We start from the raw sequence: 72,089 nt of genomic DNA on the forward strand, positions 1-72,089 counted from the left end.
CACCGGCATCCCCCCACTGCAGACACCGCCGGCACCTCCACTGCAGCATCCCCTGCTGCCAACACCACCGCTGCCGGTACCACCGCAATGCTGCTCCACATACTCAGGACACCCTTAGCGACCCCCACACTGCCGACACTGTCGGCACTCCCACACTGAGGACACCACCTGCGCCCCTGCACTGCCGATACTGTCAGCACACATGCACTGAGGACACCACTGGCACCCCCGCTCTGCCGACACCCTGCATTGAGAACACCCTTGCACTGCCGACACAGTCAACAAACCTGCACTGAGGAACCACTATTGATATTAAACCAGGCTTATTATGAGTCTGAATATGGTAAAAATTGATATCTGCATCCATGAGGAGAGATCCATCTGATTTACAGTCAGGCCCATAAAGATGGCAACTATACTGGGATGCAAAAACGCAGCTCTGCAGCACAAATTTTTATTTATACTTGCTCATGCATTAGCTTACACAACTAGATGGTGTCAACCAAACTTTTTTGTCTACCTCCGTGGTGCGCTGGACCGCTCTATGGAACGCACAGAGGCTACTTCTGGTTCTTTCCTTTGTCAGCCCCTGAAGGGTAAAACTGATTGGATGAATCTTATACACCGCGGAGACCCTGAATGCTGGAAACAGCTGCACAAGGAACTGGAAGTAGTTGCTGTGCATTTCATAGTGCGATCCAGCAACCAGGAAGTACACAGTCATCCTGGTATCAGAGCAACAGAAGCTCTTGGCCATGTTTACACTGTACATCCGACAAATTTTGAATGCTTCTATCCCCGAAGTTTGCTTTACACCGTTACAGGTCCTACTTCCTTCAAAGACCTTAGGACTGTGGATGGGGAAGTTTGTCACACTTTCGTGAGGCCTGCCTAAAGAGAGGTTTGTTGGAGGATGATGTTAAAACAAACATTCTTAAAATCCCGGGCAGTGGCGGGTACTCCAGCTAGTTTGTTTATAAAACTATTATTTGCATTTACTATATTTGTTTGGCTGCTACAGAGACATCCATACAATGTTCGCTGGGAAAGCATCCAAGCTGTAAATCCAATCTGACACCAGCACATTAGGATAAGAAAAGATTAGGCCAGGAGATTAGCAGATCTTCAGTTAATGCCTTGAAATCTCTATGAGCTGTTCACCCTCCCTCCCTGACATCATTAGCTTTTGCCCAGCACTGCCTCTCTCAGCAATATCAGGAATAATTACTATTCACAGGATTACTTCCATCACTATACCCAATAATGCGGACCTACAGCACTGAGTCCCATATACATCAAGACAATGAGGTAACTTGACCTTCCTCGCAGAGCAAGAGGATGTGTTTGCACCTAAGATAAGCAGTCATTGCAGTAAAATAATAATGGAGATTAGTTAACTAAACAAAAACAATGCTTAGGTAATGATTAACATGCATATTTGGTCACAGCAATACAGAAAACTCAAGTAACAAAATGGCTGTAAACGTGTAAAACAAAATAAAGAACATTGGTTGCATAGTACAAAATATGGTAAGGACACAATAAATAAGGATGGTGACAAGATATCATGAGCTGAATAATAATCATATAGCTACAGTAAAGCATCCTGAGACCATTCATGAGAGGGGCTTCTTCTCAGCCAAGGGAGTGGGCTCACTCACAATTTTGCCTAAGAACACAGCCATGAATAAAGAATGGTACCAAAACATCCTCCAAGAGCAACTTCTCCCAACCATCCAAGAACAGTTTGGTGACGAACAATGCCGTCTCCAGCATGATGGAGCACCTTACCCATAAGGCAAAAGTGATAACTAAGTGGCTCATGGAACAAAACATCGAAATTTTGAGCCATGGCAGGGAAACTCCCCAGACCTTAATCCCATTGAGAACTTGTGGTCAATCCGCAAGAGGCGGGTGGACAAACAAAAACCCATAAATTCTGACAAACTCCAAGCATTGATTAGGCAAGAATGGGTGGCCATCAGTAAGTATGTGGCCCAGAATTTGATTGACAGCATGCCAGGGCTAATTGCAGAGGTCTTGAAAAAGAAGGGTCAACACTTTGCATAAACTTAATGTAAAATTGTCAATAAAAGCCTTCGACACTTATGAAATGCTTGTAATGTTACTTCAGTATACCATAGTAACATCTGACAAAAAGGTCTAAAAACACTGAAGCATACTATTCGGGATTTTGTCACATGCCACTCGAAAAATCTTGTATATGTTCTCTAGTGTGCATGTGGCTTATGCTATGTAGGCAAGACCAGTAGGAATTTAAAAGTGAGACAGACTAGCTGAACATATTTACAATATACGCAAAGGCTTGGAGATGCACAGTCTCTGCCCATATTAAAAGGTACCACAATTCCAATGAAAGTTTTTTAAAAGAGTTTTTGGGGAATCCAATTAATCTTACCCAGATGGCGTACAAGGGATGTGGATAGGAGACTCGCTCAAACTGAGATGTGGTGGATTCACCAATTGGGAACCCTTGTTCACAAGGGGCTCAATGGTGAGTTCAAATTAAAATGTTTTTTAACCTGATGAAAATCTTTTAATTAATGAGGGACTCGCTTTTCTTTCCCTATTCGTCACTTTCTGCCTTTATTTGCACATTTTGCTGCTCCATTTTCGTTTTCAACTAGTTTTTATATTGCTGCTACATTTTTGTATGTTTTTTTCTCTCAACATATGTATGGATTATTTGAGGATTGCTTTTAAAAGGACATCGTTCATTTGGGATTTATTCTTAATAAAGTGTATTACTTTTGCATTGAAGAACCCTACACGGAGACCCACTTCCGGCTGTTGGAACACATTTGGAATGCAAGCTAGGATGTCTTAGAGCTTTGGGAGAAATCTCATACCTAATGAGCAGAGTTCTACTTCCGGTTGCTGGAATGCAACTGGAGCGCAAAGAGACTACATCACTTCCGGTTTCCCTGTCTTCAGTACATGTGCACTATGGGTGATGAGCCAGTCAGCGGCGATTAGAGTCACCTGAGTGTGTCTATATTGGGTTTAAATAGTGTTTGTACAGAGCCAATACCACGCTTCTGATGAAGGACAAGAACTGTCTGAAACGCGTTAAGCGTGGCTCCATATTTGTTGTAGGCTCATGAGCACCTTCAGCTACTTCTTGGATGAGATTACCTGTTTGGACTGTTTTGTGGCATCCAGAGACCACATTCAGTCTTTCCTTCGATTCATCAGGGACTACTGGAACTCCCACCTAGACTGCTGTTTGTGCCATTCAGGATTTCATGTTATACGCTGATTATCTGCTGTTTCTTGTAAGTGCATTTTGTATATTAAACCTGTGTCTCAAAAGGTTTTTGCACTATAATGTTTTTTCTATATGTCTTCCTGGACCTCTGTGTTTGGTTAAGCACACCGGAAAAGGCAGACTTTTTTACAGGTGTTGCAGACTGAGAAAGAAAATCATTCTGTTGTATGAAAAGTGACAAAGAATCTGCATAGAATTTACCTATCCAAGGATCATAGAGAATACAGTTTAATTTGACGGTGACTACTACTGATTTATTTATACACTGGTGTTACACACATTTTTGGTCACTGACTTTTATCTCTGGAAGATTGTTACCAGGAGAGCACCTTTAATTTTAGTGTGATCATTTTTAACAATTGCATGATATTATTTGAGTACATTGTGGATGTGTACTCTTATTGCACTAGCAGAGGCTGCAATTTTTGTTTTAATGCACAAGTCTATTCTTGTTTTTATATTATTTTATAGTAAAGCAGATAAGTTGTGTTGTTTACATCTTCAGGAACTTGACCTGCATCTTCCTGAAGGTATGCAACGAATGTGACATTTCTTTCACAGTTACGGTGTGTGTGTGTGTGTGTGTGTGTGTGTGTGTGTGTGTGTTGGGGCTGCTGTCATTCCTCTGTCTCCTCAATGGCTTCTGCTGTGTACTCTGCAGGCTCTGTCGGATCTACCACCGTGAGGATAATGTGCTCCTGACCACCTAAACCATCTATGACGATTGGTGATGGTGTTTCAGGATTTGCTTGAGAAGGCCACGATAAGAGGAAAGTAATGATACTTGTTAATACAAAACTACATTGTCCCTATTAATCTGTTTCCCCATACAATCCAGGTTTTCAGGCTATCCATGCTTGTGAACAGGTGCTTTCAGTAGTGACTAAGTTAAGTTCATGTCATCACCTGGTTTAACTAAATACAGGAGGGTAAGGTTGCCTTTAGGGCCAAGTTTACATACCAGTGTCTTACAAGCATAATTGCAAACGGAGAATGGTTTGCTAACTGTATTGGCTTTGACATGTTTACATTGCTGAATGGAAATAGGGCTAAATGTCACAATGTTATTGGTGAAAATGTTTTGTGACAATATTGATTTATTGTACAGGCCAGCCAAACCATGGTCTCATTGTACTTTTCTATCACCTCAATTTGTTTAGTACTCACCAGCAAGTTCATCATCATCATCATCATTTTGTGGACGTCACCTATTGGCAGGAGCCTTTTTCCTCTGCAGTGCACCGGAGGGTTGAAAAAGACAATGATATGTTACAATGCCCATTATTTACAAAAAGTACCGGCATCTGTACCAGAATACGCATATTTGTCATTATGTGTTGTGTTGAAATTGCCAATTGTTACAGTATAAGTTTATCAAATTGTAACAAAAGGTGTAACTATAGGTTCAGAATGAATTATGTTTCTACACTTAAAACATCAAAATATTGTTTGTGACTCACCAGCTGCTGCTTGAGTGGATGGATGGTCTGTGTCCTCAATATGGCTGCCTGGGAGGATTTCAAATTCAGTTCCTCTTCAAAAGGTGAAGTGGGTCTGCACGGCTGGGCCACCCAGTTTTCCGGCCTACATGTAGCTCTATTTTGGCTTTGGGAACCCTCTTGACATAGAGAAGCGATTTTTACAGTTCTCCACACAGTGCTTGCAGGAACTAACTGCATTCACTGCATCACATGCCCTCTGCCATAAAGCCTTTTTGTAGGACAGGGATGTGCGGTGTGTTGAGTGATATCACTGGTAGAGGTAAAACCCCGATAAAAAGTTTTCTACCTAGGAAGCTTGGTTGCTTCAGGTGTACGTGCGTAACCTGTAGCTTTTTGGTTACTGGTGACACTTTTTATCATCCCCATATGGGCAAAGAATTACGTATTAGATATCACCTTACCTGTGAATCTGTATATGTAGTGTATCAAATTCTATGCCCCTGTGGTCTTACCTATATTGGTAAGACCTCTCGCAAATTCAAAGAGAGGATGGGGGTACACAGATCCTCTATTAGAAAAGCATTGCTTAATGGCAACAGCGATCAACCGGTGGCCCGCCACTTTGTTGAGGCGGGACATAATTTTCGCTATAGAATGATTGACCACACTCCGCCACTTAAAAGAGGTGGTGATAGAAATAGGGCTCTTTTAAAACATGAAGCATTTTGGATCCATTTCTTGGATGTGATTACTCCGAAAGGTTTAAACGATGTTTTACCTTTATCTTGCTTTAATGATGAATAAGTCACTTTTGTCATTTTCTGTCAGTTTAAATATCAACATATTTATGGGTGTTAGGGACTGCAGGGTGTCCTGCTTTATTTTGACATGTGGTGTTGCCGATTTTATTAGTATATATTATTGCTGCTATTTATTATTAGCTGGTATCCGCATGGTTTCTTCAACTCAATAGTATTATGCTTTTTGTATTTTATATATTATGTCTGCTATATACTTGTCCGTGTTGTCCACAGTGTATTGCCTCTGTTACAAGTTTCCATGGTGATGGTTTCTGTCACTGACGTGCGCGGCATTGATGCGCCGACGACGTCATCATTCTGTGCCTCCTGCTCCCCGTGCACGGCTCGGGGCTCTGTTGGTGTCACGATTCACTTGTTGGGTGAGTGTTTAAAGGTAAGATGTTTCTTTCATTCTGTATCTCCTGATGACAATCTAACATGGATTGAAACATTGAAATTTATCACTTCGTGTCTGATTTATTTACGTGATCGAGTCCTGAGTGCCGCACCTTCTGCGTTTTTCTCTCTCATATATATATATATATATATATATATATATATACATATACACACACACACACACAGTCAGGTCCATAAATATTGGGACATTGACAGAATTTTCATATTTTGGCCTCTATTCACCACCACAATGGCTTTGAAATGAAACAAACAAGATGTGATTTAACTGCAGACTTTCAGATTTCATTTGAGGGTAATTACATCCAAATTAGGTGAACGGTGTAGGAATTACAACGGTTTCTATATGTGCCTCCCACTTTTTAACACACGCACACACACTGTATATATACACATACATCCCGTAAGTTTCAGATCAAACTCGCAACACACTTGCAGCGAGACTTGGGAACCGCAAACTCATACCCTATTACATTTACCCAATAATCTGTATATGGACCATCATCCAGTAGTATTGCTCACTCCTGATTGGCTCTCTAAATGTTGGCAGAATGAGGACCCACCACAAACTAACAGCCTGATTCAGGGATGTATGCTAATACCATCACAGCTGCGATCCCATATGCAGATGCTATGCAAAATATATGCAAATGTCGAGGGACGTATTGAGACGCTCACCTTTGAGAATCCAAGCATCTGCATACAAAGACACAGCATCGGTCACAGATCATTAGATTATCGGTCTTTTGATTAACCCTATGGTTGCGCAGAATGGCTGCAGGAACGGAAATGCCTGAGCCATCTGTATTGCATATGGGATCGTAGATGGAGGCTGTGACACACCCCGAAAATGGGGGCGACAAGTCTGCATTTTTTTGCCACCACTCCACTTTATCTCCCCCAAACGCTCCCTGCTCGTCAATCACACTGCAAGTGAAAAGTCAATGTACCTTGACACATGCCTAGTTCATGTTACCGTTAATCACTCAACTGCGCAAATATGGGTTTTGCGTATATCTCTGAATCAGGCCCTACGTTTCAATCAGCAATTTATTCTAGGTTCAATTTGTTGGCTGTGATATTGAACATGCACCAGCGTAGCAGACACAGATTACATCTGAATAGATTTCTCATTTAGAGTGCATTTGTACCAGACCTATCCCATTTTGGGGGCTATTAGGTCCTTAGCTCATGCAAGAGTCTAAATGCCCTTACACATAAACCAGTTTGCATAAATACTGATCATGATTTAGTGTCCTATTTACAAACAATAAAATAAAACTGAGATATAGCTGAAAATGAAAGCAAATTTATTGATTGAATATTCCATTTAGCATGATGCCTACTTTCGTGTCCTTGTAATAACCAGCATCCCAGGCAGTGATGTGCGGTCAGGGGAGGCAGGTTAGCAGAGCCTTTCCTGTCATACTTAGGTATACTCCACAGTTTTGACTATAAAATTAAGAAAAATGTAAAGAAAATATTATAATATCTTCTTTGTATTATTCTAATAATTTTTATACAATAATTGTTCTATAAGATTGTAAGCTCCTAGGAACAGGGTCCTCCTCCCCACTGTCTCACACAGCCTTCTTCTCTAGCAATTCTATGACAGCCTTCACCTTCCCAGCTGTACTGTGTATGGAGAATTGTGTTGCTAACTGTTACTTGTGTTCTGTTTATATTTTGGTTACGGTATTGTAATGTAATGTCTGTGTACCCTTTACTGCATGTACGGCGCTGCGGACCACTTGTGGCGCCCTATAAATATAATAATAATAATAGTCAAAACTTAAAGTGTATGGCAGGTGAGGCACTGCCTCCTTGTCTACCTTTTCCGCAAATCCCTGATCAAAACACACCAAATTTCCAGCACTACATACTGCTGCACCTTTATATAATGCCCACATGAACCCTCGGGTTCATATATGTATCTGTAAATCTGGCTCTGATACTAGCCAGTGCCTCCCCAGTCATTTACCTCACCACATGTCACTGATCCCAGGTACATATCCTCTGGAATGAAAGCCACTCTAATGTTACTTTCAGAATCTGAATGAGTGCAAGTGATCAAATGATTTGTGAATCAAACTTTACATATATCCACATAATGATACTATACAAACCGCAAATGGAAATGTATTAGTAATACTGTTTAGAGTGATTTCTTTATTATCAGAATTCTTTACGTCCATCCTTTTTAATTTTTTTTTAATTGGTATGGGGGCATAGAGAGCCCCACCACATTAGGCGAAAGGCTCTCAGTCTGCACATGGGTTACATTACACTGAAGTTGGCCAATAAAACATAACTAAAAGAAACAAAGATTATTTAGCAATTTTATTTTAAATACCGTGTTCTTAAACATAGCATTTGGCTCTATTGTAACCCTTAACAATACTAGGTTATGACCCGAGATTAGCAATTTTACATCCCTTGGAGATTATGATCACCATTAGACACCATAAAGTGTCCAACTTTTAAAACCTAGCCATGGGTTTTCCTCCTTCCAAATCTATAGCCAAATGGTGTTGTACAGTCCAGTGATCAGTCTCTAAACAACATGTTAATCCCTAAACAATCAGGGGGCACACACACCAGTGAGATGTATTCTGCTATGTAAAACAGCTCCAAGGACGCAAGCCTGAACTAGACAGGTCCTGCTCTCAATAAAGCTTTTGAGGTCTTAAGTCTTAGTATTTGTGTACGACTGCTAAGCTTGAGATATGCTTCAGTGCATTACTTTAGCACTAATGCTTTTACCATTATCATTGAGATCAGGAGGATAAACTGTAATGTTCATTTTTTTTTAAATCAGGCTGAGGACTGTCCAAGTGCTTACCCTCTCTCATTAGCATATGACATAGGAAAACACATTTGCATACCTCCCAAATGAACAAGACACAAAACATCACACACGCATTCACTAAGTAAACCTTGCAAATGTTCCTATCTTACTGCAGACAATTCACAGAGAGTTGAATTTAGAACCCAGACAAAAAGGTACAAACATGTTAAAAAATCTCTCATCAGAATATTTTTCCCATGTGGACTGCTCCTTGAGTCATTAAATAACTTAAAACGCCAACAGTATCTAGACTGGGCCATTTATCTTAGAGTGTATTTATCAAATTGGCTATATAGTGTATGGAGAAATAGAGTTTCCACTTCAAGTAAGTGGGATAATCCCTCTGTTCAATCGGGCGAGTCTGTTACTCTTCCACTGTGCAGAGTACATATTATGGTAATATTGCCCCACTAAATAAAAAAAACCCTGCCATTTGGTCAGGAACTCATGCAGAAGATTTCAGCAAATGATATGCAGAATCAGTATAAGATCACAAATAAAACTATATGGAATGGATAGGGAACAATGGGCTTTCATTTTTTCAATAATAAACAAAAAGCTAATCTTCCTTTGCCCCCCCATCTGCCATACTTGGGACAAATGGTCAGATTAAGGACATAATCAGATCTTACATTTAATATAAACAAGCCATCTTCATTATGAAATTACTTTTCACCTTCGTCTTCACAGAGCAGGTTTTGGTACATTCTTGTAAGATAATGGGGCAGATTTATTAAACTCTGGAAAGTGATATAGTGGAAAGTGATAAACGACCAGCCACCCAGCTCCTACCAGTCATGTTACAGGCTGTGTTTGAAAAATGACAGTTAGGAGCAGGTCATTTTACCTACGCCGGGAGCCCGACACCTGGCTTGCCAATTGAAGGTAAGCCAGGCGTGGACAGCCACGGGGAGGGAGGGTTAGGGTTCCCAGGGGGGACCGCCCGGGAGGTTAGGTTTAGGCTAGGAGAAGGGAGGGTTAGGTATAGGCACTTAGAGAGGGGGGATTAGGGTTAGGCACTTGGGGGGGGGGAGGTTAGGGTTAGGCACCCCTAACAGGGCCGGATCAACAATTGGGTGGGTGGAGCAGCAGCTCCAGGCCAGCTCATCAAAATAGGCCCACAGGCTGAGCTGCTGTAGTGTAGACACTGACAGGATTTGTTTTTTCTGTTACAGCGGCACAGCCAGTCTGCCAGCGCCACCTAAGCCCCGCCGGACCTCCACCTTTCTCTCTCCCTCTCCTACTCACAAGCAGGCGCGCTGAAAATAAATGCCGGGTTACCAGCCCTCCGTGCAGTACAGTGTCTGTAGCCTGGGCGCCTCCTCCGCGTCATGTGACATCACGTCCGAACCAGTGGCTGCTCCAATGGTGGGGCTGCAGCGCAGTCCAAAATCAAATAGGGGAGTTACACAAACGACCATTTGAAAAGCTGCCAAACATCTCTGGCTGGAACTAACTGCTGTTGGTGTGGTTCCCCTATTTGAATTTTGAACTGCACTGGAGCCACCACTTATATGCACCGCTTGGTTAGCTGGACCTTTTCAACTGCAAATAGTGTAACCAGCTCTCTGAGCCCCGTAGTCCTCGCCAGTGGCAAACACAGGATTTCTAGAGGGGGGTTTCCAAATGCTTGATTTTAGAGTGAGTGTGGCCAGTCCATGTAGAGGGCATAATTACCACTTATCCAGCTTTAATGTGTCATACAATGTGCATTGTGTGTCATAATCCCAGCATATACAGGGCCAGCGATCACAGTAAGCCATTAAATGCGGCAGTAGTGCCATCCTGCCTGAGCTGAATGTTTTTATTTTAGATGTGGGCACCAATCCAGGGCATGGGAGAAAGTCCGGGAGTCTGGGGGAGCAGCAGAAGAACCTAGCACTGCCCTGGACATACAGTCAGGTGCATAAATATTGGGACATTGACAGAATATTCATATTTTGGCCTCTATTGACCACCACAATGGCTTTGAAATGAAACAAACAAGATGTGCTTTAACTGCAGACTTTCAGATTTAATTTGAGGGTAATTACATCCAAATCAGGTGAACGGTGTAGGAATTACAACGGTTTCTATATGTGCCTCCCACTTTTTAAGGGGCCAAAAGTAATGGGACTATCAACTCAAAAGCTATTTCATGGACAGGTGTGGGCTATTCCCTTGTTATTGAATTATCAATTAAGCAGGTAAAAGATCTGGAGTTGATTCTAGGTGTGACATTTGCATTTGGAATCAGTTGCTGATGACTCTTAATATGAGATCCAAAGAGCTGTCACCACCAGTGAAGAAAGCCATCATTAGGCTGAAAAATCAAAACAAACCCATCAGAGAGATAGCAAAAACATTAGGTGTGGCCAAATCAACTGTTTGGAACATTGTTAAAAAGAAAGAATGCATCGGAGAGCTCAGCAACACCAAAAGACCCGGAAGATCACGGAAAACAACTGTGGTGGATGACAGGAGAATTCTTTCCCTGGTGAAGAAAAACCCCTTCACAACAGTTGGCCAAATCAAGAACACTCTCCAGGAGGTAGGTGTATATGTGTCAAAGTCAACAATCAAGAGAAGACTTCACAATATAGGAGGGTTCACCACAAGATGTAAACCATTGGTGAGCCACAAAAACAGGAAGATCAGATTAGAGTTTGCCAAACAACATCTAAAAAAAGCCATTACAGTTCTGGAACAACATCCTATGGACAGATGAGACAAAGATCAACTTGTACCAGAGTGATGGGAAGAGAAGAGTATGGAGAAGGAAAAGAACTGCTCATGATCCAAAACATACCACCTCATCAGTGAAGCATGGTGGTGGTAGTGTCATGGCGTGGGCATGTATGGCTGCCAATGGAACTGGTTCCCTTGTATTTATTGATGATGTGACTGCTGACAAAAGCAGCAGAATGAATTCTGAAGTGTTTCGGGCAATATTATATGCTCATATTCAGTCGAATGCTTCAGAACTCATTGGACGGCGCTTCACAGTGCAGATGAACAATAATCCGAAGCATACTGCAAAAGCAACCAAAGAGTTTTTTAAGGCTAAAAAGTGGAATGTTATGCAATGGCCAAGTCAATCCCTTGACCTGAATTTGATTGAGCATGCATTTCACTTGATGAAGACAAAACTGAAGGGAAAATGCCCCAAGAACCAGCAGGAACTGAAGACATTTGCAGTAGAGGCCTGGCAGAACATCACCAGGGATGAAACCCAGCATCTGGTGATGTCTATGCATTCCAGACTTCAGGCTGTAATTGCCTGCAAAGGATTTGCAACAAAGTATTAAATAGTGAAAGTTAGATTTAGGATTGTTTAGTTTGTCCCATTACTTTTGGCCCCTTAAAAAGTGGGAGACACATATAGAAACCGTTGTAATTCCTACACCGTTCACCTGATTTGGATGTAATTACCCTCAAATTAAATCTGAAAGTCTGCAGTTAAAGCACATCTTGTTTGTTTCATTTCAAAGCCATTGTGGTGGTGAATAGAGGCCAAAATATGAAAATTCTGTCAATGTCCCAATATTTATGCACCTGACTGTATATGTAAATATTGGACTCTATAGCAGTGCATCCCTAACAGTGCATGTTTTCCAAATCCTCTAATTGGTGCACATGTGTATTTTTTACTGGCTGATACATGTTAAAAGATCCATAGGTGGTGCTATTTATTTCATTTATGATACTGAGAAGAACATGCAGCGCTAGTAAAATTCCATTATATTACTATTCATGGTGTGGGCTGGGGAGGGGGGTTTCCAGGCAGACGGAAACCCCCCCTGTGTTTGCCTATGCTCGCAGTTATAACCTGCCATCAAGGCGATTGTCAAAGCGTCTCAGTTGGAGACCGCTTCCTCTGCTTTTGGTTCGCCGAGCAGGACCGTTTGTCGGGTATCTTATCCAGCTCTTTACGCTTGGGATTTCTCTCGCCGGGTTAGCGGAGGTAGCGCAGTAAATCTGCTGTGGGTGCTTCAGGTACTCTGCTTCCACTGCTAAAAGGGATATCGCTGTCTATGACGTCAACACGTTTCATCTCTGCTGCATGGAGAGTTTTTCAAGACTCATTTATTCCGATATCGATTCAGGCTACTACCTAGAGCAGTGTAATCTGTCCCTGTTTCTTTGATGTTGTATCTTTACTGAAGTTCGCACTAAACTTCGTACACTCGCTGCTGGCTTTGCATGCTGTTTGTATTTTAACTTGTATAAGCACCGGGAGCCAGGTAGAATTTTCTACCATTAGTTGTGCTAATGAGAATAAAAATGCTCACCGTATTTACAAACATGTAACAATTCGGTCTTAAACACTCCCTGCATGTCTTATACCTGGATGTATCTTTATTTGTGCATATTATATTGATACGTTAAAAAAATATTCCATCATAGGGCCGTATTCAATTAGTTTTGTATCAGTGAAAATGTTCTGCCTACCCGACTTTTCGCCTACATTGCTTGTTTTGGACGCAAAAACTTATCGTGCGCGTCCCTGCTTTTCTACGTATTCAATTACTAAACACCCGAAAATGGTAAGAGGCGATTGCAGAACAGGCGGAACGTACTGTTAGACTTGGGGAAATCAGTATGTACCCCAAAAAAAGATGCACTAACATTGGGGATCAATGTAGAAGTGTTCCAATAGCCCTAATAAAACTATTTGGGGTACTGAAGTTGTTTAATCCTTGTTCTTAGCGTCCTTGTAAAAGTGTGGAAGAATGGCACTAAGCAGTATTTTTTGGAGAAAATAAGTAGTCAGGTCAAATTTTGGGTGCATGAAATTGGGTACTAGCATATTTTAATGTCTCTAAAGAGAAGTTTTAGAAAAGTGAAATTCCTCCATCATACAAGCACCTGCAATCCCGTAAACACTTGTCCCCTTCTCACAGAAACCCCAGAAGCTCATTTCGCTAGTTTTTGAAGTTGTCCACCCACAATTTTCATTTTAGCCCCAAATTTCAATGGCATTTTTTGGGGTGTTCTTGGAATTTTTGTAATTCTGTTTTTTGGGTGAATTGTCCATGGGGGGGTGTACCAAGGGTTTTGAGTGGTTTCCCAACATCTACACCCCAAAATGTAGATTTTACACTTTTTTTCACCTGCTATTCTGTGGAGAAAAAGTATCGCCTACGTCAGTGCCTTGATTTTCCACATAGGCGAAAACGGAATTGAATACCAAGATAAAAAAAAAAAAAAAAAAAAACAGGTGAAATTTTTGCAAAAAAAACACACGAAAACGGCTTTTCGCTCCGAATTGAATACGGCTCATAGTCTGTGATAAAAGATGTAAAGGAGGATAAAAAGATAAACATGGCACCTACTGTGTGATGGGTCTCATGGGGTTTTTTCCTGTAAATGATTTTCTGTGCGTTTTTACCAATTGTCCCTGTGTATTTTCCTTTCAGCTGATGAATAGAACTTTTTTTTAGTCTGTATAGCAAATTGAATTAACTATCCCACTATTACTTAATAAGTGAATTACTTATCCAACTCTGCATATCAAGAAGCCCCATAAATATTATCTCTTATATGACAAGTGATGGCAAAATAATTTATTACAGACAGACTTCATTACACTGAAAAAGTATTCATTCCAAAACACATCTTGTGGCATAATTCTGAATTTGCCATAGACTTCAGTGGGATTGTTTGCACTGACCCATATAGCATTGCATACCATGTGAAATATAAAATATTCCATAACCTCAGCATAATTTACTAAAAATAAAAACAAATGTAGTCAGATTTAAAATATTGTCATACCCATTATCACTTCAAGCTCACATTAGATAGGATGTAATACATATACCTCCAAAGTAGCACTATTTGTTCATAACTAATGTGTATACCCCTCTTTGTGATGTCCAACAGGAAAGTAGAGACATTCCAACATTGACTGTGAGCAGGATGTATCATACATTGCATATTGCATGCACCACTTATCGCATGCATAGTGGTGCTTATTGACACAGTATGCATGAATAAAAACACAAAGGACAGCTGTTCCAATAAGAGCTGTCCTTAGCGTTGTGAAGGTTTCCAGGTTTATGACCAGGGTGCAAACCGCGGAAAGGGACGTAATGCATGCTGTACTAGAAGTCTGCCACACCATTAATTTAAGAGTTGGACTACTTTACCATACATCGCAACTCTCCCGCGCAGACGGGGTCTGGCTATGCAGAGCAGCGGATGGATACCGAGCGCAAGCGCACGACATCTATTCCCAGTGCGTGGTGAGCCTGGGGGCAGCCCAGCACCTCTGGTAGTGCAAAACCGCGCCCCTTCACTGCGAGGACACACACCCTTTTTGGGTACATATGATCCAAATTTCCAATTCAGATATGTTGGGAGCCATGGTTTTAAGTTACAAATTTTTCTATTGCAAAATATGCAATGCCTCCTGCAACCAGGGCTGATGGCACTTGTCAATTGTATTACAATATTACTTACCACAAAACTTTTAGTCAGTGAACCAAGTTCAAAAAAACAAAAGCATTCAAAAATAGTTGAGGAAAGGAATTCACGTTAGAAAACGGCTCAAAACATTTAAAGGACCAATAGATCTGTAATTCACGAAAAACCTTCCGATACGTTATCTGTCTTCTGTCAGAATTAACCCTGGTGTGACTGTCCACAATATAGGGTATATAGAAGGTAAGCTCTACTGGGGTAATTGCTGAAGTGAATGGGTAAATAATCTGTGTAATATGTAGGCACTATATAAATAAATCATAATATACTCACCGCTATCCCTTTCCCTCGGAGATTCAGTGACCAGGATGGCTGTAGTAACTGTAACCTTACCATAACAAAAGCTTACTTTCCATTGGTCTGTCAGGCAGCCAGACAAGTCTCTACGGTAAAAGGAGGTGATGGCGACCAATGTCTAACCCCGATTCATCCTGCAGCATTTACTGACACTTTAACACACTAATCATTGTTTTACTTATTGTGCTTACCTGTCTTCATTTACATCTGGTGTAAGATACTTTGAAAGAAACAGACAGCAAACCTGTAGCCAACCAGAGCATTAGCATAGGCAAATACAGAGGGGGTTTCCGGCTGCCTGGAAACTCCCCTCCCCAGCCTACACATGACCACAAAATAAATAGTAATATAACAGATTCTTGGTGCAAAGACATTTTTTAAAAATGTTTGGTCCTTCATAGAAATGTGCATGTTGGCAAAATTAAAAATATCTGTTGTATTCTTGGCAGGGATTTGCAAAAAAAATTTAAAATAGGGACGCTTAACACTGGGTTGCAAGCTTAAATGTTTTGCTCAAAATATGAACTAACACCCCATGCTGAGGACAAGTACTAATAACACCTTTTAGATCAGAGGTTCCCAAACGCAGTCCTCAAGGCTCCCCAACAGTTCAGGTTTTAGAGATATCCATGCTTGACCACAGGTGACAATTAGTACTGTACCTCAGTCATCTTTATTTAACCACCTGTGCTTAACCATGGATATCTCTAACACCTGGACTGTTGGTGTGTCTTAAAGTCAGCGTACGGGAATCTCTGTATTCGATAGATCAATAAACAGATAGGGGTAATTCAATTCAGCGGGAAGTGCTGCTGGGCATTGCAGGCAGAATTTAATTCCAAAACGGCACACTGCTTTGATATCGAGAATTGAATACCATATAGATAGGTATCTCCAACACACACACTTAGGGGCCTACTTATTAAATATTTATAACATATTCCTCAAAAACACCCATTTTCGGGGGATACCCGTAAATGTGAAGTATCTCCCAGATGTACTATGGAAGGATCGCAGCAGATATTGGCGACAGCAGGTGCAACCCCCGTAGGTTTTAGATTTCTGAAGATGTGCTGAACTACAATTCGCAAAATATACCCGGGAGAGCCCCAGCATTGGTTACTGCACATGCGTGGTCTGTAGACAGCAAATGCACAGGAGTCCTGAAGAGACCACCGATTCAGTCACTTCACTTCGAGCACAGTGCAGGGACGGGCTCTATTCGGGGTCCCTGCATGTGTAATTTAATACATTTGGGCTCTATAAGTGCATACTGCAATGCGATCATGGGTGCTAATATCACACCCAGATTGAATTGAGCATGTGATTATTGATAAATGGACCCCTAAGACACCTGGAATAGGAATAGGCTGTGCTTTCAATAGTATCTCTAGTAGAGAGACCTGGAATAGGAATAGGCTGTGCTCTGAATAGTATCTCTAGTAGAGAGACCTGGAATAGGAATAGGCTGTGCTTTCAATAGTATCTCTAGTAGAGAGACCTGGAATAGGAATAGGCTGTGCTCTGAATAGTATCTCTAGTAGAGAGACCTGGAATAGGAATAGGCTGTGCTCTGAATAGTATCTCTAGTAGAGAGACCTGGAATAGGAATAGGCTGTGCTCTGAATAGTATCTCTAGTAGAGAGACCTGGAATAGGAATAGGCTGTGCTCTGAATAGTATCTCTAGTAGAGAGACCTGGAATAGGAATAGGCTGTGCTCTGAATAGTATCTCTAGTAGTGAGACCTGGAATAGGAATAGGCTGTGCTTTCAATAGTATCTCTAGCAGAAATAAAAAGAGAAATGACTGGATTTAAAAAATATATATATTGTAGGAAATAATAGGAATTTATTTAAATTTGGGGTAGACAGAAAAATGTGGTTTTATTTTACATTAGATTGCGTCCATGATGTAAAAAAGAAGGTTTGCAATAGTTGTTTGAGTACAATTCACAGCATGCTCAACCAGACCAGCTTTTAGATTTACAACAAATGGTAGAGATTGGTCCCTATACTATATTGACTCAGAGATTAAATACCTGCGCTACAAACAATGAAAATGCTTATGGTAGGTAGAAAATAATTTTATATGATATGGATATACATGCATGCTAGTGTTGCAGACTTTAATCTCAGTGTACAAATATTGGGAGAGTAAATATTTAATAGGGAGAGTAGGAATGTATATTTATCTAGTTCCCTTTGATTAAACAACATGACTGAAATAAAGCATCCAAGAAGTCTCCTTTCTGAAATTCTGATTATTAATCATTGGTCCTAGAGTAAACTAGTTGGTCACAGCAACAACCATTAGAGAACCACCATGAAAGAGGTCCACTAAAGTTCATAACTTTGGCTCTTCTGTGAAGATCCTGAATTGGTCCACTAAAAAAAGTGATTAGGCAGCTATTCATAACCATACATAATTGTTTTCTTATCTTCCAGTTTCCATGTCCCTTTGCTCCGCTTATCGCTGGCTGAGGTGTGATACAAAATATATTAAGCCAACCAAGAGCAAGCCGCGTACTCCCATCATTAGTATGAGGAAGAGGAAGAGAATAGACATGACTGGTTCTACCACTTGGCTTCCAAGGTTCCAGCGTGGAAAACCCATGTTCACCAATTGCTGGTTAATGTCAGTGAAAGGGGAGCGCCCCTCCTGCCTTCTCTCATCTTGTGGAACCTGCTGTGGTCCTGTTCCAGTATTTCCTACCGTATTAAACAATCCCTGTGTACATAAGATTTAAAAAAACAACCGCATAAAAATTAAGAAATATTTATAAGCAAACATGACAAAGTTTAAACATCTAAACAAAGTCAAATTGTATTACAAATTATATTAAAAAGCATGGAAATCTTTTAAAAGCAATATATAAATGTGCTGTAACTAACGTAATAAACTGTCATCTTTAATTTTACAATGCTGTAATTGTACTGAGGTCAGTGCCAGGCACTTTGCTAGGTCATCATAGCAACTAAGAAATGTTCCCCATCGACCGGCGAATACCTACCTTTACATGTGGTTCCTGGAGATTACACATCAAAGGATGCAACATTGTGAGATGGAAAACAGTATACGGACAATGGACACATTCTATAGTAACTTTGCATACTATTTGATTTTTATTTGTTTTCATTCCTATTCCACAAAAAGAGAATGAGAGATGTGTTTATTTTTACATTTCACATTCCATCCACTGCTAAAGCTAATAATGATGATAATATGAGATATGGTAAGAACTTACCCTTGTTATCTCTATTTCTACGAAGTCCATAGGGTTCCACAGGATACCTTGGGGGTATAGGTGTGACGTCAGTCGCTGGGCACCATAGAGTTAAGCTTTTCAGCCTCCCAGGATGCACTAGGGTCACCCTCCTATACCCCGCCCCCGAGCCAAGGCACCTCAGTTAGTTATCAAGCCATAGGCCGGAGGAGGAGAAGGAAGAGAGAGAAAAAAAGATCTGGACACATACAAGAATCACATTCTCACCAGAGGGAGACGGAAAACCGGTGACCAGAGCAAAGCCCATCTGCAGCACAGGTGCGACAGGGCGGGAGTCCTGTGGAACCCTATGGACTTCGTAGAAATAGAGATAACAGGGGTAAGTTCTTACCATATCTCATATTTTCTACTTCAGGGTCCATAGGGTATCCACAGGATACCTTGGGGATGTCCCAAAGCAGTATCCTTTAAGGGTGGGGACGCTCCTGTGCAGAAAGGAGAATCCGCCGCCCGAAGGAAGCATCCTGAGAGGCGAAGGTGTCAAACCTGTAATACCTCACGAAGGTATGGACAGAGGACCACGTAGCAGCCTTGCAGATCTGAACTGCCGAGGCACCACGTCGAGCTGCCCACGAAGGACCCACAGACCTAGTGGAATGAGCCTTCAGAGAAGGAGGGACCGGTAGGCCTTCATGAAGATAAGCTCCAGAAATAGCCATACGGATCCAGGCTGCCAAAGTTTGCTTTGAAGCAGGCCAACCCTTTTTACGGAAGCCATAGAGGACAAACAAAGCGTCCGACTTCCTAAACGAAGAAGTGCGGTCAACATAAGTCCTTAAGGCCCGCACAACATCCAAAGAGGCCTCACCCACGGAAAGACCCGGTGAGTTAAAGACCGGAACAACTATTTCCTCGTTAACATGAAACTGGGAAACAACTTTGGGAAGAAACTCGGGCCGAGTGCGGAGCACTGCCCTGTTCCCATGAAAAACCAAGAAAGGGGGTCTACAAGAAAGAGCCCCTAACTCAGAAACACGTCTGGCCGAAGCAATGGCCAGAAGGAAAACAGTCTTAGCTGTTAGCCATTTAAGATCCACTGAGCCCAGTGGTTCCAACGGCGGTCCTTGGAGAGCCCTCAGGACCACAGCCAAATCCCAAGGCGCCACAGGTGGAACAAAGGGCGGCTGAATGCGGAGAACACCCTGCATAAAGGTGCGCACATCCGGGATTGTAGCAATCCTACGGTGAAACCAGACAGATAGGGCCGAAACCTGTACCTTCAAAGAAGCAAGGCGAAGCCCATGATCTAGTCCCGCTTGCAGGAAGGCGAGAATCCGAGACAGACGAAACTCCCGCGGTGCATAACCTCTCGGTCGACACCACTGGAAGAACGTATGCCACACGCGATGGTATATCCTCGCGGAAGACGGTTTCCGAGCTCGTAACATGGTACGCACCACAGAGCTGGAAAACCCCCGGGACCTCAGCATGGCCGTCTCAACAGCCACGCCGTCAAAGACAGCCGAGTCAGGTCTGGGTGAAGGCAAGGACCCTGAGACAGAAGGTCCGGTCGTAGCGGCAACCGCAGAGGACTGTCCACGGACAGACCCTGAAGGTCTGAGAACCAGTGCCGTCTGGGCCACGCGGGAGCTATCAACAGGAGCGTCCCTCCTTCCTGTTTGAATTTCCGGATTACCCGTGGAAGAAGGGAGACCGGAGGGAACAGGTATGCGAACCGGAACGTCCACCGGACGGACAGAGCATCCACCAGAGACGCCCCTTCGTCTCTTGTGCGAGACCCGTACACCGGCAACTTGTTGTTGTGCCGGGACGCCATGAGGTCGATTTCTGGAAGACCCCACCTGTCCACCAGTAGTTGAAAAACGTCCGGGTGCAGGGACCATTCCCCCGGATGAACGTCCTGGCGACTTAGAAAGTCTGCCTCCCAATTTAGCACTCCCGGGATGAAGACCGCTGATATGGCCGGAAGATTGCGCTCCGCCCAAACCAGGATCCGAGAGACCTCTACGAGAGCCGCCCGACTGCGAGTTCCTCCTTGCCTGTTTATGTAGGCCACGGTGGTAGCGTTGTCCGACTGGACCTGCACCGGGCGACCCTGGAGAAACCGCTGTGCCTGCTGGAGAGCATTGAAGACCGCACGGAGTTCCAAGATATTTATTGGAAGCTCCGCTTCTGTCGGCGTCCACCTGCCCTGGAACAAGTGTGGACCCGAAACTGCTCCCCAGCCCCGAAGACTGGCGTCCGTTGTCAACAGGACCCAATTTGGAACCCAGAACGGACGTCCCTTGTTGAGGTGGGTCGTCTGTAACCACCACGCAAGGGACAGGCGAACCTCCTGGGTGAGCACAATCGTCTGGGACTTCAGAGACTGAGGCAGCCCGTTCCACTTGGACAGGATCAGGTGCTGCAGAGGTCTGGAGTGAAACTGGGCGTATTCCACCATGTCGAACACCGACACCATGGAGCCCAGTAACCTCATCGCCGAGTGTAAGGACACCCGGCGGCTGTGCAGGCAACTGCGCACCCTTGACTGTAAAGCAGAGATCTTGTCCTCCGTCACGAAGATCCTTTGCTGTCCCGAGTCCAATAAGGCTCCAAGATGCAGAATCCTCCGAGACGGGATTAGAGTGGACTTCTGCCAGTTGATTAGCCAGCCGTGCCGTTGCAGCAGTGCAATGGTCAGGTCCAAGTGGCGTAACAGGAGCTCTGGAGATCCTGCCACCAATAACAGGTCGTCCAAATACGGCAACATGCGGACTCCCTGCAGCCGCAGAGAAGCCGCCATGACCGCCATCACCTTGGTGAAAACACGTGGTGCTGTTGCCAGGCCAAAAGGTAACGCCCGAAACTGGAAGTGGTCGCTGCGGATTGCAAACCTGAGGAACTGTTGATGGCGCAAAAGAATAGGGACATGCAGGTAAGCGTCCTGTATGTCCAATGACACCATGTAGTCCCCAGGTTCCAGCGCCAGAATGATGGACCGTAGGGTCTCCATCCGAAACTTCGGGACCCGCAAAGACTTGTTGAGTGCTTTGAGGTTGAGAATCGGACGATATGACCCATTGGGTTTCTGTACCAAAAATAGATTTGAATAGAAACCCTGGCCCCTCTGGGAGAATGGAACAGGCACTATAACTCCAGTCTGGATCATAGTGTGCAATACCTTCCGCAGCTCCGTAGCCTTGTTCCGGTCTGATGGTAGACCCGTGGTGAAGAAGCGAGCCGGGGGTCTGTGCCGGAAGGAGAGGGCGTATCCGTGGGAAACCACCTCCAGAACCCAAGTGTCTGTCGTAGTGGTCGACCAACACTGGGCGAACTGTAGCAGGCGGCCTCCCACCCTGGGATCCCCCAAAGGGAGGCCCGGACCGTCAGGCCGCAGGCTTGTCATCTGGCTTGGGGGCCGGACGTCAGGTACTCCATGCCTGCTTCCGGGGCTTGACCGATTTCTTAGGGCCAGCCTGTCGAGGAAACGACTGTGGTTTGGGCCTGCCCTGGGCCCTAGATGACCGAAAGGACGATGGTCCCGAACCAGAAGGAGCAGCAGCCGACGGGAGACAAGCAGATTTGGCTGCCGCCAGCGTGGCCACAATCTTATCCAGATCCGGACCGAAGAGAACTTCTCCGGTAAACGGCAACGCTTCCAGACCTTTCTTGGAATCTGCGTCCGCCTTCCAGGATCGCAGCCACAAGGTGCGACGAGCAGCTACCGCTGCTGAAGAAATTCTAGACACCAGAGTACTAATGTCTAGAGCCGCCTCGTTGATGTAGGTGGCCGAATCACGGAGATTGCCAATCAACTCCGCCTGTTCGGCCGGACAGTCGGATTCAAAAGAAGCCTCTAATGAATCCGCCCAGCGCTCCATCGCTCTGGCAACCCAGCAAATGGCCATAGCCGGCCGTGCTGCCCCCCCTGCAAGGGAATAAGCGGACTTCAGGCAGATTTCTACCTTGCGGTCCGTAGCATCCTTAAGGGAGGACATGGATGGCATCGGCAATGTGGCACTACGGACAAGACGGGTCACGTGAGAATCCACCTGTGGAGGGGATTCCCACTTAGCAAAATAATTATCCGCGAACGGATAAGCCACCGCCAGGCGTCTCTGCGGCTGGTATCTTTTGCCAGGTTGTTTCCACGCCTCCTCTAAATGGTCCACCAACTGACCCGAAAGAGGAAAGACTGTGGCATCGCCCTTCACATCTTTGAAAAAGGCATACTTAGATTTAGCCGCTGGGGGAACTTCGTCCTCAATCACCAAGGCTGTGCGGACCGCCCGAATAAGTCCAGGAATATATACTTTGGACTTAGCATCAGCGTCCTTAGTATGGAGAGGTTTCTGATCGTAAGGATCCAGAATCTCCCCATCATCAGACGTCCCTTCGTCATCCTCATAAGGAGCGGACAGAGACGCCACCGGCCTTTTATGAGGCCGCATCACAGACTCCCCTTGCAACACATCCGACAAGTGCTGTACAGAACTCGTCAGGGAGTTAACCCACGCTGGCTCCTGAGAACCCGGGAGCGGGGAAATAGGGAGACTGTGGGGTACCACCAATTGTCGTGGGAACCCCTGCATGGGTGACGACACCACAGACTGCTGGGACAAACCCATCGGAGTAAACGCGGGCTGCGGAGCTAACTGGCCCACTAAAGCTGTTAACGCCTGAGCGAAACAAGCCCAGGGCGGCTCCTGTACCGGTGCTGTAACCGTAATAGGCCGCGCCATGGACAAACACTGCCGGCAAAGGCCCTCCGCGCTACCCTCCCCCTCCGCTAACGGTACTTTGCACGTGGTACACTGTAGCCGGAGGGGAAAATCACTTTCAGACATGATGGCACCACGTATGTGACCTCTCTCACCAATTAAGTATTAAATAGGCGAGAGACCACCCTGCAGCACCGCACCGCAAGGGCTTTAGCAGAAAGAACAGGGACAGTAATAAAGCTGACAGTTTAGAGAAGAAAAGTTACAGGCAGCGCTAGCAGTCACATACAATGCAGAGAAATAACAATTCCTGCACTAACAGCGCTGATCACTCAACTACACAGACACAGGGTCTGGTAGGACACAGCGCTGCATACACAGACCTGAGCCACAGCGGAGGAGAGGTATGCGGGGGACCCAGACCACGATGCTTCCGTCCAGCGCTTCCAGCAGCGTTCACCATGCGTTCTGGAGAAGATGGCCGCCGAGGAGCAGAGAGGAGGCTGGCCTGGGGGAGGAGCGCTGCCACAGGACCAGTCGGCAGCATGCAGAGAGGGCTGTGTGCAGCGGGGGAGGCGCCGGCTGTTAGACAGGGAAGGCGCGCTCCCCTGGCATGCATTTAACCCCTGGGACGCCGCAGCGCTACCGCTCTGCTGCGGTCCGCTGTCCCAGGGGGTAGTGGAAAGCGCAGGTTGGTCGCCTGGCTCCACGCTGCAGCCAGTCCCCAGGGAGCCCCCTGCCTGGGGACTTAGGACCATGTGACCAGCGGGGACCCACCGCGGGACCCCGCTGCTTACCTTTGTCCCCCTTGGATCCGGCCATGGTCCGGAACATCTGGGGTCACCGCTAGCTGTGACCCCAGATGCTCACCAGCATCCCCGGATCGGTACCGGCGTTCTGGTACCGGCGGGGGTGTAGGGAAGACAGCATGGACGTCAGGACTGACTGTCCATGCTGTACATCCAGATGTGCAGCCACAGCTGCACTGAAGAAAGCTTCAGGGGCTTTTCTAGCCCCCCACTCCGACAGGTGCACCCGACGCCGGCCGGGCACCAAACTAAACTGGGGTGCCTTGGCTCGGGGGCGGGGTATAGGAGGGGGACCCTAGTGCATCCTGGGAGGCTGAAAAGCTTAACTCTATGGTGCCCAGCGACTGACGTCACACCTATACCCCCAAGGTATCCTGTGGATACCCTATGGACCCTGAAGTAGAAAGTAAAGGCAGCATGAAATCCTGGCAACACGACCACTTGTGATGTGGAGGAAACGTTAAGGTGCTCCAGGACGCATTGGGTGTTAAGCTTCCTGGTTCCAGAGAAGCCGGAAAAACGGCATCACAGCAAATTGTTTTTAAATAATCATTACTGTCTGGTTAAATGCCTCATGTCCTGATATTCTTCTTAAAATGTTTTAAGATGTGACTAGTATTTCATAACTTCACCAGTTTAAAGGTCAAGCAGAAACCATTGCAGCGTAGCTAATAGGTAAACATACAATCATTAAAATACATACAAATTAACAGGGCAGTAGTAGTGCTAAGTAATGTGCCAGCAATATTAGTAGTGCCCAATAACATGCTGCCAATAAAATTAGTGACCAGTAAGTTACCAGCATACTGTAAGCATTTCCCGGTAATGTGGCATCAGTAATAGTAGTGTTCAATAATAGTATCCTATAACAAGCCAGTATTGGCAGTGTAGTAATGTACCGGCCACAGCAGTAATACCCATTAATGTATCAGAAATATCAGGGCCCAGCAAAAACCCATCATAGAAATGGCCAGTAATGTGTCGCCTGTAGTAGTGTGGGTGCACAGTAATGTAACCCACAGCATTAGTGCCCAGTACTATGTCAGTTGTAGCAGTGTTAGTGTGTCCATTAATGAGACACATAATAGTGGTGCCCAGTAATGTGTCAGCTGTAGCAGTGTTAGGGCCTCATTTACTAACGAGTTTACGAGTCATACATTTCACTGTGTGTGATAAATGGTGCTCCAGCCAATCAGCTCCCAACTGTCATTTTTCAAACAATGATTGTCCATTAATGTGAGACCCACAATAGTAGTGCCCAGTATTGTGTCAGCTGTAGCCTTGCCCAGTAATGCGTCAGCTGTAGCCGTGCCCAGTAATGTGTCAGTTGTAGCAGTAGTTGTACCCAGTAATGTGTCAGCTATAGCAGTAGTAGCGCCCAGTAATGAGACCCATAACAGTAGTGCCCAGTAATATGCTAGCTATAGCAGTGTTAGAGTCCATTAATGTGAGACCCATAATAGTAGTGCCCAGTAATGTGTCAGCTGTAGCCGTGCCAAGTATTGTGTCAGCTGTAGCAGTGCCCAGTAATGCGTCAGCTGAAGCAGTGCCCACTAGTGCATCAGCTGCAGCAGTGCCCACTAGTGCATCAGCTGCAGCAGTGCCCACTAGTGCATCAGCTGCAGCAGAGTCCAGAAAAGTGTCAGCTGTAGCAGTAGTAGTGCCCAGCAATGTGTTGGCTGTAGCAGTGTCCACTAGTGCGTCAGCTGCAGCAGTGTCCAGAAAAGTGTCAGCTTTAGCAGTAGTGCCCAACAATGTGTCAGCTGTAACAGTGCCCATTAATGTGTCCACTGTAGCAGTAGTAAAGCCCAGTATTGTGTCGGCTGTAGGAGAAGTAGTGCCCAGCAATGTGTTACCTGCAGTAGTAGTAGTGCCCAGCAATGTGTCAGCTGTAGCAATGCCCTGTAATGTGTCACCTGCAGTAGTAGTAGTAGTGCCCAGCAATGGGTCAGCTGTAGCAGTGCCCAGTAATGTGTCACCTGCAGTAGTAGTAGTAGTGCCCAGCAATGGGTCAGCTGTAGCAGTGCCCAGTAATGTGTCACCTGCAGTAGTAGTAGTAGTGCCCAGCAATGTGTCAGCTGTAGAAGGTGCCCAGTTTAATGCTAGCTGTAACAGTCTCCAAAATCCTCCCTTATCTTCTCTACTAAGTTACCTTTAGTAGTCTGTCCCCATCTGCCCTCTCTGTCATAGATCACTTGTCATTATGGCTGCAGCTAAACAGAAGTGACCAAATTAGAAGTTGGCACATAAATTGCACCACTAAATATGATAGAGCTGGTCAGACAGTACATTCACCAACTTTTGCTTCACCAGAAATCCTGGTCCTAATTTAGGTTGTTATTCATGATGTTATTTATCGGGGTCCGAGCAGACCCTGATTATTAATATTCCTACTCGCGGCGAGCGCCGGAGAAATTCATCACTACTCCGGCGCGGAGACAGCTGATCCAAAAATCAACTGTCTCCCCAAATGTTTTCACTGCTCCGTTCGTGCCTGCGTGACCTAGAGGATCCCTCTTCGTAACCCGGGATTCCTGCCCATAGGGAAGGAGCGGGTGTGCAAAAGCAAACGCCATCTGAAGATCTCCAATGCTCCCGCAGTCAAGCTCCGAAAAGATTATAGTTTGAAGAATTTAGGTGCCCATACTAATGTATGGGGACAGCGGGCTACATCAGGAGAGAAAGGTAAGCAGTTATCTTTATGATAAATGGCCCCAATACTTAATTTCTCCAAAAGCAAGTGAAAATGTTGATTTTCACCTGCTTTTGCAGAAATTAAGTGATAATGAATAGACCCCCTAACAACCTGACTGCCCCCAGTAGCTGAAAGTAAAAAATAAAATCAATATTAATTAAGATTTCCAATGCTGCACTTAGGCCATGTTCATGTTCTGAGCCGCAGGGACTGGACATGAGAGGGCCACAAGAGCATCAGTGCAGTATGGAACCTCTTTATTCATGTACATATAATTACATTGTGGCCAAAACGTGCACTGGCTATTGTCCTTTGGTTAGTATAAGGATATATTGTAAAATAAACACTTGCCTGTCGAGAATTGCTGCGGTTGGCGTTTGTCCTCACACGAGGATCATCATCCTGGACAATTTCACCATTTGCCAAAATTCGCACCATTTCCTTTGGATGATATTTGATCCTCAACAACCCAACTGAAAAGAAAATACCTTCATCTCAATAAATAAATACTATTGCAAACATTCAATTGATATATATTAAGTTTAACGGTGGAATATGAACCAGTATGAATCCTGCCATTGAGACAAGCCGGATTAATATTCATGAAGTACTGTTTATGAATTGATAGGCTACTTTCTCATTCATTTTGTGCTTACACAACCCACAAACGACCACTGTCACTGTACATAGGTGACAGATCCACATTAAGGGATTTATGCAGAGCTGAATGAAACTCAGTTATTATTCTGGATCTTGCTTGTTCTTGCACTGGGCATCCTACGAACCAGAGCGTACACAAGTACGGGTGATGCTTAGTTGTACAGTACTCCAACACATCCCGTCTTAGAAGGGGCATCATTTAGTAGTAACAGAGCATTCACACAATGGCAAGAGTATTGCGACGAACTGTGGGCTATGAACAGATGCACAAATGCAGATAATGCACTGATAATGACATCATCTATGAAACTAACATGAGCTATGAAACGAACCATACAGATAGGGGAAATCCGGCTACAGTGATATGAACAGATCTGAATATGAGCGATTATCTGTATTTAGTCGTCCGTATGCTATGCACGTGCAATTACGACTGACTGGCATTCAACTCAGCATTGGCTTCTAATGTAGGCTTCTTTTGGCTCAATTCAATTAGCCGCGAGTTGCAGTTGTAACAATGCGGAAACACTAACAGCACCGCAACTCAGCTCCCTCGGGGCCTGACTAACCTCATCCAGAACTCTTGGATTTTTGTTTAATACGTAGCCCTCTCAATTCAATTACCTGCGAGTCCCCTTACAGCACGAGTAAGTGCGGCTATATGCTGCACTTACGGTACCTGTGTGCTAGTAGAATTTTAGTAGAGGCGAGATAAGGTCATAAATGGGTCTAGTTGCGGTGCCGCTGGCAGCGTTTCCACGCCAAACTTGCCCCATGCGGCTAATTGAATTCAGCTCCAAGAATGAAAACTGTCAAATTTATCTTCCAAAATATATAACATACAGTATACATACTCATTTACTTCCCAAATAACCTTCAAATGATAATGCAGAAGTAAGAAACAGCCCAGAATTAAACTACAAAGCCCTGGTGACTAGCAATGACAGCTATAATAAATGCAGCTTATTATATATATACACTGTACAATGGGCTAAAGCAAAGTGTGGAGGGCTAGGGGTGCAATGGTAGAAGACAGAATTGTCATGTGCAGGCAAGCTCTGCATACAGGCAGGTAACCTGCCTCTGCCTGGACACCTGCAAGGCCATTTGTAATATACTCTTATAGTATAAAAGTATAAGTCGCTACTCACTTAAAACAACATACTAACAGAAATTAGTAGACAATACTGGGCTAAATAGAAATCAAGATTGTCCTGAATACTTCTTAGTGCACTTTAAAGGTTATAACCTGACTGTTTATCTTACGTATGTCTAGGGGGAGCTGTGCTGGATTTGCAGACTGTACAGCACCTGATCTTGTGTACACAGTGACAGCAGCAATGCTATATCCCGGGCATGCTAGCTAGTGTGCTCAGATCTTACCACGAACAATTATAGCCTCTGCTGATTAATGCCTTGTCCTGGGCACTTCCTGATGTTCTCACCCAGTGGATGTTGTACAGCTCAGTCTCAGCCTACAGTACAGGAAATAGGGCCGGGCTAATGCCGGCCTTCCCTCCCCCTTACTACTACAACACTCACAGCTCTCACCGGCGTGCCCAGCGCTGCCCCCTGCAGGCGTTTCTGAGAAGTGTCTGTTATTACTCTAGTGCCAGTCTTTTCGTTTCAGGTGTGCACCGAAATTTGGCTTCGTGGAATAAAAGTTGGGGGTACCTTCATCTGCAAGTTTCGAAATAGCATCTATAAAGCTGTTTATTCAGAAGACAAATATACACGTACTAAATGTGTTTTATATATATATATATATATATATAATATATATATTACTGTATATATATTAGAGATGAGCTGGTGTCTGAGAACTGGACCCACCCAAACATTGCAATCCAGGCAGGATCCGAGTCCGGCTCGGGTTTTCCACCTACAGATGTAGCCGCGCTCATCTATTCCGCGATGCGACATGGATGGCGAGGCTAGTGTGCCCGCATCTATGCACGCAATAGACTTCAAAGGCGAGAACACTGGCTGCGCCTAGTCGCAGCCCAGCGAGAGCTGCGCTATGCCGCAATGCGTGTGCCTGTGCGCACGCATGGCGGCAATGATGTAGATGGCTACATCTGTAACTCGGATCTCAAAACAAGGCAAAACGTCATCATCCAGCTGTCGGATTCTCGCGGGTTTTGGATTGTATAGTTAGTCCCTCCCCGCAGTGATCGGCGCCATTTGCTTGCTGAGTCCCGGGCTGTCAGGGCTGTGCTTCATCCAAGGGGGGCTGTGTTGTCCAATACAGGGGTGTGCAGTGCTGGGCTGCAGGGCTGAAATCAGAAATTGTAGGGCTCGGGACTGACAAAATGGGCAGGGCCCCCCTCCTCCCCTCTTACCTTATAACCCTGAAGATGGCTTTTTCTCCTGGTCTGACTGGCTGGCGCTTCTCACGTGCTGTGTCTATTCTGACCTCACGGTTGTTGCTACTGTAAATCCAAGCTGGAGAAAGGACCTCTCTGACGTCACAACCACGTGACCGCTGCAGCATGGCTGGACCGCTCCAGTGTTACCACCCATGTGGGCATGGAGGGGAATATAAACCTGTGGTGAGCGAAGTGAACCTGGGTCACTTTTGCTCCCCCTGTTCTGTACCTGGCCCCTCCCCCTTTGGTTGAGGGTCAGGTGGTTGTGACGTCAGAGATCCTCTACAGCACCTCTTTCTAGACCTAACCCTGACCTCACCCTTCCAGTGGCAGTGACTCAAAAAAAAAAACTTTATTAAACAAGTATTTGTTTATTGTATTTATGCCCCCACCTACATGCCTTACAATACATATGTATTTTATGAGTTTGTTCCCCAAGACCACCTTTCCATTATACAGTATGTGTTTAGTAATGTTGTGTCTCTTTTTTTTTTTTTTTTTTTTTTAAACTTACATGTTTCTCCATTTCATCCTCACCTGTTGTTTTATGATTGCTGGTGCTGGGGCTTGACTCAGGCTTGCCAGGGTGGTGTGTATGCCCCTCAGCTTATCCAAAACATTGTGACGCTGCTGGCCATATTGTGAGTGACGCTGTAGGTTCATCATACTGCAGTGTATAATTCGTGAAGTATTGTGAGTGACGCTGTCAGTCAATAATACCGTAGTGTAATATTATTCATACAAGTATTGTGACACAGTTGGTCAGTAATACTGCAGTGTAATATATTCATAATAAATATTGTGACACTGTAAGTGGAAATACAGTGTAATATTCAACATGTATTGTGACACTAAGGGGTAGCGCAGTGTATTTATAAAAAGTGTTGTGATACTGTAAGTGGTAGTGCAGTGTATTCATAAAAAATATTGTGGCCCTAAGTGGAAACGAAGTATAATATTCAACAAGTATTGTGACACTGTAAGTGGTTACACAGTGTATTCATAAAAAAATATTGTGACACTGTAAGTGGAAATGCAGTGTATTATTCATAGAAAATATTCTGATACTGTAAGTGGTAGCACAGTGTATTATTCATAATCCACACTGAATAATAGCGCAGTGTATTATTCATAATATGTGGTCATTGATACCGCAGTGTAAGTTTTTAAATTGGTACAAATGAATGTGTTTGCTGTACCCCACTTTGTTCGTGTTTGTTGATATACAGAACGATCAGTTGAGAGGAGAGCAGGAACCACATACTAGTGCTGGAGCTGCTGCCAGTGACACCAGTCATGACGATACTAGTCTGTCTATGTCATCTACTAAAGCCGATGACCAAGGGCACACAGGGCTTAAGTCAGGGCATCTAAAATCAAAGAAGCAATCTTTTACAGTGGCAAAGAAAAAAACATCAAAGGGAAAGTTAGCTGCAGAAAGACATAAAATTGGCAATATGCCTTTCACCACACGCAGTGGCAAGGAAAGGCTAAGGTCTTGGCTTTTATTTATGACTGGTGGTTCTGCCTCTAATGATGATTTAAGCACAAGTAAACATGCTGACATAGAATTTAAGGATGCTTCTGTGGAAGTGCACCAGGATGAGGAGGATATTTGTGTAGCTGACGCCAATAAGGATGTTGCTGATGAGGATGTTGTTTGTGTAAATTAGGCACCAGTGGAAGAAATAGTTGTTGGCCATGATAAGGAAAAGCCCATTGTCATGCCTGGGCATAAGACAAAAAAATACACTTCTTATGTGTGGAATTTTTCTACCCAAATCCGAACAACAATTGTGAAGCCATCTGTACCCTTTGTAAAGCCAGAGGTAGGGACCTCAAACACCTAGGAACTTCTTTCCTGTTACTTAATCTGCAACACATCCATCCAAAAAGTTTTAGTAAAATTCAGAAACATTGGCTAAAAAAGTAACAACAAGTAGTCCAGCATCAGCTAGTTCCCTTCTCTCTACTAGATCCAAGCAACTGCCATCTTCACCACCTACACCTTAATCAACAATATCCTCAATCATGAAGCTGTTTGTTTGGGCCCCCAGAAGACAAGCTACCAATGGGCAGCTGACATTGCTGGCAGTGATCTCTACATGCACAAACTGGCTATACAGAGGCAAGATGTTGTCACCATCATCATCAGATTCCTCACCCTCATCAGTATCTACATCATCTTTCTTCACACAATATTAATACGTCCCGTTGGAATCCACCATTACAGGTGCCTCTGTAATTTTTGGACATAATTGGTGGTAATGGTCTTCCTCATAGAATTTGTAGTTCATTATGATGAACATAATCTTTTCCACAATTTAGGGAACTAACGTCCTACTCCGATAGCTGACATGGTTCATGGCTGTGCTGAAAACTCTTACGGAGTACACACTGGAGGGCGGGCAGCTCAAGTAAATCAAAGTCAGATTGTGCAAGGGCCTCCAAATTGCTTTTTTTTACTGCTAGTATTCAAATGGACTGTCTGACATACCTATTTGGATGCTATCATTAAAAATAGTCCTCAACCATTCTTTGAATGGTGACCGTATCAGATGGAGTCACGGTAGAGGTTTCATTGATTTAATTGTAGGCAATTCTTTTAGACCCAAATAGATGTCAAAACTTGGTTGTGTTGTCTCATCTGCATCACCAGTGGGTCTTTTGGGAAAGTTTAGTTTTTCCTTGGCAGCCACACTTGCTGGAAAAACTGAAGGAAAAGCCATAGCTGCATCACGTGCCACTTAGTTGACAATTTGCTTACCAACAGGTCTTTGCATCTCTTCCAATTTGTGTCCGTTGGGAAGAAAGACATGACTTATGACTTAAACCTAGGATCCAGCACGGTCGCCAAAATGTATTGATTTGATTGGAAGGTCCTGACAACCCTTGGATCCTGGTGAAGTGAATAAAGGACTTGATCTACAAGTCCAACGTACTTTACAAAATCGCTCTCTTTCAACAGTCTAATTAGGAAAATTACATGACTCAAGCTGACAGCATCTGAACTCACTTCACAGGTGACTACTTTGAAAGGTTTCAGCACTTTGCACAATACAGAAAGTATTTTCCACTGAGCTTGAGTACGGTGCTGTCCCCCTTCTCTTCCTATGTCATAGTTCACTGTGTAGCTTTGGCAAGCTTTTTGCTGTCCCTCCATCCACTGAAGCATAAAAAAACTACCTCTTGCTTCAGCTGGTGGCAGGGCAAATTAAAAATTTATTGCAGCTGCTGCAATCTTCTACATGCGCCTGCTGAATGCCAAAAATGTCCAGAAATTTTTCGGGCCAAAGAGAGCATCTCCTGCACAGCCCTGTCATTTGTAATAAAAAAATTGCAACACCAAGTTGATTGCGTGAGAATGACATAGGACGTGTTGGAATTCATCCAGCTTTAATGCTTTCACAATATTGGTGGCGTTGTCAGAAATGACAAATCCTGACGAGAGTGCAAGTGGGGTAAGCCATTTTACAATGACTTCCCTGAGTTTTTCAAAAAGGTTGTCAGCGGTATGCCTCTTAGTGAAACCAGTGATACACAGATTAGCCTGCCTCTGAATGAGCTGCTGTTTCTTATATGATGTTGGTGCTGCTGAAGGCATTACACCCACCCAGTGGACTGTTACAGTCATGTACTCTTGTGTTTGCTCTGTTCTGTTTGTTCACATATCTGTGGTTAAGTGGACAGAGGGTACAATGGCATATTGGAGTACACTAATTAAGTTTTTTTTAACGTCCCTGTACGGGCTGGGCATTGCTTTTCTAGTGAAGTAGAATCTAGATGGGATTTGGTAGCAGGGACACAAGACCTTAATTAACTGTCTAAAACCCACTGCATTATTGTCAGATATTGGACGCACATCTAATACCAGCATAAATGTTATGGCGTCAGTGATCCGCTGTGCAACTGGGTGACTGCTGTCATACTTGCTCCCCCTTGCAAAGGATTGTTTAACAGTCAATTGTTTTTTTTAAACTCCTAATAATAGTCTTCCTATCCCCTTCTGGCATTAAGATCCTCTCCCAGCAGCAGCAGGCATAGGACTCAAGGATACTTCTGGGGCAAGGACTGATGTGAATGATTTAAATATTTTTGTAAATGCCTCCCCTCTCTCATAAATTTGCTTCAGAATCAAAAAATTTAATTCAATTTACTACTAATCAAACCTTCCTTTCCCTTCCTTAAATTACATACATACTCCAACTCCCTCGGGCCTCTGACCTAGTTTTTGATTAATGAAAACATTCTTGGTTTTTAAACTTCCTATGGGGTCGTATAGTTTATTAAACTGCCATCCTGTCTACCACTGCAGTACCACTCTTTGCCATGTTGGAAGCTGAACTGCCACATGTTAGTGTCGCCCACTGCTGTCGCTTAGCTTAGTCAGCCAGCTAGCTCGATGCAACCTTTTGGCCTAAACTGGATGAAATCATGATTGTGAGCTGTGAGGTGGTCAAAATTGACTAGAATTTACTGGAAATAAATGTTATTGAGGTTAATAATAGTGCAGGAACAAAAACAGGCCCAAATTATGTGATTTCACAGCTGTTTTTATGATTTTTTAGAAAAAATACAGATCCAAAACCTTGAAGGAGATACAGATCCAAAACCAAAACACAGTGCACATCCCTATAGATCCCTGAGGACAGGGTAATAAATTTATATCTCTATATGAAAGTCTGCAGTGCCGTGCTGTGTCTAACCCCCGGAGGGATGATTCACTATATCAGTGTGTATATGTATATATATATATATATATATATATATATATACATACACGCACTGATATAGTGAATGCCATATAAGTTATTTGTTTAGTGTGGTAATGTGAACACACCCACCTTCAGAGTCTGATGTTTCGAGTAGGTTCGTTCAATCACTTTTTCTTCCCTGGCTGAGAGGTGAAAGCAAACTGATCCCAGACCCAAATGTTACATAAGTTTTTAGAAATAAAATGTAGTTTTATTAGTCTGGAACACTTCTTGTCAGGAAGAACAAGATACTTCTTTATAAAAGTTATTATAGCAACAATTGGCTTGGGCACAGAATCCCGACGCTGGCATCCCGAGATGGTTATATTACAGACACCTGCCTGTAAGTACCCTAACCCTACCCCTAAACCTAACCCCTTCCTCCCCACAGCCTAAACCTAACCCAGCCCCCTCCCACACCCCAAGCCTAACCTTCCCACCACAGCCTACCCCTCTCCCTAGTGCCTAACCCTAATACATACTGGCGGTCGGGATGCTGGTACCAGGATTCTGACTGGTATCGAGATTCCAGCACCTGCATTCTGAGTGCCGGCATCCCGACACCGGGAGAGAAAACTCCATCCCCAACAATGCCATCAATTCAGTAATACACGTACAATGGATCTCACAGGCATACGTTAATTGCAAAAATTACATAAGTTCATTGCAACAATTACAACATTTTATCTGTACTATTAAATAGGGAATCCACCAGACTATAGTCTAGCTTGAGATCTGTAGTTTTCAGTTAATGCTCCTCACTAAAAAAAAATATGAACCTTCTCTCCTGAGCTCCTGACATGCTGTGCTTTAATATACTTCAATCAGGAGATTTTTATCTATTATAATACTATGTCACTTTCACTTTTTTAGCTGTTTAACTCATATATGCTAGTTCCTAATGATATGTTCTTGCTTAACTTTCTCTCTCCCCCTCTCTGTGGCTGGACTATCATGGTACAGTGGTGAGACTATTTGAACAGCAGTCACTATTTCTTTAATGAACTCTCTCTAAGCATGACCATGATAATGCAAATCATGTCAGCATTGCACACTGAACCTCCCATACAAAATCTCCTGGAGGGGAGGTAAAAATGTTGCAAGTCTGCATTATTATTTATTTTTTATGTGTTACATTTGTTAGACTGATTTGCATTCTGGATTGTCATATCTCCTAACTTTACTGTGTTAGACGTGATGGATTAGGTGCGCTCTGACGCTGTCTCAATGGTGTCACTGGGATCACTGTACATTGGAAAAGACATGTTAAAAAAAAGTGTATCTATGCCCATGTGTTCAGACGAGCCCAGCTCTAAACCATTAGAATTTGAGCCAGGTGTACATACACGCACGCAGGGAGGGTCTCTGAGTACCCAGAAAACCCCCTTGCCCGCAGATCAGTGGCGTAGCGCCATCAGTTTCAGTAAGTGTAGTGGAGACTGCAGTGAGTGCGGTCCGCAGTACACAATAACAAACGCAGCACTGCCGGTGCCGGGTAGTACACTCGTACTATCCAGCGGCGATGTGTTTGTTTTAGCAGCAGCAGCAGTCAGACAGACCACTAGTAACTGTTAACACACTTTACCTTAGTTGTACACATTATAAAAGTATGAAATACATGAGAAAATAGTAATATTGCAGTTAATAATAAATGTGATTTATAATAAAAGTCACATTTACCATAGAAAGTATAATGAAATACAAATATCTGAATTGAAGTAAAAATCCAACTTGCACCTTCACGCATTTTTTGAAGGTTTGAGTTGGTGCTGGGACTCGCAAATGTAATAGCCTGTGAACTTTTCAGCTCAAAGCTACTACATTATGCAAATCTGTGTGAGTATTTCCCAATGTAAACTTACACCTTTTAATGCGATCAGCATTAAATGGTGCGAGTTATACAGAAGCCGTCACAGATCTGTGTGATCCGTGAAGACTTCTGTCTGTGTGTTTTAAAAACAAAAGATGTGCACCCCCTCCCCATAAGCTTAACCAGCACCGGGCTCTGTATAGCCTGTCCTGGTTCTAAGAATACAGGGGCCAAAATGTGTAGGGGGTCAATGTATATTAAGTACCAGTACAGGGCTTTTCTGAGCTGGTGCTGGTTGTGGAAAAACAGGGGACAAAACGAGTAGGGGGTCTGCTGTAATTTCCATAACCAGCACCGGACTCTTTCTAGCGGGGGGGTAATGCCACAGCCAGGGAAAACCTTTCACCGGTTTCCCCGGCCAAAGCATTACCCCTGACCACTAGTCAGCCCAGGCCGGGGATCCCTGGGGAAGTGGGGACCCTCCCAATAAAGGGGTCCCCCTCTCCAGGGCACCCCAGGCTTAGGCTGATAGCCCGGGGCTATCCCCGGCACCCCTGGCCTTTGGGTGCCGGGTTGATAGTGTAAATGTGTTGTGTAAAATAGAAGTGTTAATATTGTCTTTAGCTGTGGTATTACATCTCCCAGCAAGCCTCCCCTGCATGCTGGTATTTGGAGAACTAGAAGTACCAGCATGCAGGACATTATGGGCCCGCTGGTACCTGTAGTTCCACAGCCAAAGAAATATTTCAATAAAGACAAGACACACCGTGAAAGTACAATTTTATTTAAACACACATGTACACTCACACTAACTGACACACATACTCAGCTAGCATCCCTGATGACATCATGTCCCCCTGTCCAGTAGGCATCCATAGGTGTACCTGTAATAAAAAATCCATACTCACCTCTCCTATGCAATGTTCATGTCCTCTTTGGTCCCTGTAGGGATCCATGGGGTTAAAAAAAACGCAAAAATCAGAAACCATGCTGGACAGGAGGAAAGGTATGTGTTTACACATACTTTTCCTCCGAGTGAATGACTGGGGCCCATGTGTGGCTAGTCATTGCAGAAGCCGCCAGCCAATCAGCAGGTGTCTGTGTTGGAGCTGCTCGCTGATTGGCTGTGTGTGGTCAACCTGTCTCCTCCATAGCCTTCAATGGTGAGAAATCTCCATTGAAGTATATTGTGGGAACCTCGACATTGTATCCAATGATGTAACCACAAGGTTCACCTCAAGTAACCTTGTGGTTACATCACTGGATACAATGTCGCAGTTCCAGGCCCGCTAAGAGCCGCGGCGGGCCCTGGTAATAGGGGGCGTGGCCACGCTGTGTGCTGGGCTGCTGTGAGGGAGGGGGAGCTGCACCGGACCCGGGCCCCTGCCGGGCCCCTCAGGAAGCCCGGGCCCCAGTAATCTGTGCCCACTCCCCCCCTCTCGGCGCCCCTGCTCGGTTCCCACCATAGACTTAAATGGAGAGTTCTCACCATTGAAGTCTATGGAGGAGACAGGTTGACCACACACAGCCAATCAGCAAGGAGCTCTGACACAGTGTTTTTATATGTAAACACAGAAACATGCACGTATCTCATGGATATGTGCATGTTTCTGTGTTACTCTGACCTGCTCATGATAAACTCGCTGTCCTGAAGCTAGTCTATTGTTTTTGCGAGTTCTCAGGCAGTAATATGTGCGAGTGAAGCACTCCCACTCTATTACATTGCCCGAGTTCTATCTAGAGTCCTCAGGACCCCACACAGTTCACGTTTTCCAGGTCACCCAGCAGGTGCACAGGTGTTGTCATTACTCACTGACACATTTTAAAAGAGCCATAGGTGCAGCTAATTATTTCACTAGTGATTCTGTGAGGAGACCTGCAAAACATGCATTGTTTGGGGTCCTGAGGACCGAGTTTGAGAACCACTGATGTAGAGAATAGCAAAACATATGGATGCGACATGTTTTTGGCGACTTATAGTAAAGCCCGAAAAATGCGACTTTTACTGTAGTCGCACCTTGTTACATTTGCGAATGAGTAAAAAATTTGAGTTTAGTGCAAAACTCGCATTTTTCAAAAACTCGCAACCTATTACATTTACCCCATAATATTAATGCTTTTTCTGCTGCAGTCCGAATGGAAAAGTTAAATAAGAGATATTATTATTACTATACTTCATATAATATAGCAGCCAGACTAACAGAGGTAATTATCAGTGGGAGGGGTCAAGACGCAGTTAGCTTAACTAGCTAGTGCTGGTCATAGCCATCACCGTCATATGCACCCATCAACTATAACATTAGAATCACTGACAGGTGAAGAGAATAACATTGATTGACTTATTACAGTGGCACCTGTGAAGGGGTAGGGTATATTAGGGAGCAAGTGAACAGTCCATACATGAAGTTGATGTGTTGGAAGCAGGAATAATGGACAAGCGTAAGGATCTGAGAAACTTTGACAAGGGCCAAATTATGATGGCTAGACGAATGGGTCAGAGCATCTCCAAAACAGCAGGTCTTGTGGGGTGTTCCCAGTATGCAGTGATTAGTACTTACCAAAAGTGGTCCAAGGAAGGACAACTGGTCAACCGGCAACATAGTCATGGGTGCCTAAGGCTCATTGAGGTGCGTGAAGAGTGAAGGCTAGCCAGTCTAGTCCGATCCCTCAGAAAAGCTACTGTAACACAAATTGGTGAAAAAGTTCTTGCTGACTATATTAGAAAGGTGCAGAACGCACAGTGCATAGCAGCTTGCTGTGTATGAGGCTGCATATCCACAGACCAGTCACAGTGCCATTGCTGACCCCTGTCCACCAGGGAATGTGCCTACAATGGGCACGTGAGCATCAGAAATGGACCATCGAGCAATAGAAGTAGGTGGCCTGGTCTGATGAATCAAATTTTCTTTTACATCATGAGGATGGCCGGATGCGTGTGCGTCATTTACCTGGGGAAGTGATGTCATACACTATGGGAAAAAGGCAAGCTGGCGGAGGTGGTGGGATGCTCTGGACAATGTTGTACTGGGAAACCTTGGATCCTGGCAATCATATGGATGTTACCTTGACATCTACAATCTACCTAAACATAGTTATAGACAAGTACACCCATTCATGGCAATGGTTTTCTCTGATGGCATTGGCCTCTTTCAGCAGGATAAAAGGCCCTGCTACACTGCAAACATTGTTCAGGAATGGTTTCAGGAACATGACAAAGAGTTCAAGGTGTTGAATTGGCCTCCAAATTTTCCTAGATCTCGATCAGATCCAGCATCTGTGGGATGTGCTAGAGAAACAAGTCCAAGCCATGGAGGCCCCATCTCACTACTTAAAAGATCTGCTGCTAACATCTTGGTGCCAGATAACACAGGATACCTTCAGAGAACTTGAGGAGTCCATGTCTTGATGGGTCTGTGCTGTTTTGTTGCCAGGAGGGGGACCTACACAATATTAGGCAGGTGGTTTTAATGTTATGGCTGATGGGTGTATTTGAACTAGCTGTCCATCACCCTCCTCATAGGCATATGTGTCCATGTCTAATTGAATCACATTTCTGTGAACACACCTTACTGTATTTAGCTTACTGTTGCCCGTCCCTTCCCTTGGGTAAGGAGAGGCAAATCGATGATACACAAAGACCGGCACATTCTGCAGCTGCAATAGAATATGGAACTCCAGGTTTTCCAGGTCGCTTAGAGCCAGCAGAAAGTCAGCAGAACAGGAAGAGTTTAAAACTCTCACCAACCCACTGCTCTGGGTCCTGATGCTGTCTAGTGGCCAGGTAGTAGGACTAAGTGTCTGTAGTGCCAGGGAAAGGGCAATGCTGGGACAGCGTGTCCAATTGTGGCTGCAAGCCACTGCTGACTGCAAAGCACAAGGAGTGCTGGATCCTTTTATGTTTGCTTGCTCATTTTTTGTTATGTGCCAGTGTGTGTCCAGGACTACGCTCATGTAAGCAAAAGAGCAGTGTCTGCTGTCATTGAAAGACACTGGGCCTGATTCAGAGCCGCTCGTAAGCGGCCGCTCGTTCGCTCCGAGCGATGTTCGCACATCTGCGCATGCGTATTGGTCATAATGCGCATGTGCCAACCAGTCATTGCGGGCGGAAATCGAGCGCTCGCAAAATAGCGAGTGCCTGCTAATTTGAGTGACAGGATGAGGTGTTTGTGGGTGGTAACAGGGGAAGGTGCTTGAAAACGGGGAGTGATGATCCGAACGCAGGCGTGCCAAACGGTCAAAACGGGCGTTTTAAGGGTGTGCATAATTAACAAAGCAGCGTCATCGACCACGTCACTTGGTTGTTTCTTAGCCTGAACTGTTCGCATGATTGCGGTAGGATAAACCTACCACAAGCACTGCGAGCAGTTCAGATGCCTTTCGATGTACTCGATTAATCAAATAAATAGCGGAGATGACGTAGGATGCGAGTGGCCAGGGAGCGTCTTTACAAAATAGCGAGCGCATGTTTCGTTCGCTCGCTCAGGCATAGAGGCGTCAACAGACCTCAAAGAGCGAGCACTCAATTTAAATAGCCGGCACCTTTTTCTGAACGAGCGAGCGCAAATAGCATCCGGCTCTGAATCAGGCCCACTGTTTTACCAAATACGTGCCTGTCTGAATCCTCATTTCTATAACCATATATATATATATATATATATATATATATATATATATATATATATATATAAATAATCATTTATGGGCTAGCTAACTAAAATCCATTCTTGTTTTCTAGATCCAAGTTCATCTCAGTACTGATCTCTCAGAAGTAGTAGACAAGTAATAGCCTCTTTATTTTATATTTTATTTTTCCAGTTCTAGTGTATCACCTCAGTAGCGTAAGTTCATCCCAGTCGTCTGGAGACAAGTTAGAGTTTGGCGTGCCCCCGCCCCACAAAAAAAATATACCCACGCAATCACACTTAGAAAGAATACATGAAGAAGATATGTGGGGTGTAGAGGTGTATGATAATTTACATATCAGGTATAAATGTATATGAGCTTCTGTGCCTGATTTAGCGCTACCGAGCCACGGGGTCCTGCAGTGTCAAGACCCTGGCATAGTTCTGCTAATATTAGTGCATAGGTAAAAACATATATATGTAGTATTCACAATTTTTATATGAGGCATTGGATACACAGCAGGACACCGACGTTCGTTTCGCTGTGGCTTTTAGCCTTGGCAGCACCGAACCAGGCAAAGACGCTCATATACAAGTATGCTTAATATGTAAATTTTGTTCCACGGCTCCAGGTACGCAGTGTGACAACGGTTGGTGGGTCAGACAGACTCACCGAGTTTCAGCCAACTCTGCAGCAGCATATGCTGGTGAGCCACCATTTGTTGTGATGCATAATCGGTGGTTACCAGTGTGTGGCTCTCTGTACCGTTGGTCCATGGGATAGGTGTCTTGGGTCCCAGCACACTGTCCAGCAGCTGTGGCAGGTGCACCGTCGCTTGCTGCAGCGCAGGCTGAGGGGTATCAGACGGGAGCCTTTCTGTTCCCTTTTGCAGGTGTTAGCAGGGCTCCCGGGACAGAGCTAATCAACGCTGCAGCAGCAGCTGGTGCGTCGCTGCAGAGGAAGATCAGTGGTCACACTTGTTTTCCTCTGTGAATCACACTATTGCTGCTGTACATGCTATAGATGGAGGAGCCCCTTCAGGGCTTGGAGCCCGGAGGCAGGTGCCTACATTGTCTCTGGGTGTTATGCCCCTGTATCACCCTGATTACAATATCCAGTGTTAAGAAATATTAAGTAATATACAGGTCATCCAAAATTCATCTTCTGGGAAACACTGGACAGGTCAAACAATAATCTTGATACACAGGTGAATACACTAACATGCTGATAATACTAGTTCATCCAACATCACTGACACATATATTTGATAGATAGGAATTTCCAAGGCTGACAACCTTCCTTTTTTTGTGTATCCAATTTACCATGCATTTAATGGGACAATCTACACTTTAATCTCTATGCTAGAAGGGAATTGATTTTCTTTCAATTCGTAACACATTAACATACTGCAGTTGTTGACTCACAGTCTCCAATTTCTATAGACAGACCAAACTCGTAGTTATCTGTCTTTGGAAATATCTGTCCCTGTGTTTAGATATGTTTTTGTTTTTTTGTAAATAATATAAAAAAGTGGGGTTAGAAAGTGGGGGAACATAAATAATCTAGAGGATTTATAAAGAATAGGAGTTTAGATGTAAGGGAAAAGAAAAGGTCAGCGGAATGGACTAAAATAGTATCAGGAGAATTGAGTATTTGTTAGCCCGGACACATCTGTATGGTAAATAAACTTTGCCCACAGTCTGCCGGCATAAATCTTCTCTTCTATCCAGCAGTTACCAGTGCTCTCTATTTAGGCCGATATAGGGATCTATTTACCATTGGTGGGTCACTGGGTGTGTACTGTATTGCTGCATATTGCAACAATATAGGAAGCAGTTTATCCTGTTACCATCCACAGTTTGGTTGCGGGAGCGGCGGTCCCCCTAAGCCTGAGGAGGCGGCACTGTCGCTGCCCTGCACCATCTGTACTTGATTTATCGCTGCAGAACTGCCAGAGAGTTGCCTTGTGCATCCTTTGGGAACGCCAGGAACTAAGCTTTCTGGTCCCAGTGGCGGCCCAGCTCCCTCTATGTGATGTCTGGCAATGCTAGCCCCTGCACTCACTATAGTTACGCATCTGGATACTGGAGCGGGATCCTAAGTATCCCTCTCTGAAAAAAATGCTAAAACGTAGCCTATTGCTAATGGTGTCAAGCTTAGCTTTTCGGAGCTGGGTAAATGGGACATTTTTGCAGTGGGGACTGTTTATGCAAAAGAAAATAGACTGCAGCAGTATCTCTGATAACTACTGCAGTACACCCTTGGTAAATAATCACTATACAATAAAATGTTTTGATCCTTCAAAGGTTGACCACAATATTAAGCCCGATAAATAGGCCCCATAGACAGAAGTGTTTGTATCAGTGTATAAGTTAGGTGCTAGTGCCAGAAGATTTAAGCGGCAGTTTTTATGGAAGGCAAAACTCAGTATCTTGGGTTGGAAAATAATTATTTCAGCCAAAAATGCTGGGTTTTGCCTTTAAAAAAAACAAACCTTAAATCTTGTCACAAAAATTGCAGAAAATCAATGATTTGGACAAATCGCGCCTCATTACATTTCTCCCAAAAGCCTTTTGATTGTATTTTGGACTCAAGAGGGAGACTGACTTGTAAGTGAATCATACCGTTTCTTTTATGATAGAAAGAGAGAGTGATGCAGCTGATTTCCATATAAGTGATATCCAACATTTTGATTAATATATACAAATAAGGTGTCTGCGCTAATCACTATATATAAAACATAGGCTGTGTAAATTATAAATATATTATTATTTTATTAAAAATATGAAAAAATGAACTGCAGTTCAACTCTAAAAACATATATAAACATTACACATAGAATGAAAAAATAAATTGAATGTTACATTAATAATCTAAACACATACTGTTACCAATATATCATAGGAAAAAAGATAGATGTTTTAAACTCTATGTAGAGCCTTGATGGTAATCAGCATATGTTGCTAATGGCAACCAGAATGATATCAGTCTGTAAAGTAGGTATAGTCACTCTGTTGAAACGTGATATAGGGTATAGTGACTCCCTAAATTACGGAGCCGTGGAGCTAACAAAATCTTGGTTTGGTGAATATAATAGCGGGGGGTCTCCACCAAAACCCACAGTCCAGTATCTCACATGGCTCAATGGAGTCAAAGTTCCAAAGACTCCCTAGGAACCAACTGCTCCTGCGACTCCCAGACAAATAGAAACAAGTAGATGTGACGTTGGTCCCTGTGACCAGCGACGCTCAGGCTGCTAACTGTGGGACTGTGCGTAGCTCCAATAACTCACAAGCATGGAAGTCCTGCAGGATGGTGAGCCGTTCACGCCTCAGCAACTCCCAATCAGGCCGCAAGGGGTGAAGGCTGGACAGTCTGCCTCTGTGGGGAATGGAGGATTCCAGCGGAGGCAACAGATAGCAGAAATGATGGTCCGCACAAACAGGCTCAGCAATGTCCGTCAGTGTGTCCCAGCAACACTGGTGAGTAATTAATATGCAGGTAGTGCAAATCACCAAACAATGGTTCCACGGATGGAATACAGCAGTGTAGTTGGTCAAGAGTTGAAAAAGCAGTCCAGAGAGCACCTTGACATGTTTCTCTCCTCTTGCAGGGGTATTTTCAAAAGGTAATGATTAATATATCCAATATGACTGTGTTCTGAGATACCTGGGATAGTTCTGGGTAGTATGGAACAAATAGGAGAGGAAGGGGCTGTAATGCTGGAGACAAATACCACTGCAGGTAAATATTTAATGATTTTTTCTATTATGGACAGAGGACATTGACGTTATCAGTTTGGTCAATATATATGTGTCTACCACATTCTGAACATATAGGATGCTGTCAAACCAGAATTTGCACTGGCAGGATCGAGGCATGGAGCCTAACAGACCCCCAGTTTTTACCAAGAACACCAACTAGGTGGGATGGGCTTTACTGCCAGGAGTCCACAGGTGGCTGCCATCTAGCTGCCCCCTGGAGGTGATGATGTGGGAGTGTAACCGACATAAGGCACAAAATCAGCTGGCAATAATGTAGCCAGGTGGTCTGAGGTCGGGGGTTACAGGCAAGGTAGTAGCATGGTAGACAAGTCGAGGCCAAGGGTCAGTACACAGTAATCAGCAGGCAGTCTAACTGACTAGCTGAAGAAAGGTAATGTGACCTATTACCCTGGCAAGTCTCCCTTAAAATTAGGGGTACTTTAATTTGGTGCCAATGTGACATTGTTTTGCATGCTCCTTTAAGCCTGGTCAAAAGTGCCACACACACATCCCAATGGGAGCCTCCACCACCATGGAGGAAGAGCCGAAGCTTTCATGCTACAGCCAAGGAGAGGAGACGCCGGATCCCACCTGCTGCAGCTGGTCACCATCCGGGGAGGGAGCACCCAGGACAGCCTGCAAGCATGATGCCCGGCAACCCTGCCAGACCCTGTAAAATAGCACAGAGTGCCATTTTGTGAGAGTGTACAATTGTTGGCAACAAGAGTCTACCCTGTACCTGCTCCCATACTAGTTTGTGAGTTTGTCTGGGAGGCATGGTATTGGTAAAGACATTGAGGAGGGAGACAAAATCTGTTCCTACTTCCTATTGTCAGTAAAAGAAGGGCTTATCCCTGGGAAACCACATAATCTTGTCCGAGTGGATATCATGGATTGTCCCACAAAGGAAAGAAAGCAAGGGAAGAACAAAACAAAGAAAAATCATGACTCAGTCCTAAAAGGAGGTAGTATACGTTAATGTGTAGAAGTTCCGAAGTGGAGGGAGGCCATGAGTCTGTAGTGTCCACAGTAGAGAGAAGATTGAAACTCTTTTTCAGCTTGGATGCTATCTAAACCCAGATTTGAAATGCACGCTTGGAATGCCAGAGAACTTCCTGTGTAAGGTGAGCTTCATAAAAATAAAGTTGCAGATTAGGCACTCTGAGACTACCCACCTGAGTTCACGATCACAAATAATGAGAGACTTTGCATTGAAGAGAATGGAGTACCATAAAAGGGTCAATACTGTAAAAGCCTGAAAGACGTACAGTAGCCTAGGGAGTGTGTTCATTTTAATTGCATTCACTCTATCTGGATTCCATCCAGGAAATATCTGTGTCATCCATTTGTTAAGTTCCCCTGTAAAGGTATGGAACAGATCATGGTAGTTAGCATTGTAGAGATGAGCATAGAGTCTGGTTAAACATATGAGTACTCCTAGTTATTTGACATGGTGCTTTTTCCAGTTGAAATTATTATTTCATGTGAGCGTAGCATGGAGGATGTTTTTCTTTTTCTTTTAGCTCTCTAAATTAACTAATTTAACCAAAGATTATGCACCTCAAACATAAGCACAAAATAATACAATGAAGAGCATTTTAACAATTTTTGTATATTTAACATGTAAAATTGAGACCCTCTCAAAAACAAAAAAAGTTGACCAGCACATGGTAAATACAATGACATTGAATAAAAACATATTTACAATCCAACAGCTTTTCAAGGGAAATATCAATCCACTATAAGCATTCTACATATTTCCATGTATACAATATATATAGCTGTTTTTAGCCATCTATCTATCTATCTATCTATCTATCTATCTATCTATCTATCTATCTATCTATCTGTCTGTCTGTCTGTCTGTCTGTCTGTCTGTCTGTCTGTCTATCTATCTATCTATCTACGAGAGTGGTTCAATAAGTAAGGTAACAAGACCTCTCACGTGTGTAAGGTTCTCTATTTCATTCTAATTTCCCACCAGTCCAGAGAAGGTAGACCACTGCTTCCCCTCATGGCCATTAGACTGCAGCTCATGTCAATTATACTGTCCCAATATCAGAAGTAAGATGTCGGGGCTGGCGGAAACATGGTCAAACATTGAGGTGCATAGTGTGATCAGATTTCTGCATCTAAAGGGCACATCTGCAGCTAAATTTCATCGCCAACAAAGTGTATGGTGATAACGTCATGTCTTGGAAACAGGTTTGGGTTTGGTGCACTGCCTTTGATAACGACAGGACCAGTGGTCGAAGTGGGGCGGTATACGGCGGTATGACATACCGCCACTTCCCGGCCCCACTTCATTTTAGCCGCAGAAGAGAATGCAACAGCGCTGGGATGCAGTATGGCATCCCAGCGCTGGAGCAGCGGCGGCAATGGAAACACTGCTGGCATATAGCCGGGACAAAGCAGCCACCTGGTCCCGGCTGCATTGTAAGCAGCGCACTCTGGCTGCCAGCCAATTGCAGGGCTTGCGGCCGCCAGCCAATCACGGGGCTCGCGGCCGCCAGCCAATCACTGTGCTCGCAGCCGCCAGCCAATCACGGGGCTCGCGGCTGCCAGCCAATGAGAAGCTGGCAAGTGGCAGCTTCTCATTGGCTCGCACTACTGGAGCAGCAACGAAGACCCGGTGCTCCTGGCAGCTCCGTTCCAGCAGCGCAGGACCGCAGGTAAGAGGGAAGTAGAGAGAGGGGAGGATGTGAGAGAGGGGCAGACAGAGGGAGGCAGGCAGTTAGTATTGTAGGGGGTGAGGGAAGAGAGGGATTCAGTTAGAAGGGCAAGGTGTGAGAGAGGGGAGCAGGCAGGGAGAAGTGTAGGGGTGGGGTGAGAGACGTACAATGGGGTGATATGGAAGCAGGGGCCCAGGGGGGGAAATTCAGTCTCCATACCCCCACCTCTAAATTCCCACTTCGAGCACTAGGCAGGACAGATGTTCAAAATGAGCAGCGATCCCACTGGCCAAGCACATCCACCACAGATGACACTATGTGCCATATTAAAGGCCTGATTCAGGAGGAAAGACACATTTGAGTAAGTGATATTGCTGACGAACTGAACATCTCACTGGGTACTGTACACAATATCGTTCATGAGCAATTGGGGTACATGAAAAAGTGTTCATGTTGGGTACCAAAACAACTCACAGTTCACAAAAACACTAGAATGGGATTGTCTTTTGTGCACTTATCGCGGTACCATGAGGGGGGAGTGCAGTTCCTGCAGCATTTTGTTATAGGCGATAAATGTGGGTGCATCCTGTGACAACGAAGATTAAGATAGCATCCATGACATGGAAACACACATCGTCCCCACTTTCAAAGAAATTTAAAACAACTTCATTAGCAAAGGAGGTCATGGTGACCGTTAGGACCACAAGGGCATGCTTCTTGTTGATTTCCTCACCAAGGGAAATACGCTGTCCACTATTGTGACACATTGAGCTAAATTCATCGAAAAATACGTGGGTTGCTGCGAACAGGCATTGTATTTTTGCACAATAACGCTAGGCCAAACTCATTCAACTGCACACGTGAGTTAATACGGTGCTAACATTGGGAGGTACTGTACCATACTCCCTTTCACATATTATTTATAGTTTATTAGCAGATGTTAGTGGGCTGCTCACCACCGTCGCGTGGTTGGTGATTGATTGTTGTATATATGATCACCACTGTGTGATCTATTTTTCTGTTGGTTATTCACACATGATGATTTTCTTTCATTGGTGATTCAGCACTGTGCAGCATAATGACGGCAGCTGTGCTGGAAGCACAAGCTGCAGGTTGTTGTCAGGATGCTAACCTGGTATCCAAGGGAAGGGGCTACTACCTGTTAAGCTTCTGTGATGACAGGCTCCACCTACACAGCTGGAAATCTGGCAAGCAGTGGGCTCCGCTGGACTTGCACAGCAGTGTTAATGAGATTTGATTATTCAATTGTTTGGTGCTTTTGTAGGCAATATGTACCGATATACCAGCACTGACTTTAAATGCTCCTGAGGGCCCTGTTTTATATTTGTTCTTTAGTAAACCTATCAACAAGCTAAATGTGAGTGCTGGTCTGTGCTTTGTCCAGACAAATGGGGCAAGTGTGCTGATATTATTTAAGCAGTGGGACCCTGCATGGCATCTTTTTGTTATGAAAGTTTTGAATATATATATATATATATATATATATATATAGATAGATATCTGGACACTTTGCATTATTGATGATATATTGGAGTGCCGCTGCCTTCCCTCTCTATGTGTATACTCCATGGGCAAAATTGACTAAGCAGCGGGTTCTAAACCCCGGCGGCTTGATGGCGGTTTGACGGCGGGTTCTATTCTGTTCTAAACCCTGGGGGTTTGGTGGCGGTTTTGTAGCAGTTTCTAAATGACAGCCCTGTTCTATTCTATTCTATTCTTTTGATGGCGGTTTGGTGGCGGTTTTGCTATATGCAGATTTACTAAGGCCAAAACTCCTGCATAACCGCTGCAAAACTGTCGTGAAAAAACATTTTAGAATAGAACAGGGCTATCATTTAAAAACCGCTGCAAAACCGCCACCAAACCCCCGGGGTTTAGAACCTGCTGCTTAGTAAATTTTGTCCCATTTGACTATTGCAGGGGGCACCCATTATTGTGACTATCTGTGTGGATATTGAGTGCCAACCCTTTGCCGTGACTAACTATATGTATGTGTATATATATATATATATATATATATATATATATATCTGCAGCTCTCTGTTGAAGAGTTTGACACCCAACAGAAGAAGGAGTGAGCTTAATTGATGATGAATGGGTTCCCACCTATATGAATGACATTTTCATGGAAGCTAACAAGGGGAGAAATCCAATTATACCACAAAGAGGTTAGCTAATAACTTATTCAGCATTTGAGTCCATGGCAAGGAAGGGTGAAGTCTATAGTGGGCCCTGCATTCATAGTGATGTTGTCTTGTGTATGTGTGCGTGGGCAGGTCCAAGAGGATGTAATGTACAGCTTGCACCGCTTTTACTAGGTACAAACGATGAAGCTATCCCTTATTCTTTATGTAGGTCTTTACTGCCCAGTGGTGCCTAATCTCCCCATCATATGGAAGCTGATTCCATCCTTACATCATCAGTTATCGTGTACATCTGCTTAATAGTGATTTCATTTAACATGAAGATCCTGATGCAATATATGCATTTTACCTCTTGAATTTGTTATCTACTTGGCTTAAACTTAAACTTTAGTTGGATGGTTTGTTTTGAAATAAATATGCATGTTATCATTATCAAGGGGTATATGTATCATCATTCTGCGGTAACTAGCAACATGTACTACTGCTTACTGCAGGGGTACTAAAGGTTACTTCTGCAACTCACTAAAGTACTGACCTCTTGCAGTATGGTGTGAAGTGCAAATTTGATACCAGCATGAAAGCCCACAGCGGTAGCATATACTGTAGCTTTGTGGCAGGGACCATGTAAAATTATACTGTGCATGCAGTACGTCAACGTATACCGCTTAGGCAGGATGGCGAGCCAGCACATGCGCAGTGATTGTTTTCACCCATCTGCATACTGGCACCACAAAGTAAGTAAGCATAACCCCATCCTGAGATGAATATGTTTTCTTGAAAAAACTGTGGTAAGACTTATTGCAATTTAGTAAATTTCCCAAAACCCCAATCCTCAAAACTTCCTATGAGAATGCGGAAACGTGCGATACTGATGGGACTGCATGAAAAAAATTTCATTTCTCAACATTAACTGTCTAAATGTGATAATAACCCATTTTCTGTATAAAATGGAGTTAACATTGCTTAGTAAATAAACCCCTAAGTATACAATTACAAACAGCTTTTTTTTCTTATCAGGCAATGTGATATTTATGGTTTGTAGGAGATTTACACCCCAAAGGTCTTACATGTGTGGATATTTGTAAAATATCACAAAGTAAAATTGTGTAAAAACATTTCTGTAGAAAATAAATGGAAAAAATGCCCAACATTTACAAAATTTACATTGAAAGATAAAACATGGAAAACAAGAAAAATAAATGTCCCCCAAGTAACTCCTTTTGTAGTCGTTCATTAGGTCTGAGTCGGCGTAGGACAAGTCATTTATCAGGGACTGTATTTTGTCTGAAGTGTTACCCTTCCTAAATGTTACTAGAGATGTGCGCCGACCCCGTGTTTTGGATCTTTTTACTTGGTGTTTTGTTTTTCGGTTTTGGCTTTGGATCTGCATTTTCTCCAAAAAATGATATACACAGCTAAAACCACATAATTTGGGCCTATTTTTGTTCCTACAGTATTATTAACCTTAATAACAATCATTTTCAGGCATTTCCATGCAGTATTAACCATCTCACAGCTCACAATATTGATTTCACTATTTTTCACCAATATAGGTCAAAGGCTGCAGCGAGCTGGCTGGCTACAGTAAGCAACAGAGCAGCGGCACAAACACACGGCAGTTTAAAAAAATATAGGACATCTATGAAACATTGCCACACAGCAGACAGGATGGCAGTTTAATAAACTAAAATAATGTCAGTAGGCAATGCCCCAAATTGTGCAAAATGTAAAGGAAAGAGGTGCAAGATGGAATTTTCCCTCCCACCCACTCTTATGGGGAATATTAAAAAGGACATGCACAGTTTCACAAACCAAGCACTTTAGCCACTAGGACTGACACTTTCGTGGCTGAACTCCTTGGCTTGTTTGGGCCCCCACAAACATTTTTTGGAAGGACTACCATCAATTAGTGGTGGAGATTGCATGTGGTGGTCCAATCTGCTGGTAGCTGATACTGGACTGCTTGTTATTAATTAGAAATTATTATTATTTTGTTAAACAAATTGCATGAACTCGCTGCAAATGACATAACAGGGAGGAGGTGCCTAGATGGTTAATGTCCCTTCCTCTGCTAACTTTGGCTTTACAAATGGAACAGATGCCTTCACAACTGTTGTCAGAATTAAGATTTAAATAATTCCACACCCAAGATGTGGCTTTTCTGACTTTCTTTTTATCATGAGTAAGAACTGCTGCCACTGGTGGCTGATTTACGCAAACCACTTCCTCATCATCAACATCCACATTAGCGTCAGATAGGATACAAATTTCCCCCTCATCCTTCTTTTGCATTTCCTCCACAGTATCATCATCCTCATTTTTTTATTATTTCATCATCTAATACTAGCACAGCCATCATGGCGTCAGTGAGCCGCTGTGAAACTGGGTGACATCTGTTATACTTACTTTCTCTATCAAAGGACTGTTTAATAGTCAATTGGTTTAATAGTCAGTTGTTATTTTTTTAATTACTAGTAGTAGTCTTCTTGGTCCCTTTCTGGGATGAAGATCCACCCTGAGCAGCAGCAACAGGCGTAGCACTCAAGGATCCTTCTGAGGAATCACAGATAAGAGAGGAGTCAGTCATGCTTATGAAATTGGATGCAGGACTACTTCCGATCACGAATGAGGATGTTGATGGTGTTGGTGGTGGAGATTGCAGGTGCTTGGATCCAAATAGAAGGGAGCAGCTAGGTGACACTGGACTGATTGTTATTCGGTTTTTTGTCCCCAAAGTTTTAGAATTTGAAATACCCTTTCCAATTTGGTGAATGCGCTGCATGTGACGTAACAGGGAGGAGGTTCCAAGATGGTTAAGGTTCTTACCTCTACTCATTGTTACTTGGCAATGGTTACAAATGACTTGGCAAAGGTTGTCCGGATTGGGGTGGAACTAATTCCACACAATGGAAGTGGAATTTTTTGGCCCAGGCATGGCAACAATGGGATTTTTCCCACCATGGGCAACAACTGTTACCTGTGACAGTTTTACACAAACATCCTTGCCATCAACATCCTCATCATCATCAACATCCTCATCATCCTTGTTGTTATCGCCAACTAGATAAATATCCTCCTCGTGCAATTCCACAGAAGCATCCTTGATTTCTATGTCAGAAGGCACAGAAATGGTGGAAGGAGGATCCTCTTCAAGTACAGTATTAGAAAGGTCAGGCTCACTCATGGCAACCACGGACAAACTTGGACTCTCCTCGGGGGTTTGTGATTTTTCCGAGCACACAGTTGGTTCCAGTGTCTTACTCGTCTTAACAATTTTAATTTTTTTGTACCTCTCCTACAAGCAGAGGCGCTTAAATTATCATTAGAACCATCAGTCATAAATACAGGCCAATGCCTTATCCTTTCCTTGCCACTTATAGAAAATGTTACGGTACTTAGATAAAATGTGCCGGTACTCAAAGAAAATGTGCTGTTACTCATAAAAAAGGTGCTGGTATTCAAAGAAAATGTACTGGTATTCAAAGAAAAGGTGCCAGTATTTAGAGAAAATGTTACATTAATGTGCCGGTATACAGAGAATATGTGCCAGTTCTCATAGAAAATGTATTGGTACTCAGAAAAAAGGTACCAGTATTCATAGAAAAAGTGCCAATATTCAGAGAAAGGTGCCAGTATTTGGAGGCAATGTGCTGGTTCCTGGAGAAAGTGTGGTGGTACTCAGAGAATAGGTGCCGGTATTCTGAAAAAAAATTGCGGTTCTCAGAGAAAAGAGGCCGGTATTTGGAGAAAATGTGCCAGTTCTCAGTGAAAAAGTACAGGTATTCCGAGAATAAGTGCTGGTACTCAAAGAAAAGGTTCCAGTAATCAGAGCAAATGTGCTGGTATTCGGAGAAAATGTTACAGTATTTGGAGAAAATGTGCTGGTACTCAGAAGAGAAAATGTTACTGTATTTGGAGAAAATGTGGCGGTTCTCAGAGGAAAAGTACAGGTATTCAGAGAAAAAGTGCTGGTACTCAACGAAAAGGTTCCAGTAATTAGAGCAAATGTGCTGGTGCTCAACGAAAATGTTACAGTATTTGGAGAAAATGTGCCAGTTCTCAGTGAAAAAGTACAGGTATTCCGAGAATAAGTGCTGGTACTCAAAGAAAAGGTTCCAGTAATCAGAGCAAATGTGCTGGTATTCGGAGAAAATGTTACAGTATTTGGAGAAAATGTGCTGGTACTCAGAAGAGAAAATGTTACTGTATTTGGAGAAAATGTGGCGGTTCTCAGAGGAAAAGTACAGGTATTCAGAGAAAAAGTGCTGGTACTCAACGAAAATGTTACAGTATTTGGAGAAAATGTGCTGGTTCTCAGTGAAAAAGTACAGGTATTCCGAGAATAAGTGCTGGTACTCAAAGAAAAGGTTCCAGTAATCAGAGCAAATGTGCTGGTATTCGGAGAAAATGTTACAGTATTTGGAGAAAATGTGCTGGTACTCAGAAGAGAAAATGTTACTGTATTTGGAGAAAATGTGGCGGTTCTCAGAGGAAAAGTACAGGTATTCAGAGAAAAAGTGCTGGTACTCAATGAAAAGGTTCCAGTAATTAGAGCAAATGTGCTGGTGCTCAACGAAAATGTTACAGTATTTGGAGAAAATGTGCTGGTACTCAGAAGAGAAAATGTTACTGTATTTGGAGAAAATGTGCCGGTTCTCAGGGAAAAGGTGGTGGTATTCTGAGAAAATGTTCTAGTTAACAGAAACAAACTGCTGATGCTCAGAGAAAAGGTGCCGATATTTGGAGAGAATGTGCTGGTTTCTGGAGAAAACATGGCGATACTTAGAGAAAAGGTGTCGGTATTCAGAGAAAATGTGCCGGCTCTTAGAGAAAAGGTGCTGGCATTCGGAGAAAATGTGACGGTTCTCAGAGAAAATGTGTTGGTATTCAAAGAAAATATGCCGGGTCTCAGAAAAATTGTGCAGGTACTCCGAGAAAAGGTGCCGATATTTAGAGAAAATTTTACGTTACTTAGAGAAAATGTGCCCGAACTCAGAGAAAATGTGCCTGTACTCAAAAGAAAGGTGCTGGTTCTCAGAGCAAACATATCAGTGTACTCAAAGAAAAGATGCCGGTATTCAGAGAAAATGTGCTGGTTCTCAGAGAAAATGTGTCGGTATTCAAAGACAAGGTGCCGATATTTAGAGAAAATGTTACGTTACTTAGAGAAAATGTGCCCTTCCTCAGAGATAATGTGCCTGTACTCAAAAGAAAGGTGCTGGTTCTCAGAGAAAACATATCAGTACTCAAAGAAAAGGTGCTGGTATTCAGAGAAAATGTGCTGGTTCTCAGATAAAATGTGTTGGTATTCAAAGAAAAGGTGCTGGTATTCAGAGAAAATGTGCTGGTTCTCAGATAAAATGTGTTGGTATTCAAAGATAAGGTGCTGGTATTTAGTGAAAATGTTATGGTATTTGGAGAAAACGTGCCGGTACTCAGAAGAGAAGATGTTACTGTATTTGGAGAAAATGTGCCGGTACTCAGAGAAAAGTTGCTGGTATTCGGAGAAAATGTGCCAGTTCTCAGAGAAAATGTGCAGATACTCAGAGAAAAAGTGCCAGTACTTAGAGAAAATGTTCCAGTTAACAGAGAACATTTGTTGGTATTCAGAGAAGAACTGCTGATACTCAGAGAAACTTGCCAGTATTTGAAGACAATGTGCCGGTTCCTGGAGAAAGTGTGGCATTACTCAGGGAACAATTGCCGGTATTCTGAAAAAAATTACGGTTCTCAGACAAAAGGGACCGGTATTTGGAGAAAATGTGCTGGTTCTCAGAGAAAAAGTACAGGTATTCAGAGAAAAAGTGCTGGTGCTCAGAGAAAAGGTTCCAGTAATTAGAGCAAATGTGCTGGTGCTCAGAGAAAATGTTAAAATGTTACGGTATTTGGAGAAAATGTGCCGGTACTCTGAGAAAATGTTATGTTCTCAGAGAAAATGTGCTGGTACTCAGAAGAGAAGATGTTACTGTGTTTGGAGAAAATGTGCCGGTCAGAGAAAATGTGCCGGTACTCAGAAGAGAAGATGTTACTGTATTTGGAGAAAATGTGCTGGTACTCAGAAGAGAAGATGTTACTGTATTTGGAGAAAATGTGCCGGTCTCAGAGAAAATGTGCTGGTACTCAGAAGAGAAGATGTTACTGTATTTGGAGAAAATGTGCCGGTCTCAGAGAAAATGTGCCGGTACTCAGAAGAGAAGATGTTACTGTATTTGGAGAAAATGTGCTGGTACTCAGAAGAGAAGATGTTACTGTATTTGGAGAAAATGTGCCGGTCTCAGAGAAAATGTGCTGGTACTCAGAAGAGAAGATGTTACTGTATTTGGAGAAAATGTGCCGGTACTCAGAGAAAATGTACCGGTACTCAGAAGAGAAGATGTTACTGTATTTGGAGAAAATGTACCGGTTCTCAGAGAAAATGTGCCGGTACACAGAGAAAAAGTGCCGGTACACAGAGAAAAAGTGCCAGTATCATCATCCTCATTTTTTTATTATTTCATCATCTAATACTAGCACAGCCATCATGGCGTCAGTGAGCCGCTGTGAAACTGGGTGACATCTGTTATACTTACTTTCTCTATCAAAGGACTGTTTAATAGTCAATTGGTTTAATAGTCAGTTGTTGTTTTTTTAATTACTAGTAGTAGTCTTCTTGGTCCCTTTCTGGGATGAAGATCCACCCTGAGCAGCAGCAACAGGCGTAGCACTCAAGGATCCTTCTGAGGAATCACAGATAAGAGAGGAGTCAGTCATGCTTATGAAATTGGATGCAGGACTACTTCCGATCACGAATGAGGATGTTGATGGTGTTGGTGGTGGAGATTGCAGGTGCTTGGATCCAAATAGAATGGAGCAGCTAGGTGACACTGGACTGATTGTTATTCGGTTTTTTGTCCCCAAAGTTTTAGAATTTGAAATACCCTTTCCAATTTGGTGAATGCGCTGCATGTGACGTAACAGGGAGGAGGTTCCAAGATGGTTAAGGTTCTTACCTCTACTCATTGTTACTTGGCAATGGTTACAAATGACTTGGCAAAGGTTGTCCGGATTGGGGTGGAACTAATTCCACACAATGGAAGTGGAATTTTTTGGCCCAGGCATGGCAACAATGGGATTTTTCCCACCATGGGCAACAACTGTTACCTGTGACAGTTTTACACAAACATCCTTGCCATCAACATCCTCATCATCATCAACATCCTCATCATCCTTGTTGTTATCGCCAACTAGATAAATATCCTCCTCGTGCAATTCCACAGAAGCATCCTTGATTTCTATGTCAGAAGGCACAGAAATGGTGGAAGGAGGATCCTCTTCAAGTACAGTATTAGAAAGGTCAGGCTCACTCATGGCAACCACGGACAAACTTGGACTCTCCTCGGGGGTTTGTGATTTTTCCGAGCACACAGTTGGTTCCAGTGTCTTACTCGTCTTAACAATTTTAATTTTTTTGTACCTCTCCTACAAGCAGAGGCGCTTAAATTATCATTAGAACCATCAGTCATAAATACAGGCCAATGCCTTATCCTTTCCTTGCCACTTATAGAAAATGTTACGGTACTTAGATAAAATGTGCCGGTACTCAAAGAAAATGTGCTGTAGCTCATAAAAAAGGTGCTGGTATTCAAAGAAAATGTACTGGTATTCAAAGAAAAGGTGCCAGTATTTAGAGAAAATGTTACATTAATGTGCCGGTATACAGAGAATATGTGCCAGTTCTCATAGAAAATGTATTGGTACTCAGAAGAGAAGATGTTACTGTGTTTGGAGAAAATGTGCCGGTCAGAGAAAATGTGCCGGTACTCAGAAGAGAAGATGTTACTGTATTTGGAGAAAATGTGCTGGTACTCAGAAGAGAAGATGTTACTGTATTTGGAGAAAATGTGCCGGTCTCAGAGAAAATGTGCTGGTACTCAGAAGAGAAGATGTTACTGTATTTGGAGAAAATGTGCCGGTCTCAGAGAAAATGTGCTGGTACTCAGAAGAGAAGATGTTACTGTATTTGGAGAAAATGTGCTGGTACTCAGAAGAGAAGATGTTACTGTATTTGGAGAAAATGTGCCGGTCTCAGAGAAAATGTGCTGGTACTCAGAAGAGAAGATGTTACTGTATTTGGAGAAAATGTGCCGGTACTCAGAGAAAATGTACCGGTACTCAGAAGAGAAGATGTTACTGTATTTGGAGAAAATGTACCGGTTCTCAGAGAAAATGTGCCGGTACACAGAGAAAAAGTGCCGGTACACAGAGAAAAAGTGCCAGTACTCAGAGAAAATGTTCCAGTTAAAAGAGAAAATGTGTCGGTACTCAGAGAAAAGGTGCCAGTATTAAGAGAAGAACTGCTGATACTCATAGAAAAGGTGCAGGTATTTGGAGACAATGTGCTGCTTCCTGGAGAAAATGTGTCGGTACTCATAAAAAATTTATCAGTAAAAACTGCCAATACAGAGAAAAAAGTGCCAGTATTCAGAGGAAAACATGCTGGTACTCTGGGCTTGATTCAGACCCGGACGCTAAGCCGCGATCGCTCGCTATGGGTGATTGTCGCCCGTCTGCACATGGATAGACATCACAGTGCGCGTGTGCGAGCCAGCCACTGCGATCGGGAATCGTGCGCTCATAGCACAAAGACTGAGCCCTACCTTGAGTGACATATAGTGCCGTTTGTGGGTGGTAACAGAGGAAGGTGCTTATGAACGGGGGATTGATGGTGCAAATGCAGGCATGTCTGGGCATCAAAACGGAGTTTAAAGGGCGTGCATAATTAGCATGGAGGCGTCATTGTACATGTCACCTGGTTATATTTCAGTCAACACTGATCGCAGTGCTTGCAGCGGGGTAGGGTCTACCTCAAGTGCTGCGTGCAGCTCAATGGCTCTCCATGTTACCGATTAATCACAAACTTCCTGGAGATGACGTGTGTTAAAAAAAGGAAAGTGGGCGTCTTTATACCCCAGCGTTCGTTCACTGCCGTTGCTCTCTAAGACATAGAGGGCGTCCTACCCGGCCACTTTTGGCAGCGAGTGATCGCGGCTTAGCGTCCGGGTCTGAATCAGGCCCTCTGTACCCAGGATACCACCACAAAGTGCTAGTTAAAACTAAGATATAAGGAAGGGTCAAAATGACAGCAGAGGGTGCTATAGCTTCAACCAATTGTCTCAACACATGCTTCACACATTATCATCTGAAGAGGAGTCATGGGTATGACACTCTGTCCTTCCCTATAGATAATGAAGAGGAGGAGAAGCGGACCATACGGTGGCACTCAGAGAGAGAGGACAGCCTTGTAAAGCTGCTTTGCTAGGACTCTATATGTACAATGGGGTCAATAAACAGGGAATGCTGATAGAAATGTTTACAGTTACCGTGCATTCTCCTGTTCAGTGGCTTAAATTAACTCACACACACATACATCCTGGTATACAGTGACACTGATAATGCACTTTTAATGTGTTATTTTCTGTGTGTGTATAAAAGCACATTGTAGGCGGATAGATGTAAACAACATGAAGCAGGTGGACTATTAAATTCTGAGGTAAAAAGCATGTTTTTTTGGTCTTTCTTGTCTTGTAATGTTTACGAAACTGGATCAACAATGTATAACGCAACTACTGTACACTGATCTGTGGCTGCGAATGCATTTTAATAGACATACAGTAATTGCTATTTCTTCATGTAGTAAACACCTATTTAGTATGTACAGTATATATCTATGTAAGGAAAGTCTAGATAAAATGTAAACCTTTCTAGATCAGTGAAACAGTTCAAATAAAAATGTTTCTCCCTATCTGTTTTTTACTTCTGTGAAACCAGGTGATTCTTCTAAGTTAAAATTAGGTCATCGTGTTGTTGTGAGCAATAACATCAGCATTTAAAATCTATTTATTATTATGGTAAAAATAAACATTTAAATATTGTACAGCTATTTGGTACATAGCCATTGAATCTAGTAGGTCTTCTGAATCCACCTCCTTTTTTAACTGAATCGTAAAATCTTTTTAGTGTAGCGTAAAAGGAAGTCTATATAACGGACATTCCTTTTCTGATGCACAGAAGATTGCTCTTTATAACTGTCTTGGTACAGACAGCCTGGCTGATCATCCGGCCAGTGCCGGACCAGCATAAAATAAAACAAAAAGAAAAAAAAAGAATCCAGAAAAGAGGAATAAAAAAAAGACACAGGCGCATGTGAAATTAGCATTTGTTTAGTCCTACCCTGGGTGAGCAAATCGTTGCTTCAAAGCCATAGCAAGCCGGGGTGAGGTCTAGTCATTGTGGCCCATTGTGAATTCACTTCAACTGATGAAGGAATGAACTAATTGAAATCTCCTGTTCTGGAATGAATAGATAAATGAGGGGCAAGTGGAAAGGGACAAGGGGAGAGTTCAGAATAAAACAGCAAGGGGGGCTATTCTATGTTCTTCAGTTCAGGGTGTGATGGATGAGCCGTGGTCCCACGCTGCATTGAGAAAGGTCAGAAGGTTAAAAGCAAGTCATCCAAACTAGTTATTATGGGGTTCTCCTTTTGCTTCCTCATTCATGCACGTTCATAGGAAGCCATTGTTTTATAAGTCTCAAATCATAGCACAGATTTGCTGACCCTGCTCAATATTACCGAGGTCCTTTATTAATAACTTTTTTTTATATCATTCCAAATACATACGGGGCCTATTCATCATCACTTAATTTTTACAAAAGCAAGTGAAAATGCACATTTTCACCTGCAACTGTAAAAATTAAGTTATCAGGCCACTCCTCACGAAGATAAAGCAGGAGATATCTCCTACTTACGTTCCTCTGGTGGAATGGCCTGCTGTCTCCATACACTAGTTTGAGGACAGAATTCATCAAGCTCTGAAAATATAATATTTGCAGAGCTTGACTGCGGGAGCATTCACCATCTTCAGATGGCGAATACCCTCGCTTGGGGTTCGCAACCCGCTCTTCCCTATGGGAAGTAGGTCCGGGTTTGCGAGAAGGGATCCTTTGGGATCTAGTAGTTATTATTTTCACTCTCAAAACATACACATGAGTAATAGACAAATCTTTCTTTCAAAGCAGTCTTATATATTGGGAACCCTTTGGAAGGAGGATTTTATGTTGCTGCTCATCCCCGCAATAGGAAATTTTCTTTCCGTCAATTTATTAAAAAAAAAAAAAAAAGCACCAGGGGAGCTGGGCGTCCCTGGCCGGAAGTGGTAAGAGGAATCTTACTGGTGGCCAGCAAAGTAAGTTGTTCATCAGTGCATATGTGAGCCGGCTAGTAGTTCCAGAGTTTAAATGGTAGTCCCACGATTGAGGAGCACGGAGCCCCCACTGGATTTAAACAAATTTTGATTATATTGTGCATGAAATCAAAACCAAGATCAAGATTGTGGAGGGTCTTTTCCTCAAGGAAATCAGCGCTTCTCCCATTCACAATGTCATTTCGTGTAGCACTGTACACAGTGTACAGTTCTATCTGTGGGGATCCAGTCTTTGGTTTCTTATTTTATGAAGACCTATAGATGCCTACATGAATGGGTTGGATGGGTTTGCCATCACTTTTTAACTTCTTTTAGCCGTTGATTTTGTATTGAAAGATCAAAACCGATGGCATTTAGAGCTTCAAAAACTGACTGACATCGACGTCAGGTTTCAGCTTTAATTGAAGCCCCATAAATAGTCCAATTTTTGACAGCAACACTGCGACGATAACGGTCACTCTCTTTTAGTCTGAACCAATACCGACCTTTAGACAATTTACCCCTAGTGCTGGAATGGACTTCAGCTGTCTCTAATGGAGTGTGGAGGTTAAACTTTACTTTTGAATGGATCCTTAACGGAATATCTGAATAACACAGATTATTTTATCTTTATGGCTCACAGCAGAAAATGTAAATTTTTGTGTTTAGCTATTATTAAATTAGGAGCTAACAGCAGACTGCATTGAACAGTTCTTCCAGAGGGTATATTATAATAAAAAAATATATTTATGTTCAAAATATAGCCTTGGAAAGTGAAAAGTATGCAGTCATTTATTATATATTGACATTTGCATAGAAAAAATACCATGTTTTTCACATAAGGTAATTCTTCTACTGCACTTTTCTAAATATTGTTAGACTGTTTGTGAATAGACAACATGGTTTTCATACTGGGATCTTTCCTGCCTTGGCATTCACTTCCCAGTGCGGTTTCCTTGCAAATAATTGGTTTCTTGCTTCAAAAAGAAGTGTTAGAGAAGTAACAGTAACCTTGCAGTTTTGTCAATGTGTGCTCTGTTGGAGAGCTGTACTGAATTGTGAAATGTTTTGCACACGTTTTATCTGCAATCACCAGTAATATGTATTTGTATCACTAGAAGGAATAACTTTTTTGTGCAGTATTACATGACAGCTCCTTAGAATTTCACTTTAATACCAAAAACGTTTCAATTATATGAGAATCTCATCATCATTTAAAAAAACAATACGAAACAAAAAACGGTACCATCCACTGATAGAATTTTCATGTTTGTCCATAAAGAGTACATGTGTGGACACCTTGATGCCAGAGTATACTGTCATGCGCTGGTCTCTGGGAAAATGGTGCCCGTGCCGTGGACATCTCTTCTGCACATATGCAAATCACTGGGAAAATGGCAGCTGCTCCTTTTTCCTTGTAATTTTTGCGGTGCAGCAGTGTTGGGCTGCTGGCAGACACAGGACACCGGAGACTGCGGAGTGGTAAGAACTACTATTTACACCCTGCACCCATTATAGCTTTTATGCCACCAGACTTCTCCACTCCTCCACAAGACACTTATATGCCATTAGACACTTCCAGATACCCTTTATATGTGATCAAATCCCTCCACATGCCCCTTATATGTCATTACCCTCCCCCACATTTTCCTTGTAATCCATGTATGCCCAAAGGGCCCACCCCAAGTCTTTGTCGCAATGGCATGACCGTACTTCTGCTCTCAGCTAGTTTGTGCACATCTTCGATGGTGGGAGGATTGCACTTGCGTAGGCCTTGTTTTGTGCATGTGCAGAACAGGTCCTGTGAGATTGCTTGCAGTGCTCACTAAACCAAAGCATGACTGACGGGCTGCAGCAGGGCCAGATTAACAATGAGGTGGATGCAACTCCAGCTCCTGGCCTTCACATAAAAATAGGCCCATCATCATGACAGCATGATGTTGACTGTCCATCTGCTGCCCAAGGTCAGTCAATAATAATAAGTTAAAAAAAATGTCTAGTTCCCTCACAAAATTAAGCTTTGTTTTTCTTTTACATGTTTGGGGAGACATTGGGGCTGATAGTGTAGGGTGTGTACACACCCACATGGCACTGGCTACATCCACACAGTAATGGTTACACCTCCTCTGCTTCTCATAATAGGTCCTTGATCATTTTAAGCTCCAGGCCCATGTGACCCTCAATCCGGCCCTGGGCTGCAGTCATTTGGGGGCAGGGAGGGGGTGGCGCTAGGCAGCGCTCCCGAAAATGGGAGGATGTCGTCCCTGTTTTCTGGAAGTGTTGAGGCCTGTGTCTGTGTGTACCTACTGTGATTGTCTGACAGGCCATAGTGGGTGTCTCTTACATAACTTCTGGCTGCAGACAATTTTATTAGTACTGGCTCCCTGTCACGATCTGAGGCTAGGAATTCCTCTAAAGAAGGACAGGGAGCCGGGGGGTTAGGATGGCTAGGAAGCAGCGGGGGAGTGATAGTGCAAGTACCCTCAATAAAGGTCAGTCCCCAGGTTTTGGCTAGACCTAACCAGAGGCGCAGAGTCTAACCCACTCGGTGGTCTTCACCAGTGAACCCTCCTGTTGGGATATGGGTTTCGCCGCACCGAGTGAGCAAGTCGCGGCCCCCTGGTTAGGTACCTGGGAGTGAGGAGGAGACTAGGAAAGGTCACTGCAATAATGAGTGGAACGAAACACTGGTATGCTTTTGGTAACTCGGAAGATCTGGATGCAAGGTAGTGTAAAGACACGCTGTTGATACAGACACGGAATACAGTAACTATACAGGTACTCAGATGCAGCACAGTCACAGAGGAATGGTTTCATGAGATGGTACTAGATGAGGGTACAGAGTACACAGTCTGCAGCTTTGGATGCAGCACAGTCACAAAGGAATGGTACTAGATGAGATGATACTAGATGAGGGTACAAAGTACACACACTGTGGTTTTAATTGCAGCACTTGTCACTGGAAGATGATATAATAAGATGGTACTTGGCACTTGGAATGAGACACTGAGAACCAAGGTAGTCAGCACTAGGTATGAATAGCTGAACAGCAGTAGTAGTCATGAGGAGCGTTCATTGGGAAGGAACACTGCAGAGCCTGAGATGCAGTCACAGTAGAATCCAGTATAGGGGCGAAGTAAACACATGGGTGCAGCTAGACATCTAAATTAGTAATCAGCTTGAAGGCTGACACATGTAAAGCTGCATACACATGTAAAGATTTTCTGTCCAACCATCCAACTAGTTGATTGGTTGGAATGAAAATCTGGTAAGGTATGAAAGAAAATTACAGTCAGCAATTTGCTCCAAAATGCCGGAAAATGGGCAAAAACTGTTGTTTGAACAAATAGTTTAGATCACACATTTAACAAACTTGTCTAACGATCATCTGTTTTCTGACATTTAGGAGCAAATTGCTGATCATCAGTTACTCCCATACAGTACCAGATTTTCATTCCAACCAATCAACTAGTTGGTTGGTTGGACAGAAAATCTTTACTTGTGTATGCAGCATAACACAGAGAGGCAGCTTGGGAGCTGAGCAGCACACTGAAAGACAACACAGGAACTGTTACATGAAACACTGGAGTTCTGTGAGAGAGCTGAAGTAACACGCTGAGAGTTAGCATGGGAGCTAATACAAGTAACCCTGGAGGTCAGCGTGTGGGCTGAAACAACACACTGGAGACACTTCGTGGAAAACACCGTAGAGCATAACAATCACTGGAACAGCGAAGTTGAACAGCAGTTTCCTGTTCCTGGAGTCAGACTTAAATACCCTTAGATAGCTGATCATTAGATCAGGGGATCAGCTGAGTGACCACAGGACTACCATTGCGAGAGACTAGTCAGGTGATATGGACCAACATGGCTGCGCCCATGAACGGCACCCCGAAAACCAAGATGCATGCACAGAAACCCTAGCACACCCCGGGGAGAATACTCAGTCACCTCTCACCTCCACTACCATCGACTAAACACCTAAGCCTAAGGACGCCGGCGCAGAGGTGAGTAGCGGCCGATCCCAGGCCGCATCCTGAGACTCCCACAAATTAGTCGTCCTGGTACTCCACAACAATATTTCAGACTTGAGATGGACCATGACCATGTCTGGCACAATACATACAGTATGTGCAACTTAAGTTTGTTAAAATGCAGTTGTATGAAGATACACTTAACTACTTACCTGGCACTGTTGCATGGTATGTGACCACAGCCAGCTGGGCTTTTGCTGATGTCGCATCCAATGCAACTGTTCTATCCTGATGCATCCACATGTGCACTAAGGATTTCCCAGCAGTGATGTAGCAGTCTTTGACTGCCGACATCACTTCCAAAATTATTCCCCAGAATGTTGTGCAAGTGCAGCGATCAACTGCAGCACGTGCAGAGTGAAACTAGGATGATCCTTTAACCACGGGGGTGGGGAATGGGGTGATGAGTCCCAAATTTTTTTTTATTGACCCTGGGTGGGGGGGTGCATTTATATACGTATATAGTCACACATGAGAGGGGCACTAACACAGTTGGGTCTATGGACACTGGTCAGTGGATGGGTTGTTCCATGGGGGCATAATACCACTGGGGGATCTATTGACACTGGAGGGTAGATCGTTTTACAAAGGGGGTCTATACAGGTGGGTTCAGTAAAATATTTCTATACATTTTTACAAATGTTTTCAACTTAATTAAATTTTATAAAAACCTGACAATTCCTGAGCAGTTTTTGAAAAATGGGAGAGAGATGGAGGAAATAGGAGACAAATGGAGGCGGCAATGGGTGAGAGAAGGAGGGGGCAATGGGTCAGAATATCAGTTTTTCTATTTCATTTTTTGCTTTCTTTTTTAAATACTTATTGCGTTAATTTTAGGTTTAGCCACCCGGGGAGAGATTAGGGTTAGGCACCCCACGGGGAGGGTTAGGGTTTGCTACAGGGAGGGGGGTTAGGTTTAAAGTGCAGGGGAGGTTAGGGTTAGGCACCACTAAGGGAGGGTTAGGGTTAGGGGGGGAGAGGGGTAGGGATAGCATTCTTACCACCTCTGTTGGGATCTTCATCCATCATGATGCCACTGTCGGGATTACAGCCGCCGGGATATCATACCGAACCCGTACAAATGACTGCAGTCATCAACTTCCAAAATCATAGATAGTATCAGAGTGATGTCGTGCTGGATATGCATTGTGTAGTGTGTACCTAGCTTTACGCAGAAAGTGCCAGTCCCTGCATAGTGACAGGTGCCAGCTGCTGGTGTCTGCAGGGAAACCACCTATCCTGTTACACAGTGATTTATAAGCCCCCAGACAGTGTTCTGTTGTCCACAGCAGACCCTTCCTCACCTTTTTCTCCTTTGTGTGTTTCCTCTGTCTACTTATTCTAATTTCCTTTCCTCCTCAGTGCTGCTGCTGCTGAGCTCTGTCTCCGTTGCCTGTGTACTTCCTGGACTGGTCACCTGATCATCAGAGGTGTCCATCAGAGCTCAAGGCACGTCCCCTCACAGTGGGGCATGCCTCCATTAGCCCTTATTCTATGTGTTTTATTGGCTGCTTCGTGACCCAGTCCCCAGTTCCATGCAGTGGGCAGGATGTACTGTACTAAGCATCGCATCCGCAATGTGGTACATGCCGCCTGTCTTTGGGTACATACCGTGGTTGACTACCCTGGTATATACATAGTATATCACAAAGGAAAGATCTCCCGATAAGAACTGTCCTTTGTGATGGCACCAGACAGAGGTACTTCCAGCTTTAACACCCAGAAGTCCCTCTGGCGTCCTTCTGTGCATGTGCAGAAGGACGTGGGCTGCAAGGGGTGATGGGAGGGTTGGGAGTCCTCCCAAGGGGGAGCGTCCCGATAAGAAGCCCATAGGCTTCTCTAAGGTAACAGCACATTACCCATTGGGACTTTGTACATATGCATTTTCAGCGGTTTTACTGCATTTCCCCCTTTAGTACAAACCGCCCAGTGTCTGAGCTATCAGAGTTGAGGCTGAGCTCTTGCTGCCTCATCTCTCCCTGTATTTCCAGGGAGTGCTGCAATTTTTGTGAGTTTTGCCTATAAAAAGTATCAGAATAATACAAAGAAGATATTTATAGGTTATAATCATAGTCAAAACTCTGCAGTTTGACAGGGAGTATAACAGGATAGGTTCTGCCTCCCCTGACTGCACTTCCCTGGATAACAGCAAAATAGATATACTGTATAAATAATGTAACCTACTCTTGTAGTCTGGAAACCATTGCTGATAATGATACAATGCTGAGCTGCCTGGAAGCAGCAAGGTGGGAGGCACAGGAACAGATATATAAACTAGGTAACTCACTGGGGTAAATATGCTCAGAAACAGGTGCTGAGATACTGGATTGCCTGTATGCAGGTACTCAAGGACAGGTGCTGTTTTTCAGGATGTTCTATGTAGGAACACTGGTGCAGGTTTTTCCGGATAGCACTGGAGCAGAATGCTGTGAAGCAATAGAGGAGCAGATTTTCCAAATAGCACTGGAATCTGACATGATGATCTGGCGCAAATGGAACTGTGGAGCAGATTTAGATAGCATAGTCACAGGTGCAGCCCACAGTTCCTTGATCAGGTAAATAGCATAGGTTTGCAGGATTACCAAACATAATATAGTACCAGACTGGCTGGAACATAGCAGAGTCGCACCACTAGAGAGAGCAGCACCATTGCGGTACTGGAGCAGATTGTGACAGTACGGAGACACAGGCATTAGAATCGGTGAAAAGAGGAATAATACCCAACGCTAGACAGGCAAGAGGATCAAGTATTAATGCAGCAGTAAAGGAAAGAGGTGATTGTCAACCTCACTTACAAAAACAGAACAATAATATACTGCACTTAATACTTATGTAGGGACATTAATATACACAGAGTAAATTATCAACATAAAAATATTTAATAATGAGCAAGTAATAAATCATACATTAAATAAAATATATAAAGAATGTAAAAACTGAAAAAATGAATAAAATTTATTGAATAGTGCATACATATACCACTATATATTCACATATAAAACCTAGCCAATTGTACAATTGAAATACATTTTCCCTTTAGAAAAAGGAAAGATATTAATAGCCAACAGTGGAAAAGAGAGTTGATCAGGTTCTCTATATATGTTGTAAAATAGGAATGATAAGTCCCATGCAAAGCAGCTGTAACTCAGCTAATGTAGCTATCAGCATCAGCAGTGGATAATTTCAGATTATAGTAAAATTGTATCCATATAACTACTGTTGTTACAATTGACTCAGTAGTATTTCCCTGGAAATTCTCTCTGAGCACCTATGCACACAGCAGCTCTCCTTAGAATCGTTATTCCTGATAATGGAGAGTAACCAGTCACAGTTTATCAATTGAACAGGCTAAATAGCCAGATACACAATTAGGCGTCCCCTCAGCCTATCTGCTGTATACAGTCCCGTATATATGTGCATGACAGTGCACGAGATCTTTAATAGTGCACAGTCACTGCATAGGCAAACGCAGGGGGGGTTTCCGTCTGCCTGGAAACCCCCCTCCCCAGCCCACACTATGACCACAATAGAAATAGTAATATAATAGATTGTTACTAGTGCTGCATGTTCTTCTCAGTATCACAAATGAAATAATTAGCACCACCTGTGGATCTTTTAACATGTATCAGCCAGTAATAAATAACCTGTGCACCAAATCTGGAAAACATGCACTGTTAGAGATGCACTGCTATAGAGTCCAATATGTACATATACAGTATGTCCACATCTAAAATAAATACGTTCAGCTCAGGCAGGATGGCCCTACTGCTGCATCTAATGGCTTACTGTGATCACTGGTCCTGTATATGCTGGAATTAATACACACAGTACACTTTGTATGACGCTTATTAAAGCTGGTTAAGTACTAATTCTGCCCTCTTCATTGACAGGCCACACTCACTCTAAAATTAAGCATTTGGAAAGCCCCCTCTGGAAATCCTGCGTTTGCCACTGCACTGGTAGCCCGTATTTATGCTGTACCTGTAAAAACGGCCTGGGCACTGTAAGAGGAGACGGCTTGATATCATGACCCGCCATGTGGACAGGTGACTCCCGTAGCTTGAAGCTTACAACAGTGTGGGTGATAAACTGGTAATGGTCAGCGGTAAGCGCACACTCGTAGCAGCGCTCTTATCACAGTTAGCTCCCGTCTCCAGGGAAATACTACTGAGTCAATTGTAACAGTTACATTAGCTGAGTTACAGCTGCTTTGCATGGGACTTATTCCTATTTTTACAACATATATAGAGAGCCTGTTCAACTCTCTTTTCCACTGTTTTTCCTTTTTCTAAAGGGAACATGTACTGTATTTCGATTGTACAATTGGCTAGGTTTTATATGTATATATAGTAGTAGATATATGCACTATTCAATTAATTTTATATATTTTTTAATTTTTTATATTTTTTTACATATATTATTTAATGTATGATTTATTACTTGCTCATTATTAAATATTTTTATGTTCATAATTTACTCTGTGTTTATTAATGTCCCAACAGAAGTATTGAAGCGCAGTATATTATTGTTCTATTAGAAGGCAAAAACATGGGCATTCTTGGGTGGTGACTGGGAGGTAACCTGAAGTATGCACAAAAAAAGGCCACCTCATGGGCATGATATGAGAGTGTCATGGGCGTGTTAGTGAATGTGGCTGCATTTCCAAACGCAGAGCTGCAGCCACAAAGGCCATGTTTAGCTGGAGTTCTGAAGTAGACACTGCGCCAGCCTATGACTGGTGCAAGTGTCGATGGTGGACGCAATTTATTTCCAGTATTCACGTGCATGGAAAGTGGACATCTCAGGGCTTGCACAGTCCGGCGCATTCTAGTGCACAAGGGGAAGGCTTAAACTTGCATTTGCATATTACCGCCACTACGACTCCACAAAAAAAAGCTACTGCGACGGCCTTAGCATCCACCTCTGAATCAGGCCCAATGTCTGTTTTTCTTTTAATACAATTTTTTTATATATTTAATAAATTATGGAATTTTTCAAGAGATGAAACCAGGGTTACAAAGTGCACAAATGGCACACAATATGGGCATGATGCTGGGCAGCAAGACTCAGTAGTGTAACCATATTATCTGTGTATTGTATATTGCATATACCTTTGTTAAGCATCATTACCATTGCACTTTTAGTGGCCTATATACTAAGTAACAGGTTTTAGACCCAATAGTATAGGAGCCCATCCGTTCAATGTGTAAAAGTAAAGTGATTGCATTAGCGACCGCTTTACTTTCAATTGCTGGGGCCAGTCACACTACTGTGCATGTGCAGTCTGCCAACTGTGCATGTGCGAGCAACGAGCGCTAGGGAGGGATTCTATGGATCCCATTCCAGATACTTTTTGCAAGCTGTAGCCTATAAGTAAATTTGACAATAAAGTAGCCACCATAGAAACCCAAGGGGGCTGCTTTTGTGATCGAAAGCAGAGGACCGCAGCAGATATCTCCGTTCCCAACCAGTACAAGCATTCGGGCGATAGTTAATATTTGCAGGTACCCTCCAAAATTTTTTTTTTTTTCTTCAGGGGAAATCCTGCAAATATTGGGCCTGATTCAGAGCTGAACGCTCTGACCAGAGCGCTTGCTCTGAATCAGGGCCCTCCTCTCTGAAAATGGAGCGTCCTCTTGGACGCTCGCATAGCTGTGGGTGACCACCCACAGCATATGCGAGCGTCCATGATGATGGTCGTGATGGTCTTGACCATCGCAAGCATCGGGCTTGCGACGGAGACCCTGCGGTAGGGTCTCGCTGCCGCAAGCCCTGGAGTGATTTTGGCTCTATCAGAACCAAAATCACTCCCACTGACATCACTAGTGATGTCAGTGGGGCCGCCTTCAGACGGTAGGCGTTCCCATGGGAACGCCTCTGTCTGGCAGGCACGCCCCCGGCACGCCCACCAAAGGGGGCGTGCTGTCAATCAACATCGACAGCACGCCCCCTTTGGTGCGAGACCCGGAGCGACAGCTTGGCTGTCGCAGTCCGGGTCTCGCGCATGCGCACGACGGAGCTCCCTCCGTCGTGCGCATGCGCAGTGGGGGAATATCGACCCATTTGCGAGTGTCCTTTGCTCGCGAACGGGTCTGAATAACCCCCATTATTTGATAAATAGGCTCCTTATTCTGTTTGCCTGTTTACTTACTTTAAAAGTTCTCATCCATAGGAATACCCTTTTCTTTTTTACATCTAGTCTCTTCTTTTAGTTTAGCAAATTAGTCTCCAGACCAACAGTACATGTGTCTATGTTGTTACTGGGGCAATGGTAGTAAAATTGGCAGCTAGTGAGCAAAAAAGGTTAATGAAAGCCAAGTAATTTACTGGTCACCTTTAACCGGGTCAGAGCAGGAGCTGTGGGGGACAGAAGAAAAGAAGACATAAATATGTGCAAGTAAATAGAATGAATTGACAGCAGATGTATGAGATATAATAGGAAAATCTCAATATGCAACACGAATGCCATCAAGTCCAGTTACATCGCCTCTAATTGTGGTGTTGTTAAAAAAAAAAAACGTTGTATGTATAAATCATCTATGGTTAAAAAAAAAAAAGTGTTGACGGTCTGCATAAACAAGGTCTGTATTTTAAATGGACAAGCAAAGTAGTAATAAATTTAAAGCCAGCAACACCACTAGAATTATTAATGGGGACTAGAGGTTTTAACCTTAGTTTTGCCCAGTCTAGCCAGAGCGATGGGCTATTGAGTAGACTTTAATCAATAGGGTTAGCCAGCTAAAGCAGATGGCTAGATGGATATCAAGTGGGGGGAATCGGGGGGCAGACACTGACACCATGTGCATAACATACCCCTCCTCTTTTAATTGCTTTTTTTTAACCTATTTTTACATGTTTTTTTATTTTATTTAAAGTTTATACAGCAAGTCTGTCAGTTTTACAATGCCTGATTGGAGACAGCCCAGTGATTGTTACATGCACATGCACAGAGTCAGCCATACTGCCATCTGCTGCCTGAAATGGACAGGGAAGATGTGCAGCATATTGA

The 72,089-nt window shown here is 43.5% G+C and overlaps 1 protein-coding gene across 2 annotated transcripts; it reads right to left on the reverse strand.

Moving 5' to 3' along the window:
- Positions 1–17,366: 17,366 nt before the first annotated feature.
- On the reverse strand, positions 17,367–29,207 carry FAM241B (family with sequence similarity 241 member B). Of its 2 annotated transcripts, none has more exons than XM_088473435.1 (3): positions 29,054–29,207; positions 27,362–27,483; positions 17,367–18,286 (listed from the first exon to the last, which is right to left on the reverse strand). In XM_088473435.1, the coding sequence occupies exons 2-3, from the start codon at positions 27,446–27,448 to the stop codon at positions 18,026–18,028; spliced, it is 348 nt and encodes a 115-aa protein (XP_088329561.1). In that variant the 5' UTR covers positions 27,449–27,483; positions 29,054–29,207; the 3' UTR covers positions 17,367–18,025. The 2 variants fall into 2 exon arrangements, with proteins under 2 accessions (XP_088329561.1, XP_088329563.1); XM_088473437.1 differs by lacking the exon at positions 29,054–29,207 and adding an exon at positions 28,937–29,042.
- Between the last annotated feature and the right edge of the window lie 42,882 nt (positions 29,208–72,089).

This window comes from Taudactylus pleione, unplaced genomic scaffold (assembly GCF_031769625.1).
Source record: "Taudactylus pleione unplaced genomic scaffold, aTauple2 ptg000016l, whole genome shotgun sequence".
Classification (NCBI taxonomy): domain Eukaryota; kingdom Metazoa; phylum Chordata; class Amphibia; order Anura; family Myobatrachidae; genus Taudactylus; species Taudactylus pleione.

What these genes read in the sequence shown, in the direction of transcription:
- FAM241B (XM_088473435.1), bottom strand. Translation starts at nt 27,448, where the DNA reads ATGGTGCGAATTTTGGCAAATGGTGAAATTGTCCAGGATGATGATCCT. An exon ending in ACCGCAGCAATTCTCGACAG is followed by an intron (nt 18,287 to 27,361) that starts GCAAGTGTTTAT and finishes TTATGTACACAG; the next exon opens with GGATTGTTTAATACGGTAGG.